Source organism: Brachycentrus maculatus, unplaced genomic scaffold (assembly GCF_059751285.1).
Source record: "Brachycentrus maculatus isolate JH-2025_06_01 unplaced genomic scaffold, ASM5975128v1 h1tg000316l, whole genome shotgun sequence".
NCBI classification, from domain to species: Eukaryota; Metazoa; Arthropoda; class Insecta; order Trichoptera; family Brachycentridae; genus Brachycentrus; species Brachycentrus maculatus.
In genome coordinates this window covers 385,757-438,113 of record NW_028281065.1, presented here as the reverse complement: position 1 = coordinate 438,113, position 52,357 = coordinate 385,757, and the positions used below count along the sequence as shown (strand labels likewise).

Genomic DNA, 52,357 nt, shown 5'->3' with positions numbered 1-52,357 from the left:
ACTAGCGGAGAAAACCCAGATTTGTAAACAAGTATTTACACTCTCAAAACGCTGTGAATTATATTATATTATTGTGTGATAGTCTGGGTGTGTTATATCCTACCACATTTTCGGTGTTACATTTTCTTACCACATTCTCGCCGGGTTAACAAGACTGAGCTACTGACTGAGTACTGAATATTATGTTTATTTTGATACTGTATGAAATACCATTTATAGATATCAAGACCATTTTGTGTTTCAAAGTTTGTGAATGTAACCTGTTTACTTATTAATTTTTTTACAAAAATGTTAATAAAATTAGTATATAACCACTCACCATCGGTGAGTGGTTATATACTAATTTTATTAACATTTTTGTAAAAAAATAAATAAGTAAAAATGACTAACCACAAAGTAAATGCTTTAAATATTAATAATATTGAGAATAATATGTAACCTGTTTATTTGATTGGCTGTAATCTGTTTAAAACATTATATTATATGTGGAGTTCCTTGCCAAAAAGTTACATTTCCAATATTGCACACAAAATCCTTTAAATGCAAATCTGTTGTGTTTATTGTATTCTATCGAAATCTTAATTAATGTTACTACAAAACGTGACGTATCTTGTATTTAACCAATATGAAATCATTAAATCGCCCTAAAACGTAACAATTTTACAAGCTAGAATTCCTGATTACTTAAAATCATTTATAATGGAAATGAAAAGTTTTGGTTAGGACCTCCACATAAAGTAGTTATAGAATTAGGTGCTTTGCGGGTAGGTCTCTTGATACTGCTGACTAGCATATTTTGGATAAACTAAAAGGTACCGATAGAACGTGACTTGTGAGATCGTTTTCTCGTCCACTTTATGTTGAAAATAGACCAGTAGAGAGCGGTGCTGATAGTTTTCTCAATATGGAGATTTTGGTACGAGTAATGGTTGCAAGTAAGTCAACTAGCTGCTATTTCCAATCATTTAAGATTTTGAAATATAAATACCTAGAATATTTTGAGTGTGTCCAAATACTTGTTCACAAATCTAGATTATCTCCAATTATAGGAATTATTTTTCTTATTATTTTTTGACATAATAATTTTTAATATAAGAGAGTCTGCTTGATAAAAAGCTTCTTTACATCTCACCAATAGATGTATCTAGTGAAGTTCTAGTGATTCAAGAACAAGGTTTCTTTTGGTTCATATATATAGAACTTCCAAGAATTTGAGTAGTGTGGTTGTCAATAATGGGTTTAATTGGTGAATGTTACATGTGTGTAAAGTGATAACTTAAGCTAGCCTATGATGTTTGTCAGCCCCGTAAATGCCCAGACTTCCATATTCTCCTTCATCTTTGATGAGATGTCAAAAAATAATATAATAAATATCTAGATTAAATTAACTAAATTAAATTCTCTTCCTTTGGTTTATTTTTTATTATCAATGTGTAATTATCATTAATATTTAATAAAAAGTAGTTGCTTCATTAATACAGTACTAAATCTTTATAAATGTTTTTTTTTCTTTCTCATTTGTACATTAAGTTCAAGCAGTATCTACCCTCTGATTGCAAACAGCTATAAAAGGTAAGAAACGTTTTGACCAACATCACTAGTCTGTTTTTGGTTGGTTGGAAGAACCCCGCCATTGTACTTTTTTTTCAGCACATAAGTTAAAATAATAAAAAAATGACGAATACATCGATTAATATTGTATTAAAAAAAATATTTAATGATAAAGGATTTAATTTATTTTATTTAATTAAAGGACTACAATGCAACTTTTTGAAAATGGAGTGATTTACATAGTTGTATGGAAGTCTGTGTATTTATTTACCGAGCTGATGAGCTGTTATAGGCTAGTTTAAGTGATCACTTTTCGACCCCATCTATGGCAGAGTTGAGTAAGTTTTTTATTTAGCAGATGCCTTCATAAAATGCATGTAAGATTCTTTTCAAATTATTTTACGTACAAGACACCTAGAAATACGACTTGAATTGTCAATTTTACTTGTTATTTTACCAGTTATTTCGTTCACAAGTTTTTAGATGATTTTGAGTGAATTTTATTTTTTGTCAACATATATAAAGAAGTCAATATAAATACATAACTTCTAAGTGGATACACTTAGATTTGTGAACAAAGATTTTAAAATACTCAAAATATTGTGAATTTTATTTTTATAGTCACATTTTGCATATTTGAAGATTTTTTGTAGAGTTCCAGTAATGTACCTGATGTGTCCCTTTTTATTATTTTGTGTCGGGTTGTGGTCCCGTGGTTAGTGCCGCGAACTCTTGAACTCACAAAAATAGTGTGAATATGAAGTATTTTTAAAAATAATCAAAACACAAAAATTTCTCTTTTAAAAACAAAAAAAAATCATCTTATACGACCTAAAATTTAAACATAAATATTTTTCGATTCTTAATCTACGTAGATACTCTTGATCGATAACCCATATGTATACAACATTTTGAGTGTGTCCAAATACTTGTTCACAAAATCTGGATTATCTCCAATTACAGGAGTTAGTGAACAAGTATTTGGACACACTCAAAATGTTGTAAATAAATTATCTGGTCAAATTATAAGCTTAATAATAAAAATGAAAATGGTATTTTCTGGCGTTTCTCATGTGTGTGATTATAATCCAGGATTCGGATCTCACATACTAATTTAAGAGTTTCTGCTTAATAAAAAGCTTCTTTACATCTCACCAATAGATGTCTCTAGTGAAGTTCTAGTGATTCATGAACAAGGTTTCTAAATCGGTTCATATATATAGAACTTCCAAGAATTTGAGTAGTGTGGTTGTCAATAATGGGTAGAATTGGTGAATGTTACACGTGTGTAAAGTGATCACTTAAACCAGCCTATGACGGTCGTAAGCCCCGTAAATGCCCAGACTTCCATATTCTTCTTCATCTTTGATGAGATATCAAAAAATAACCCATATGTTTATTTTGCTTTGCTATAATATTTTAAGTATTATCTTAGGACAGTGTCTTAGTTGCCATTGAATACATATTGAATACAATAAAAAACATAGTGACTTTGAATTCTTTTTCTACCTTTATAAATAATAATTTTTGGTCAACCTAAATTATAGCATGGCTATTTAAATGAATGCAAATTATTCTCACAATTCCATGCATTAAGTAAAAACAAAATAAATCTATGTCAGGGTTATCGATATTGTTTCAATCAAAGGTACATTAGACAAGTTCAGTCAAACAAAACAATTTGTTCCTCCATTTCTTACTGTCAGTAATAATTAATCCAGTCAATGTCGTTCTGGTAAATTAAATAAAAACGTTTAACCGTATGCTTAATAGATTATCTGAATCATTAAGATTTTTTTAACCAAATTTATTTGATAATATTTTTATTGTTACCTAAACATATATGAAAAAGAATGTGAAAGTCTGTGTATTTTTGGGGCTTACGCTCTGTCATAGGCTGGTTTATGTGATCACTTTATATGACTGTAACATTCATCATTCTACCTATGATTGATAACCATAATAATAAAAAATTCGGAAGTTGTATTTATCATTCAATGACACCTTCTTTCACATGCGAGTTCTCGGCACTATCTATGGTTGAGTTGAAGAGCAAGTTTGATTATTTATTTTTAGATAGATACGTTTACAAACGCTTTTACATGTTTGTAAAAAGAATCTACATACATTTTACTAAAGGTACCATATGTAAGATTCTTCGGGAATTATTTTACAAACTAGGAGACGCATGAAAACATAATGTAAAATGTTTTATTAACTTATATTTTGACTAGTTATTTTATCGTTTTAAGTGTCCCAATCTTTATCAACAAATCTGGATTTAGGAGTTATTTAAATTGACATCCGAACATTAATAAAAAAATAAAAAAAAGCCTAGTAAATACTCAGAATCAGTTAAGCGCACATTCAGTATCAAGCTCTGTAATTTGTAATTATGCAACGATGAAAAAAAATTAAAACGAATTTCATATTCTTCTTCGTCTATGTTGAGATATCAATATAATTAACTCCTAAGAGGATAAAGCCATATTTCCGAACAATGATTTGGACAAACTCAGAATATTGTGATAACATGTTTTCATTTAAAATAAGTGACGCTAAAATGTTAAGGGCTCACTTCACACTTCCGACAAACACAAGGTAGGAACTTGTACTTACAGAATGATTAAAGCTGACCTTACACAGTCTTTGTCATAACATGAAATTGAACTCTGAAAAACAATGGCAACATTGTTTACATAAAACAATTACACAGTTTTACAAAACAATATTATTTTGAAAAATTAAAAAAAATATCTATCGCTTGCTTCACTAAAGGTTGGCCGTGAAAAATTTTTATTTCTCGAAATAATATATCAATATGATCCACAATGTTAATGCTTTCAATATTAAAAACGTGAAAAATTATTGATTAATTGTCCTTTATTTATATTTCATATTATTTTTTGACATCTCAAAAAAAAAATTAAGAAGAATATGGAAGTCTGGGCATTTACGGGGCTGACGACCGTCATAGGCTGGTTTAAGTGATCACTTTACACACGTGTAACATTCACCAATTCTACCCATTATTGACAACCACACTACTCAAATTATTGGAAGTTCTATGTATATCAACCAATTTTGAAACATTATTCTCGAATCACTAGAACTTCACTGGAGACATCTATTGGTGAGATGAAAAGAAGCTTTTTATTGAGCAGAAAGCCTTATTTTATTAGTATGTGAGGTCCAAATCCTGGATTATAATCACACACATGAGAAACGCAATCATATATCATTTTCATTTTTATTATTTAAGCTTATAATTTAACCAGATAATTTATTTACAATACTTGTTCACAACAAGAATAAGAAGAAATGTTTCCTCTTCTTCATCTTTGATGAGACGTCAAAAAATATTAAGAAAATAATTACTGTAATTGGAGATAATCCAGATTTTTTGTGAACAAGTATTTAGACATACTCAAAATATGGTAAAGGAAAATTGTTTTACAAATTTAAAATGATCACATTAATTGTATTTAGGTACACAAAAATTAGCAATTGAAATTTGAAAAAATTGTAACAAATAATTGTACACAAACGATTATCTCCAATTACAAGAGTTATTTTTCATATTATTTTTTGACATGTCAACATGATCTATGTATTAGCCTTGTATATTATAAGCAAGGTAAATAATACATTTAAAAAAAATTAAAGACTTAGGTAAGTGGATGATTTTGAATACATATTAAAATATTATATTTTTGATATCTCAATATAGATGAAGAAGTATATGGATGTCTGGGCATTTACGGGGCTTAAGACCGTCATACGCTGGTTAAGTGATCACTTAACACACGTGCAACATTCACCTATTTTAGGTAATTTCAATCGTGGGTAGAAACCATCCTATCACGGTCGTAAGCCCCGTAAATGCCCAGACTTCCATATTCTTTTTCATCTTTGTTGAGATGTCAAAAAATAATATTTAAAAAATTACACCTACAACTTATATCTAAATCTTTTACTAAGCCTCCATTCAAAATTTGTTTCATCTTTCTAAACAGGGAAATTGAGTGCCTCCCAATTCGCTGGACCTCAGGGCTTGTAACTTTTTCTTTGGGGTTGTTTGAAGAGTACAGTTTACCAGGAGCAACCATTGAAAAGCTTTAGCAACGGATTCGAGATTGGTTCAAATCCGACGGGAAACTCTGCATAATTTAATGGCGAACCAAACAGGACGCGGTTGGAATAATACGCGCGTTTACATGGCCGATGTAATTTGGGAAATACGTTTTTTTATGATTGTAATTTTTCAGACGCAAATTATACACGTGTTACCGCGTCCACTCATACATAAGTGTGGCTTTATGATCAAAATTACAGTATAATTATTATGAAAATTGAATAATCAATCACAAAGATGAATAAATTATTATACTATTTGAGAGTACGTCACTTAAAGTAACGTACGTCACATGTATGTGTACATGTATATATATATATATATATATATATATATATATATATATATATATATATATATATATATATATATATATATATATATATATATAAATATATATATATATATTTATATATATATATATATATATATATATATATATATATATATATATATATATATATATATATATTTATATATATATATATATGTATATATATATATATATATATATATATATATATATATATATATATATATATATATATATATATATATATATATATATATATATATGTATATATATATATATATATATACATAAATTAAAAAATTACGACATACTCGTATTGTAATAATTAAAAAAATATCATCCTTAAATAAAATTTAACAAAAACATAATAAAATGGTATGTACTAATTAAAAATATAACAAAATGTTTAGAAGTGGAGAATTCTTCAACTTGTATCATTTTAAAGAAAGATTTCGCATTCTTGCTGCAGAACCGCTTGAAAATATTTCATCATATATGAAGATACCAAAAAAAGTACGTAACCTACTTTAAATATATTATTAGAAGAAGGTTAATGTATGTAAAATCAATAATGATATTTTGCATTATATATAATTAATGTTTTGATTTCACATAATCACATGACACTTGAAATGTAGGTGCAATCAAGTTTATTTATTTATACCAAATTCGAATACAAACTGGTTTTACACACCAGGCGAACAGAACACACGTATAGGCAGATAACGCTTTACCCCGCTCACTCATTCAATGGCGCGTAAATTTGTTATGCAACTTTATTTAAAATTTTAAATCATCAACAGTATTCATCAGAGAGTTTAACTTGGCGCTCGTCACGCTTGATCCACCGTCAAATTACCCGCCAATTTGTTCCATGTTCACGCACTTGTCAAATGGAATTAAAACTAATGCTGCAATACAAATAAACAGCGAAAAGTTACGTTTTGGAACTGAATTTCGCGAACGCTTTTCACGGAAATCGTATACAATTTGTGAACGTGTGATTCGTTAAATGATCATTTAGTTGAAATTCGTGTTCAATTTGTATGAAATTATAGACATTGTTGTGAAAAAACTCAGCCTCTATAGTCGTAACATTTTTCAGTTGATTATTTTAATCATATTGTTTTCGGTTTGAATCACTACAGAGATCAGTGAAGGCAATAGTAGTGATGTTAGTGGATGTATTTTGAATGATATTTGACACAAAATATCGAATAACTGTTATTTTCGTACAAACAAAGTGATCCTAGTTCAAAAACAATTTAACGTGATGAAACAACACTAAACTTCATATTGTTTGAAGTTCAAATCGAATTATTAAAATGATCGACAGATTTAACACGGTGAGTAACGAAGGAGTTGATAATTATTATATTACAAAAGTTCTTGATGAGTTATTATAATAATTTTGATTTAGTTTTTCTTGTTTAATAACTGATTTATTCAGAACAAAATAGGGATTGTATTACATCAGATATCCACATACAACAAATTACAGCTCATGACAGTCAAATAACTATATTCTAAAACAATCCTTATATTATATGCATTTAAGAATTACTTACACAAATCACAAAAAAACATCTCCTATCAGAACTCATTATTTGAAAACCAGCATAAGATCAAAAACAGAGAATCATATCACACATAATAAATCAAATACCAAAAGCGCATTTGGTCAAAAAAACTAACGTACGATATTAAACATTTATTTATTTAAAAATATATTAGACATTTATATTGATTTATTTAAAAACATACTTATGGTGGTATGGACATGTGGAGCGAATGGGTAACGAGAGAATGACTAAGAAAATATATGTGGCGAATGTGAGCGGGAAAACAGAACGAGGATGACCGAAAAAGACTTGGCACGATCTAATCAATCAGAACCTAAGTTCTGGTGGTGTCAAAAGTCTGCGTAGTCGGAGGGCATGTATGACTAGATGTTTGGATGTCAAGGAGGCGATGTAGGAGTGTGCAAAAAAGATGGAAGTGTATGTCAGGACAGAAGAGTGTCCTGACATACACTTCCATCCTTTTTGCCTACTCCTGCAGCGAAACGGCGTGATGGTATTAGTAGTAGAAGTTAGATTTATTCATTTATTGAAGTCACATATATAATATTTCCGACGAGTGATTTCCATTTATCATTTTGGGTTGACAAGACTGAAACATATATAATAATAAAAAATGAACAAAACTAGCACGATAAAATTAAAAATAAAAACAACGAACGGATACGGTAAATAGGCATATAAAAAATAACATAAGGTAAGAAGCATATTTAAAGGAAACAAATGAGAAAATATAATGGTTAAACATAAATATCTTTCAATATTTTTTTTTCAGTTAATTTATTTTGATGTTAAAGCTGCATAACCTGCTTCCACTATCCTAAAAGTCATTAAATTACGAAACTTTCTACAAAACAGCTATTAATGAATGGATAATGGAGGTGGGTAGTAGGTAATTGAAAAATATTGTTTTACTCGACCATGACATCCATAATTACATGACTCTCGATTGACAAATTATTAATCACATGATTTAATTTAAAAAAAAGTATTGTGAAATGTGCCTTCGGCTAGGGAAAATCCAATGAGGACATGTTTTTGATTTTTTTTTTAAATATGTGTGCCATGAAAAATAAGTAAAAAGGAAAGAGATTTTATTTGAGAACTAACATAATACCTTTTGACATTATACCAACCTATGAGATTACAAATACAATGCTTTAAATAATGTTTAAAACGACTCACAGCAACACCATACCGATTTTGAACTAAGAAATTCATAATCATAATACACGAGGACATAACAAAATACATGCGGAGCCGATAAACACTACTAAATTTGGAGTAAGGTCCTTAAAATATATTGCCTATTCCCAAATTAACCAGCTGCCTGACAAATATAAAATAGAACCCATTCGAGAATCCAAAATAAATGATCTGAAAAAATTCTTTATGGAAAAATATATATGTAGTGATTAGTCATTTTTTAAAATTTTGTTTTTACCAATTTTTTTTTTTATAATTTCTCATTCGGTATATTTTCTAATTTTTTTATATTTTCTTATTTGTTTATTTTAAATATGCTTCTTACCTTATGTTTTTCTCATTTATTTATTTACAATATGCTTCTTATGCCTATTTATCATACCCATTTATTGTTTTTATATTTTGCCATGTATTAGTTTTGGTTATTTAAAAAAAATCTTTTTTGTAACTTTATTATTTGTGTTCCAGTCTTGTTAACCTTAATCCCATGTCCCAAAATGAGAAATAGAAAATACTCATTGGGAATATTATATGTATGACTTATTTATGTAATATGTTTGAAAAAATAAAGATTAGAATAAAATTGTGTAATATTGATTGACAAAATTTGTAAAAGTAAAAATAGTATAATACTATAAAATTTTAAGTTTACTACCAGAAATATACGAATTGTTCATAAATGTTTAGATTTGCGCTTGTATGGGGATACTAGATTATTTAAATAATTTATTCTAAAAGACTACTTTTATTTTTATTTTCCCACATTAATCACTGAAATGGATGAGTTGCTACCTACACAATATATAATCAAAACCCAGACTATAATTATCATTAATTTTAACAATTGTGCTACCATTTTTCACACAATTCAGAAACGCTCACCTTCTTGTGTTATATTATTTGTATCATAATACACACATATTTAAAAAAAAAAATACATAAAATCCAGGATATAAAAATAACTCAATGATACTCGTCTGTATTTTTTGTTGTTGTTAAAATCAAGGCCATAATCTGATAAAATAAAAAAGGATTTTAAATGAATTTCAAATATTTCAAATTTGCGGAAAAAAGCATAATGTTCACATATAAAAGAAGGATGAAAGTAGACTGAATGCAATCGAAATGCGTTTTCTTAGAATAATGTGCGACAAAACGATGTATGATAGATGTGCGAATGGTGAAATAAGGAAATAATACAAGGCTGAGATAAGCATTATCAACAAAATTAAGAATAGTGTATTGAAATGCATATGAACCGAATGAGTGAATAAAGAACCGTTTAACAAATTTATGGGGCGAATGTAGTATGTGATAAAAGCAAAGGAAGATCGAGGAAAATTCGGCATGAATTTTCAATTCCAATTCTCAAATGTGATCACGTTAGGAGTCGTAATAATAGGCAGATATTATAATTTAAATCTGAAGTTAGAATTTTAAAACAAAGCAAATAATTTTTTTGAAATAAATAGATTTTTTCTAAAAATTTTATTCTTAATATTACCTTGGACTAGTACCAAAACAAACGATTGATCACTTTGCCTACATACGAGTAACAATTGAGATAAAACTGCGTCAGTTAAAAGTTTTCTGTGCCCTATTTTATGAAAGAAGAAAAAGAAGCAAATTTCGAAATTTCTATATTTATTTTGTTATATGTTTTTTTTATAAGCATTCAAGATAGCTTGCATTAATATGCTTTGTGGGGGAACAAAAAAATACCATATTAGATTATATTAAATATTATATTTAAAAGAATAACACTGCTTGTGATGTTTCAACATTTTATTATACTCAATAAAACACTCACAATTTAGCTTTTGGGTTTTTAAAATACGCCTGCAAGGATAAACAAAGTAAATAAGTACAGACTTAACCTTAAATTTCAGCCTGTAAAGCTTTAGTAATGGACAAAACAGGTTGAAGCGGTCAGTGAAAAGCGAGTACAGCTTTCAAACTTTTGTTGCGTAAAGAACTTATTTATTGCTACCAATGAATGAAGACGTGTATAAATGCGTACCAACACTCAAATCACGTGCTTTACACCAAATAATAATATTAAGCTCTTTATGATCGGCATACTTGCGAAATGTTTTTTCAATGCATATCAAATTATTTTAATTTGAGATACCTTTTATAAAATATGCATTTTTAAATGCATGTTGTAATATCGGTGTCTCAAAGTAAGATAAAACATGTATAGTTTTTTATACGAAGGATTATGGAAATTTGAGGATCTCAGGGCTTACAACTTATCATTAAGCTGACTTATGTGATCACTTTATACACTTGTGTAAAGTTCATTCTGCCTATTAGTGGACATCCTACTACACCTAAATATTTATATGTTTATGTGCATTGTTGTTGGATTTCTTTCGCATTTAAGTTGAAAATTATATGGATATGGAGTTTTGGAATAAAATCTAGAATTCTTATAATAAATATCCTACCTACGGAAAAAGTTGTAAAAATTAGGTTTTCCGAGCTATTTATTCAATTTGAAAAAATAAAGAAAATATGCTAAAATGTTTAAACAAATTATTTGACAATACTTTCAAACTTCTTCTGATTCCAGATAGGTAAAAAAAAAACAAATCGAATTGTGTGGCGGTTTTAAAATGCCATGTATGGGGTGGTATGGCGTTCTATTACCTTGGCCTACCCCTCCGGGAAGCGGCATGACGGTTTTTTAGTTATTTAGTATCAACATTTTGCAGTTTTCGTTACATGATCAAACTTTTCACTGGTTTTGTAAGCTCGAACATATCAATACGCCGAAGAAAATATTACGCTAATAATAACATTTAAGCTTGTGAGACAAACCATGTCAGTTGACTCGTGGTGTCACTCTGTCAGACTATACTAATACTATACTGTACTATTATCAGATTATACTAAGTCAAGTTCATTGTAGACGTAATTATAATGCATGATAATTAATAACCGTAAAAGGATATCTCACGATCTCGCGCGAAATATGAACGTCAAAATTTGTCATGTGACTTTGACAATTTCATTTAGCCTTTGAGGACATCATTCTGTAATATTACGATATGTTAATATGCTTGAGAATTCCTCAGAAATACGGGGTTAAAATATTAATGTATCATTATTACATTGAATTATGTTTAAAATAGTCATAGGTTTTTTCATTCAGCTTTTATTTTAAAACAATATAAATGTTATTTTTTATAGCGGATTTAAGTTTTGTGCTGTTTGTGTGTTTTGTCTTAGTGGAACTGCATTTTAAAGATCATTTTTTTTTATTTTATTTTTGTTTTCAAAACATATTACATATATAAGTCATATAAACATATATTGTAGTATTCCCGATGAGTAATTTCTATTTTTCATTTTGGGACATGGGATTAAGGTTAACAAAACTGGAACACAAATAATAAAGTGACAGTTAAAAAAAAAACAATACTAATACATGTCAAAATATAAAAACAATAATCAGGTAAAAAAATAGGCATAAGAGCATATTTGAAAGAAATAAATGAGAAAAACATAAGGTAAGAAGCATATTTAAAATAAACAAATGAGAAAATATAACAAATGAGAAAATATAAAAAACCTAAGTTAAAACAAAATAAGAAAATATGACTAATCACTACATATATGGTATATCTTTCCATAAAGTATTATTTCAGATCAATCATTTTGGATCCCCGAATGGGTTCTATTTTATATATGTCAGGCAGCTAGTTAATTTGGTTATTTTATCAGATTGGTGATGTCGATCACGATGAAACCGGGTTGCTCGTTAAATAAAATTTATGTGGAAAAAATATATACTTGTTATTTTACTCTATATTATATCGGATGCTGGATTATTCACCCTATGGATGAGTAGTCAACCGTAAAAGTGTCTAATAAAAGAGATCTATAATTCTTACATTTTTCTAAGGAATTCAATTTCAATTTATTTTCAGTTTTTTTATTTTCAATTAACACATACATTATAATCTATAAAAATTAAAGCGTTTACATTAAATAAATACAAAAATCTAAAATATGCAAGAACTATTGCTAAAGGAAGGAATGAGCTAAATAAATTCTTCATCAATTCCTCAATTGATAGCGCAATAATCAGCCATACTTCACAAATAATTAAAAAACCTTACCTGTATGCGAAAATATCTAAGACCATTGCAAAAATACAGGTTCAAAGAATGAATGTAATGTGGATGTTAAATAATGGGCAGAATGGCGAACGTTACACAAATGTATAAAATGATCGCTTTAGCCAGCCAAATGTCAGGTCGTAAGCCTTGGGATGCTCACTACTCCATCTCTTTTCATAAAAAGAGAAGAACGATACATGTTTCATATCAAGTTGAGACACCTTTGAACTTTACTACGTTATTAGCTTAAATATATGGTAATAAGCTCAATTATTCTTAACCTTACTCAGTTATAATGTATATTATTACTGATTATGGTTAGGAATAATTGAATTAAATTTCATTTAAAGCTACCATACCTAAAAAATAATATTACCGATGAAGTAATAATACTTTGTCTTTGTAAAGTAGGTACTAAAATATTTTATCGTCCATTTTGCGGTTTCTCGCTCCAATAGCGAAGAAAGAGATACAGAATATCAGTGACATATTTTTTCTGCGAACCTGATAAGGACGGAAGATAAAAAAATAATTTCCACTAAATATGGAGATTTTACGAGGGAAGAAAATCCGTTTTGGATATAAGAATATGCGGAAAAGGTCCTTTGCTCTAAAGATGTCCTTTACTATCATTATACTATCCAAGAAATACACCCTTAGTATCGCAGATTGGATCGGTTTGTACAAAGAGTAGGTACATAGTATAGATTATCAACTATCAGGGATGAAAGCTTTTATATGTGAGCTTTTCAAGGGCAAATTTGTTTCAGAAACAAAACATTTATGCCCTGATGTTTGAATGGTATTACTATACTATATAACTGCAGTTACTATACAGACCTGAATGATGGAAGTTTAACTTCTGAAACATGTAGTCAATAATAAAACTCAAGTGGTAAAAAACGAAGTGTTTTCTTTAATCATTGTAACATGTCTTACCACAAAGTTAATGCCGAAACAATAAATAAAGTATCACAATTGAATATTACAAAAACATACATTGATTGATTTTATGTTTGGTAACCCTGTATTCAATATTCTGAACGTAAAAGCTTGGGATATATGGAATATGCTTCATAAACGGAATTGTATATTAATAAAATTCGTTCAAGGAAATCTGAAAAATCGATTCTGATTATAAAATTTTTTGGGATCTTTTAGTGAAACAGGTTGGAATATATTTTCTCTTTTTTACTTATCCATACTAAGATGGTGCAAAACGTCACTAAATTGAATCGACAAGGTGGTAGATGTATCATTAATTATATGAACGAGTGAATAGCCCTGTGGTCCAGATTCTTAGAAATAGGAGAATAATAGATGGGATTCTGACGACAAAAGTGAAGAAGTTCCAGGTGAAGGACATTACTGTTAAATGGAAAGGAAAAAGAGAAGAAAATTATGTAGAAAAATGTATTATAACGTATTTAATTTTCCAGTTACGAGATAAATCGGTTACCAACACCTATTTTTCGGATCGTTTTTCCAAAGTTGATTTTCTATTTCTAATTTTAAAATACAAAGAGATATTCATATACCTGCACATAGAAAAATGTATACGTTGATCTATGTCAATAAAAATGTAAATTTTCGATTGCTTTGAATTTTAGACAAAACATTGCATTTGAAAACGTGCGTATTTTAATCATTGTGACTAGTGTTTTAACTTAGGACAGAAAACAAAATATTTTTTAACAGCATTTTTTACCGCAATGGTAGCGACATCTGTTGAACGTTACATCAACACACACTAAACTAAACATTACTCATAGCGGACAGCGTGCTTATTGACAGCTGATATCGTTTAGCATTTGTATTGTTTTCGATTGCATTGTTATTTAATAGATTTCATTATTTTTAAATAATGTTTTACTTAGTAAATACCACTATTGTAAATAGTGTAAGTAAATAGTGGTATTTACTAAGTAAAACATTAATTAAAAATGGATAGATTTTACCACAAAGTGAATGCCGAAACAATTAATGAGATATTTTTACATTTGTATTGCTTCACAAGCATTGTGAAATGAAACACATTCAAATTGTGTGCATTCTCTTTTCTTTCTTTTCCATTTGATCAGACAAAGGCACAGCAACGCGCGGCCGGGCAAAGCTAGAATATAAAATAAATACTTCGCTTATATGAAATAAAGTGTATTAAAATGTGCATACATATACACATATAAAATATTTACTGATAGACGTAAATATATATATTGTATGTACTCGTATAATACATTGAAAATATGAAATATGACTTGAAATAAAAATGCTAATAATGTACATGCGTTGTATACTTTAATAGGCTACTCAAATAATAAAATTCAAGTCTTGTAGAAAATTTAGTGGTAAAAGTTGTTTAACGGCAGATTAACATTTTTGTAGTTTTACTTGCAAAGCTTTTAGTGTGACTTTTACAAATTATAAACATAATTTTTATGATAACATTCTTATGACCACACCAAATGTGATCATTAATAATATTTTTACGTATATTATTATATTATCTACAATACAAAATTTAAAAACAAAAATGTGAAATTAAACATTTAGAAATGTGTGACATCCCTTTCTTTTTTCTTTCTTTTTTTTAACCAGGCTGAATCACAGCAATGCATGGCTCGGTACAGCTTGTATATTATTTTAGTGGTACGCATTAAAGAGTGAATAAATTATCTTTTACGCCAAATAATGAAATGTTAAAATATACATTTATAAAATATATTTGGACGATTTCTAAAATCAAAATTGAATGTTTGTGTTAGCATAGCATTCTGTCTCGTTTATCTCATTATATAGGGAATAAAGGCGATTAGTTAATTACTTGTAGTTTTATTCATTTAAAAAATTACACCTATAGGAGGTAGAAAATATTTTCGTGTTGAGTCACACATAATTTTCCGCTAGCAGACCTATGTATGTATGTATTTGGTTTATAACATGCATCAAATATCAATAATTTATACAATATTATAACTAAGTACTATATTTTTCTTTATAGCAAAATAAACCTATATTCTTGGATAATATAATTCATTTATGGGTTAGAAAATATTTTGGAATTGAATATTATTATTAAAACGGTTTCAAGTGATTAAATATTATTCGTAAGATTTTTCCTTGAGGCTTCCATTTGCTAAAAAAACTGTAGTTTTAAGCAATTATGATTGCTCGTTTCACACATACTGCATGCTATACAATATTTGTCAAATGAAAAATAAAAGAAAATTATAATTTTTTTCAAAGCAAAACAAAAAATGACTTTGTAATGTCGTTGATTTTTTGTAAATAATAAATATTAATTCAACTTTTCTCGCGGTTAATTAAATTCATTAGTTATTTTTTAATGTACATAAATATACACAAACATACACTTTTTATACAAAAATATTTATGCTATAAATTGCTATACCCGTTTTACATACATATATTAATTTAATATCCCTCTAGATTGGTAGTATGTAGAAGCTCAGGAATTATCACCATCCTTTATGTGTTTAAAGATCAAGATAAAATTATGTTTTAACAACGTAGTGCTTGAAGGGTGTGAAGAAAGATTTGATTTTGGATGAATAATAAAAAATAATTTCAACTTCACCGTGAATCGAGCCCAAGACCTCCAGCTCAGCAGCATAACGCCCTAACCATCACACTATTTAGGCGGAAAATAATATAAAACATCGGTTTTATAAATGTTTCTGGTTAAAATATAGAAAATTATAGCAGTTATAAATGTGGAGCCGAGAATATACGTATGTAAATGTCTTTCAAAACGTCAAACTATTTCCAATATAAAGTTAGTTCTACTCGGATAAATATCACGTAAAATCTCCAATTTGAAAATATTCATCGGTGCAACAGTATATCACGTTTTCACTCCTCCCACATCTATCAGGCAGGTTAAAAATACACTTTTGTAAAAGCCCTGTCTTTACATTTTATTTTCCTAAAAATTCTCACCCGCTCTAGAATTTTCGATGCATTTTTAGTATTTTTCGAACTTTTCGATGAGCGTTAAAGATAATCTGCAGTAACTCCGAAATGTCAACATTATACAAATATTGATTTCTCGAATATGTCTTGTCCTTATTTTATTTGTTTGCTATTCATGCCTAGTACACTAATCGCCTTTTTATGTACTTTATACTTTTATATTTAAAATTTTTAATTTTTTCCGCCTCCGTAGTGTAATGGTCAGCATGCTCGCCTACCATTTTGGAGGTCCCAGGTTCGATTCCCAGGGGGGTTAAATAAAAATATGTGATTTTTTCACTCTTATATTTATTCAATATTACACTGGACTGGTACCTGAAGTGGAGGGCTGATCACCTTCCCTTCATGTGTAATCGATCGAGATAATACTGCGTTTATATGAAGCAGTGCCCTATGCACCATTGGGGTGTGGTAAGGGATTTATTATAATTATTATTATATTTAAAAAAAAAACTACCATTTCCTCTACATTTACGCTTGTTATTTTCTCGAATAATTTAGAAAAAAATCTTAACTTGACACGTCTTATATTTTATGTTGTATGTTTTTTTTTAAATAGATAATTGTTTGAGAACCATAAGTAAATGAAGAAAATTATAAAATATTTGAAACCTCAGTAATAATACAATATTGTAAAGGAATTTAATTGACTTTACTAAATGATAGTTACTTCTTTACGTTATGATTTCCGTGGAAAATCGCATATTTAAATTAAAATTTCCATATTAGTTTAAGGACAGATTGAAGCAAGAAAGAAAACCTAGTCAGAAGTTCTAGTTTTTTTGCGGAATATGCGAATATATTTTTTATGGATAACTTTAAAATAAATATTCTTACCCTTTTTACATTCAATGGCACATAGGGCACTGCATCGTATATGAGCTTTATTATCTTGATCCTTAAATACATGAAGAAAAGGTAATCCCTGGGCTTCAGCGTAACATTAAAATAATTTATTTCAACCCATCTGGTAATCAAACCAGTGTAATGGTCAGCGCGTTTGGCTGCCGTGCTGGAGGTCCAAGGTTCGATTCCCAGGGGGGGGGGGTGAAAATAAATAATAGCGATTTTAGACTCCAATACTTATTAAATATTACACTGGAGTTGTTCCTTAAGCGCAGGAGTGATCATCTTGCCTTCATATAAGTAACGATTAGGATAACACTTCGTCAATACGATGCATTGCCCTATGACCGTTGGGTGTGTATATGGGTGAGAAGAAATTAGTATATGTAATACATATATAAAACTATATAAAAAAAATTTTTTATGAAAAAATGTTTTCTTAATATAATATACAAAAGGAATATAACATATCTGTACCTCTGTATATACCAGGATGTGTTATCAAAATCGTGATAAATATAATAATCGCCCATTTAAATAATTACAATAAATTATTATGGGTATTTACTTTGGGTTATTCCTATCGAGTTGAGTCGATATGTGTATGGTATAAAAACAATTGAATGCTGACGTTAGCACGATATATTGACTGGTTAAAACGTTAAACGTCAAATATTGACCGCAAATCTTTAGTATTCTGCAGACGCTCTTATGTATCTATCGTAAAACATCTTTAGTTCAGCTTCAATTAACTGACTTGAATTTTGATTACTTTAATTTCATTTGAGAGTTAAACTATATATGACTGAATCAGAGTTTCTGGGTTTGAGCCCACTAGCGAGCCACTTTTGCCTACAAAAATTAGATGCCATTAAATGTTCGTATTTATATTAAAATGCGAACATAAATTTTTCATTTAAAAATAAAAACAAAAACAAAAAGTATCAAAGAATTATGGCATATATTATAGAATATACAGCTAGCTACTTTCCATAATAAAGGTTACATAAATATATTTTTTTTATTTGTTTTTGTCTGTATAAGAGCGTAGATAATATGTGCAATACATACGCACATTATACAGGTGCATTGGTTCATTTTACTGTTTAGAATAATTTGTTCTTACATTTTGACATCTCAACATAGATGAAGAAGAATATGAAAGTCTGGGTATTTACTTGACCAGCCTATGACCGATCAAAAGCTCTGTAAATACCCTGACTTCTATATTCTTCTTTATGTTCATTGAGATGTTAATATAATATATCTCATCAACAGATAAAAAAAAAACAATAATGCAGTTTGCATATTCACCTGAAGATGAGAACATCTGTAGTTCTCGAAACTTTCCGTGTTTACATTAATAAACTTTAAAATAGTTTTATAATAATAAAACACATATACAAGCGTTTTATTATAATATTTGAACCATCATGTTATTCCACGAAGTTAATCAATTAACAAAACAAGGAAATGGTCTAAATATTTTTTATACAAACAAATATTTTGTCGATATTTTTACCATGTGAGTCCATTCATATGGACTCGATTGAACCTTGACTTGTACCACATTCTTAGATCAACGATACTTAATATCTGAGAAGGTTAATGTCACAATCAAATACAACTTTGAACCACAATATTTTCCTGTCATTCTAGTATAATTTGAAAAAAGTAAACACGCATATTTTACCCAAAATACTTCGACTGGTTTTTGGCACGTATATGAAAATTAAAAAGCATTTAAATTAACAGAGACATGAATATTTAGGATTTGAAACATAAATATTATGTTATGACTCACATGCTAATCAAATCGTGATTGGAATCCTCGATAGTTTTTCCTCAAACGTATATTTTTTATAGAATGTGATTCATGCAGTCATTTATACTAAAGTTACTAAAACAGAGATTGACAACCAGTGTTTAAAACGAGAAGGACGTCAAAATGATACGTTAGAGCGGGGTACACGGATCTGTTATTTTTCCATCATTCTTTTATGATACCCTTGGGGTGAATAATTGTGCGTAACATCATCCTAATGTGCACATTTTTCATACAAGCTTCTCTTATTCGAGGGTTTCTCTTTTGAATTAATTTTTTAATTTGTGTTCATGTTGTACATACTACTCACATCACCCATTCTGTCACTAATTACTATCTTTACTCCACTGTACCATGCAAAACGTACAATAACTAAGCAACGTATATACCACATACATTAATACAATGTTTGTCACACAGAAAAAGGAACTTTTGTTAACCCTGGGTACTAGACTATCGTAAAAATTACGATGGCAAAATGACTGTTCCTGGAAAAAGAAACAATGTTTGCGCCTTTCCTGCGCTGCCTGTTTCACAGTACCTTCCCAATGTACATTTTTTTTCATTAGAAATATGTACATGATCTTCTAAATCCAAAGAATGTTACTATTAAGTACGTCTTCTAAAAAAATATTTTTTTTATAAAGTATCTTATTTATTCCCGTTGTATTTCCATGTCATACGAATGTTTAGTAACAACGTCACTAGAAGAATAATTTAATAATCAAGAATTAATTTGCTAATTTTTACTGGCACTATTTATCAACAAAAAAACATTGTTAAAAATGTAGATCTTTTATGAAGGTTATGTCAAAAATTCATGATGTTTGCAACTAAGAAGCGAAGATTGCACATAAAGTGACAGTGTGTTCATAGACCTGATGGCTTGTAAAAGAGGCAAGCTTGATTAAAGCTCTCGGCAGACATACAAAGTAAATGGTCCAGCCAACTTAATGGTTTTTCCTTGACGACAGTTGTGACCATAGGTTTCAGAGTCCAACTCCATATTTTTTCATTTGTTACACCCAAGTCCTACTCCGTATTTCCTCGTTTGTTACACCTAAGTCCATTGCACGCCTTAAATTCATTGCATTCCCAAAATTCTATTTACTGTGTCTCAAATACTATTTAGGGAAGGTTCTTTCTAGAACAACTCAGTTCCTTTTATCATTAAAAAGGCATCAGTGTCATAAAAATAAACAAATTATTTCCAATTCACATTATTTTTAACATCTCAACAAAGATGTAAGAAATTGTATGTCTGGGCATTTACGGGTATTTAACCATGTGAACCAGTATTTAGACAAGTATTTTGAGTTGACTTGGAGTTTATTTTGTAAAACTCCATATTTATGATTTAGATATTCAAATTAAACACATATAAGAGTCTACCTAAATCTTTATTTTATTATTGAAACATAAAAATATAATTGTGTCGCCTTTTTAAGGTATTTAAACAAATATCTGAAACGCATTACTTTGAAAATGACATAACAAGGCGAGACGATTGTCACAGATTTTTTATAAAAAAACAAACATTTTAGTAGATAAAAATCAGTGTTTGATTTCAATATTGATAGTTATATCTAATTCATATGTTATGTTTGATGTTACACATTTTTCGTAATTTATCTTTTACTTAGGTGATTTATTTCTCTTGCGTTGAAGGAAACGAAAGTTGTCAACCTCTGATATACAATATGTACGTGATAACTATTTCACTGCCAACTTAATTCCCATTTCAATTTATATTCCGTGTATGAGGTTAAAATACAATTGTCTGACGCAAACGAAAATACAAGTGCGCAATACAAAATATTCTGCGTTAGTTTAATGTCGTGGATTACTCGCTACCTGTCTTAATCCACGTTTGCTTTGTATTTTGCCAAGCATCAATGTCACACAAGGATGTTTCAAAATTAGCTTTTGTATGAAATTCCGTGAATAGCTTGAAATTTTATATTTGATTCGGTGAAGTGTTTAAAATTCCAACAACGCATTTAATCGTCTACAACAGTACGTATGTTAGGTGCGTTCTGTTTATACAGGATGACGCAAAATTAGTCACCCTATCGGAAGATTCATTCATTCATTTCGAACCCTCATCCGCAACTGTTGGTACACAGGGCACTGCATCATATAAAAACAATGTTATCTTGATCGTTTACATATGAAGGCAAGGTAATCAGCCCTCTACTTCGGGTACCAGGCCTAGGGTAATATCAAATAAATATTAGAGTGAAAAAAACTCCCCCTGGGAATCGAACCCGGGACCTCCAGTACGGTAGCCGAGCGTGCTGACTATTACACAATGGAGGCGGATTAGTATATGTTTTCACAGGTTTGATAATATCAAAAGTATGTACCTGCTATCATCAATTAAGACAATATTTCTGAGAAGTGAGTTAATTATTTCAATTAGTGAGTGAGTATTCAGCGCGTAGACTTCTTACATTTCATCACATATTCTGCCTTGAAAACCGAAAGTCACCAGTCATGAAAGCCATACTGTAAATAATAAGGTTCCACCTGTTGCCTGTGACGTCCCAAATGGTAAACTGTTAACTTAGCGTGTGAGAAACATCTATAAAAAATCTAAACAATACGCTATACCATTACAAATCGAAAAATGTGTTGCACTAGATGCATTTTTATATATTCGAGAAATCGCTTTTAAATATTTGAGAAAATAATGTAAAACTAATATTTTCTTGAATGTTACTTTGTGGCACATTTTATAAACTTAATAAAATCATATAATATGAAAACAACTCCTGTAATTGGAGATAATCCAGATTTTGTGAACAAGTATTAGAACACACTCAAAATGTTGTAAACTTTTTTTTTATTATTAGTACACTTTAACCTACCGGTTTCGACAACAACCTTATCATCATCAGGGTTTATTAAATTCTAAAACATTAAAATACTCATAATTAATTACATTCCCTTACCAAAAACTATTTGTGTGGATGTTTTTGGTAAGAGAATGTAATTAATTATGAGTATGTTAATGTTTTTAATGTTTTAGAATTTCATAAACCCTAAAGATGACAAGGTTCTTGTCGAATCCGGTAGGTTAAAGTGTGCTAATAATAAAAAAAAAATGGTTAATACAAAGTTGTTTAATTTTATAAAGTTTAAAATTCAAAAATGATAATTCACAACCTTATGGGTATGCCCGAATCATTGTTCATAAATCTGGGTTTATTTGCTTAGGATTTACTTTTTTATTTGTATTTGAATAATATGATATATGAGTGAGTTCCGAAAAAATGTGTTGCGTGGTTTTCAATCATGGGTAAAATGGTCATGTTACAAGTGTATAAAGTCCAATTGCGACAATATGTCGATATGGTAAATTCCCCAGTAAATCAGTTGGCGACTATATGTCGCCACTATGTACGGTTATGTTGTTTAAATAATAAATGAACAGGATGCGTATTAATGCAGGTACGATTCTGTCCCGCCAGTTGCTCAATGTCCTTGCTAGCATTTCGGTGTGTTCCTGTTTTAAAAATTTTGAAAGTAAGCTGCAAAAAGTCTCGAGTGCAAAGGGTCAACACGCCCAGGTAAGTCCTGGGATGCTCAGACTTCCATCTTCTTTTGTATAAAGACGATAGATGATTCATTTCTCGGTGATACACCTATGTGAATATGTACATACATTATAGATAACTTTCTTAAGGTATCAATATCTTCGCGACAATGCTTATAAATATCTGGTTTCAAAATGTTATTATTGAAAGAAATAAAACCCAGAATTAAATGTAACGGATTTTTTCCATGTAACGCGGTAGAACGGCGTTCAGGCACCTTTATTCACGGATATATATTTTTTTAAATTTCATAATCAATTGAAGGAAAAAATGTTACTGCTTACGTAATTACTTTCTTTATTTATACAATTCGTCAAAATGATAAAATATGGTATTTTAAGGAATATTTAAATGATATTTGAAAATACATTTTTACTTTTCCGGGACCTTTTGGTTTAAAAAAAACTATTTTTACCCTAATTAGTTTTCATTACACTTTAATCATTATCTTAAATTTTTTATAAATACACCTGTTTATACATGTCACCTCTATTTATTTCCATTCACCAGCAAAACCTTGCCAAATTTTCATCTTGTGATGTTAAAGGATTTAATAAAAAAAAAACTAAACGGAAATTGCTACATTGCATTATGTACAGTTTGCTTGATATATTTAGAATTAACTACCCTGAGGGTTTAGTCACTGAGGTATAATCTCACTGTGTAGGCAGTGATGCATACATTAATATAATATTATACATACGCTTTGAAGCATGGTTACTTATCCAATGAAGGGTGCCATTACTCCTTCATTAGTGACAGGAATTAGAAGGACTATGCTCTGGATCGTATAGCTTTAAATTTATAACTAATATATAAATCTATACGATATAAATGATAATCAGGAAATCCTTTCATTTATACCATATATGTATATTAAAAGATGCCTGTATGAAATCTTGACACAACATGAAATGAATTCAACATGGTAAAGAAATTAATATTTGACGACTTTTATCTAAAACCTGTGGGTTTAAGTGTCAAATATGGCAATGACTTCTTTAAAAATAGTTCGTTTTTGTATGGTTTATTTTTTACCGTTTATTTCTTATGAAATACATATAAATTATGTTATGAAAGCTATTGAAACACTGAAACGTTCTGTGAAATTGTATTGTAGGATATATTTTATATACCAAAATAGTAAATAAAATGGAATAAGAGTTAAACATGAAAAACTGGATATTTTATATTTGTAGTCAGCGTGCGGAAACACTATACTTTCTTTGTCAAAGGAATATCGAATGCCTAATAGAAAAATAATACCGCTTTAAGCGTGTAGTAAGTGCTTCTCACGGCAGGTACCGAGTTGAAGAACAAAAGTGCTTATACATTTTAAATCTTTAGAAACATTTCCAGAAATATTCACTTAAACAGTTTCGAGCTGGAAAGACGCTGCAAGACAAGCACTTTCTCCTCTAAAGCGTACTCACAGGAGTTTCCTAGAAACTTTTCCATTCCTCGACGAAATCTTTTGTGGATTTTCTAAGATATTATTCAATGCCGACTTTCTGGCAAAGTCTGACGCAAATATTGAATATTCAATTTTTTCATTCGTACAGCGCCGCACTTAAAGAAACGTAACTCATTTTTGTCCATGCCATCACGCATTTTCTTTGTGAAAAGGATAGTTGGAATACTAAAACTATACGACACTTAATTATTGCGCATTCGTTTAGTTTCTTCTAAAAATAGGTTTTTTTCGTCTTTGTATTATATTTCATAGATTGCTAATTTAACGATTCCTGTCTTGCATTTCAATACAGTTTGTTCACCTGTTATTGAGAACATATGTACATAGTTTTCAAAACTAGTCACGTGTACATTAATTAACTCATAAGTGGTCTTAAACAATTGTTTTTTTTTATTATTTTATACTAGAAAATTCAGCGAGGGCACATTATTGTAATTTGTTATTTGTAATTAAGTGTATGATGGTATAAAATTAAATAAATGAAGATGATATTTTTAACAATATCATTATAAATATTATTTTAAATTACTGAAGTATGGGATAAAGGTATTAATATGTTTATTTATGGATTTGGAGTAAAATTTGTAGTATTAGGTACTAAAATCAAACACAAGTCTACTAACTTATATTTTATTATTTAAAACACTTAAAAATTAAATTTGTGACAATAATTTCGCTTTATTATGGCATTTTTACACTACTGTCAGTATTTTTAAAAGTAAAAATTAAATTAAGTAGACTGTAAAAACAGTTGATTTTAATATTTAATACAAATATTAATACGTACTTCACTTACTGTACTCTTTGAACTTTCAGTTTATTTCAGATTAAAACTTTATTCGTCCGTCCCTGGTTTTCCCTGATACCTAAATTCATAGGAAGATAAACAAAAGTAAAGTGTATCTTGTCAGTTTTTCTCTCTTTGAAGACATCAAGCTGTCAAGCGTGTTCTCGGGCTCGCAGTATCGTTTAAGGATGCCAATTCAATATTTGCCTACGCCATGAAAACCCTGTCACTTGCAAATAATGAATTTAGTCCCTTATTGCGAGCGATACTCCACGCTTTTTCAAGACGGCCGTATTTCGAGACATTATGCCAGATTCGTTATGATTGATGCATAGTGGGAACTATTGTTTTAACAGCCATACCGACGGCAGGAAATTTCGACTAATTCTAGCTTTTTCATCTTTATAAATACGCATCAAAATGGTCCTTCTTTGTAACAATGTTTTCATATGTACTTATAAGTACAATACGCTGAAAATGACAACAGAATATGAGATTTGTACAATACGCTGGGCCTCAGTGGTATAGAGAAAGAAAATTGTCCGATTTCTATAGGGCACAGAAAGAAAAAAGTGTCAAATGTTTTGCGATACGTACAAAATTTTATGTAGGTATATCGGATATCATCTTTTGTCTCCGGATCGACTTTGAAATATCGATTTTGTTTGTTTTTGAGTTGAATTTTTGCAGTTAGGCATAAAAAAATAATGTTATAGTTTTAAAAATGATGGTCTTTATAACAAAATTAAACAGTAAGAGTAACACTTAATAAAATATCGAATTTTGCCAAAGTGCCATTCATAAAAATATTATTTACTTCATCGTACATATCAACAATTTAGAGTTGAAAAAATGTGTCCCAACAGGATTTTCGTATGGCGATGACTCATTTAACAATACTTGACAAATAAATTATTTATGAGTTGTATGTCAATTATGAGTCGTGCAATTATGGATAACGTGGCCAAATGCCGCAATCTGTTTCGTATGTAAACATTTTCATTATCCAATTATGAAAAGTAAATTCGTAAATATTGCCGTCAATTGAAGATTTTATGGATAATAGCGATAGGTCATAGAGCTTTATTGCGAAAAACTCGAAGTTACTTTGACAAAACGTGGTATTTGTTTGATGTGTTTCTGTGTTTTGATCTTGTGATTCTATGAAGGTTTTATGTAGTGTATTTTTGGCAATTTTTATGTTTTTCGTTTAGCTGGGGAGGTATTTACTTATAGTGTGCAATGAATTATATTAAAATTATTTATTTAAAATACTAAAACATCGCATGCAGTATTTGGACGGCTTTGGTTTTTTTATATTTTTTATAGATGATTAATCTTTTTTTTATTGTAATATACCTAATAGAAATTCATTATTAAACAGAGATTGGATAGTAAAACCGCATTCAGAAACTCTGGTTTATTTTGTAAGGGAGAAAAGTCTTTTCATTTCCGGAAATTTCCTTTCGATTCTATCCCTTATTCTTATCTGGCATTGGCTAATAAGAAAACTTCCATGATCATCGAAGTGGAAACAGTGTGACGCCAATGTTATTAATGAATATAATTAACAAACGGAGATGATTTTGATTAGAACAAAGAAAAGTTGAATAATACCAGTTCTATATTATTTTTCGACACCTCATCAAAGATGAAGAAGAATATGTAAGTCTGGTCATTAACGGGGCTGACTTCCATATTCTTCTTCATCTTTGATTAGATGTCACAAAGTAATATGAAAAATATCTCCTATAATTTGAGATAATCCAGATTTGTTCAACGAGTATTAGGACTTTGATAAATGATTAACCATTGATTGTCGCTGTGTATTTTTTTTTTTTGAAAAACCTTAACAGTAGTTATTTTATTTTATATAAAGTATTTTTAGCATTATAAATTGCTATTTTTCAGCTTAAGAAGTGTTCACCCTCATTGTTCAAAACAGATTTGTTTACGAGTTCCAAGTAAAATAACCAAAGATTTCTTTATTTATTGATTTGGCGTTTAATTTGTAGAACTCCATTTAAATTTATGTATTAATTTTTTAATCAAACACAGATTTTTAGAGTCCACTTAGTTGTGTTTTATTACCAAAAACACATCAAGAATTAATATTGTGACAATTGTTTCGCCTAGTTATGGCATTTTCTAACGAATGTGAAGATCAAATGGACTGACGGTCCTTATGTTGCTATATAAGAACCATCAGTCCATTTGATCTTCGTTTAAAAATGCCATAACTAGGTGAAAAAATTGCCACAATTTTATTCTTTGATGTGTTTTGTTAGTAAAATACAACTTAATGGACTCAAAAAATATGTGTTTGATTTAAAAATTAATACCATAGGTTTCGTTTATCGCATGTATTTTAATTCATGTGGTAAATCTGTTCTCCAATTAACAATATAATATTGCAACAGAAAATATTTTGCATTATTTTACTGATGCGATGTAACTAACACACGTTAGTTATATCACACATGTGTTTGGTAAAGCAAATGCAGAATGCAGATAATAGTCCTCGCAGTGGTACAAAGTAGTTAGCAGTAATTTATGTCGAAACTGGCACATTCCTCCCTGATACTTCTACTAAGAATGGAACTTGTGTCTCTTATCACAACCATAAATAATGCAGTCCGCGTGTTGTAGACCACTGCTACAAGTATTGTACATGCCAGCTGCTCGTAGGGAATTACATTCGGTTCTGAAATGGTACACGAAAATGGATTACCTGCCTTAATGAACATTTATTCACAAAAAGCATTACATTATTTTTGACATCTCAACATAGATGGAGAAGAATATGGAAGTCTGGGCGTTTACAGGGCTTACAAATGTCATAGGTGATGTTATGTGATCACTTTACACACGTGTAACATTCCACCCATGATTGGCAACCCCACTACTCAAATTCTTGAAACTTCTAGGTATATTGATCAAACGTGAAACACAGTGTGCGAGAGTTCACTAGATATATCTATGTTGGGATGAGGTGCAAGAATTTGAGTAGTGTGGTTTCAATCATGGGTAGAACTGGTGAATGTTACGTGTCTAAAGTGATCGCTTGTTACACGTGTGAAATAAAATATCAGATAACGTAATTTGTAATTTGACACCAATTTTTAAAATTGGTTCTTGGAAAGGAATTTTCCTTTTTTCAAAGCATTATCATGCTTCCATATAAAAAAGGTAACCATGTTTTTTTTTAGCTCAGAACACCATTATTTTAAATATTTGCTTCTTTTTCAGATATCGTCAGTTATTATACTGACCATCATAGCGGAGAGCATCGCAAATCCTCTGGATTTCAAAATTATCCGCGAAGTCTTCTCTGATTTTTCTGATCACACCAGCAGCAAAATTGTCAAGAGATCACCCAGCCCCCTGAAGATTGGTTATGCGGCATTCGGAATACTACCCTTCACCAATGACAACCATTTCTATTCTGGCATCGAGTCCCATGGAGTCCTGCGTCAACTGGTGCCAAACTTTCCACTCCAAGTTCAAGAAGCTATTTCATCATCAGCCATCAAATCAGAAGCCGTGCATAGAGGACCATACGTATCAAATGGAGCTGTCATCAATTTGGTTGGACACGAAGTCCACCAAACTCACGATCATCCAAAGGAAAGCCATATCATAGTTCCTGTAAACACCCACCACGCTATAATACCAAAAACGATAACCGTCATCCACGGGTTAACACCTTCAGTATCAAGAGCGAAGAAGACATCAATCACATCCAAAGTCTCTCATTTAATAACATCGGATAACAAGAGTATCCCAGTGGTAACTCACTCAGTTATTAATACTGAAGATAACATATCTCATTATCCCGAGCACTTTGTACCCGTGGTACCGGTAGCGAGTCACGTTATAGTGACAGGTCACGCGACTAGACCTGGTTCAGTAAGCGCCCATAACGAGCTCGGTGAAGGCCAAGAGAAGGTGAATGATGACCATCCGATCGCGCTGGCTCAGCGCTCGGACGATGATGACGGTGACAGGTTTAGAGATATGGTGGGTGGGTACGGAGTGGGTTTGACCTTTGGGGGTCAGGGAGCTGGACATGGGTTTTACGCTGGGTGAAATATAAAAAAAATCAACTCATGGATAATTTTATTTAGTAATATTCTCAATATTATTCATATTTAAAGCATTTACTTCGTAGTTAGTCATTTTTACTTACTTATTTTTTTTTTTTTACATAAATGTTAATAATATTAGTATATAACCACTCACCAAGATTTTTATGTCTACCGGTTTCGAGACGTACCCATCTCTTCGTCAGGTCAATCACTAACACAGCATGCAAATTAAGTGTGTAAATGGTGCTATGGTGGTGAAGGGTGGTATTGTTTGCATGCTGTGTTAGTGATTGTCTTGACAAAGAGACGTGTATGTCTCGAAACCGGTAGATATAAAAATCTCGGTGAGTTGTTATATACTAATATTATTAAAAAAATTGTAAAAAAATAAATAAATATTACTGAGTAATATTAATATATAATGATATCGAGTCACAACGGATAGTCAAGTCAAAGGATATCTTTATATTAAGTTAAATACTAAAATCAAATACATTTTTTAGGGTATACTAAGTTGTATATTTTATTTAAAAAAAAAAATTGTAACGATTGTTTCGCTTTCTTAGAATATTGTCAAGCAATTTATACCTTTATGCATATTATGTTCACACTACATAATATGTTATACGTATAACGTTATTATTATATGTTATGTAGTATATCTATATGAAATGTAAAAGTTATTTGTTCAAAATCTTAAATCTCTTATATTTAAACACCGATTGCTTTAAAACTTTGACACAAAGTTGAATCCGAATTCGCGCGGGTTTTCATATAACATACCTGTCACATATATTTCTACTCTGGATATTTTTAAAAACCACCATTTTGGCCGTAATGGCAACGCCATCTCTTGAAAGTTACAGCAACTCACGCAATACTAAACAATGCTCATGGCGGATAGCGTGCTACTTGACAGCTTCTGTCAATTAGCATTTTGAATGTTTTCGATTGCATTGACAAACATTATGAAATTACGCACTTTAGGAATTTTCTTTCTATTTCATTTAACCAGACTGAACCACAGTAACGGGTAAACGGGTACAGGGAGTTTAAGAAAAACCGCATTTACAAATTGCTTAAAGGAAAAAAAGTGACGTACAATACATCTATAAGGTTCATATATGTATATGTTTTAATATCCTATCTTTCATACGATGGTTCCGTTTTCCCAAAAAGGTAGAGTGTAAACGTTGCCTGCTAATAATTAAATCCATACCTAATAGAAATCCAGAGTATCTAAAAAACTGGGCATTCCAGACAATTTACAATTTTTTCGCACGCATTTTTCCGATAACGGAGTACATAATATTTGCAATTTTTCCATAAATCAAGCGCTCTTGATAAAAAAACCTTGATCATTCATATAAAAGCAAGTGATTTTTATAATATTAAAATTATAATATTAAAATGATAATATTATTAGATTAATCTTTCAAAATTTAAAGCTAAATTGTTCGAAATCTTATAAACCTAAAAAAGTAATTCTATTCCCTGTCCTTTCCTTTTCTTCTTTTCCTGTCACTGCCATCTCCTTTTCTCTTTATCCCATCCTTGTCTCATGTCTCTTCCTTTATATAGACCTCTATTATGCATAGTTGTGAAGAACTATAATTGGTACTCGTGATTTTATTTTTTGTATTCTGTATGTATCATATATTGTAACTGTTGTTCTTCCTTCCAATAAAATAAAATAAAATAAAATAATATTATGTTTTCTCGAAATTGATTCATGTGCTGAATTTCATGTGATAAATTTAATTTTACATAAAAATGTATTCACGTAAATTCATTTTAATATTATTGCTGTTAATATAACTGCAAAATATACGACACAAATAATCATTTGGATATAACAGATTACGTCTTGTTAAATTTAAATATGAGCCCGATTAATGGCCTTGCGACTGATGAAAAATGTCGTATCGTGAATGACCTCCTTAATTCACAAACGTATGATACAATCTACCATACATAGTCATTGCAAGTTTTCTCAGTTTTATACGATATATGATATAGTAATTAACAAACTAACTATATTTTATACGATAAAATCTAAAGCGTGTCTCGTACATAAATATGTTGAATTTAAAGATCAGATTTAAAGAATATATGTTCTTTATGAGAGCTTGTTGGAATTAATAAATAAGTGTGCCTATTTTTAAGTAGAACGACATTAAATTAATGTTATAAAAACATGTTTCATATGCCTGCTAGGGTTGGATTCATTATCATATAAGATTATTTTACAAAAAGTTATGTATTAAAAAAAGTAAATATAATAAAGTACTAAAAATTGTTTTCAATAAAATAATTAAAATAGAAAAAAAGTCTTTTATTAAATATTAATGTATGCAGGGACAACATATTTTTACAATATTTATTCGATATGGCTTTTATTTGTTCTTTGTGTTCCGACTGAGATTAATCTATATTTTTTTATACGAAAGAATATGAAAGTCCAGGGTTTTCACAAATTTCATTAAAAAACACTTCTATCAAAATTGCTTAAAATTTTTTATAAAAGTTGAAGTGATACAATTCTGTGACAAATACATTACATATTTTAAAAATATATATTTTCTCTGATTGAAATCATCAAAATTATCCAAAAATTCATTTGAATTCAAATTATACCTATTATCATTTGGCTTTTATTTAAGCTTAAATTATATCACTATTATTCTAGTTAAAATATTATTATCTTTTCCCTATTTAAAGGTTAGAAATAAAAAAACAAATGAAATCCTATAAATAATTTCCTGTTTTTTTAAACAACGCTAACGCCCAATGACTGTTTCTATCTTATGCACCTTTTTGTACCTTATATACATATGAACAACATTTTGAGTGTGTCCAAATACTTGTTCACATATCTGGATTATCTCCAATTATTTGACTTATTTAACATATTTTTTTAGTATAGGATTTATCATATTTTTTTAATACTCAGGATTCGGACCTCACATCCAAATAAAAAAAAATCTGCTCAATAAAAAGCTTCTTACATCTAACCAATAGATGTCTCTAGTACAATTCTAGTGATTCAAGCAACATTTTTCGAAATTAAACCATTTCAAAACCAAAGAGTTTCTGCTCAATAAAAGGCTTTTTTTCATCTCACCAATAGATGTGTCTAATGAAGTTCTAGTGATTCAAGAACAATGTGTTAAAATTGATTCATATAATATACAATATATAGAAGTTCCAAGAATTTGAGTAGTGTGGTTGTCAATCCTGGGTAAAATTGGTGAATGTTACACTTGTGTAAAGTGATCACTTGAACCAGCCTATGACGGCCCCGTAATTGCCCAGACATCCATATTCTTCTTTACCCTATGTTGAGATGTGAAAAAAATAATATGGCGAATGTATACACACAAAATGTACAATGTAGATACATATATTATTAAATTTAATTAAGGCTTTTGTTCCTTGATTTCACATTTGCTTTGTAAGCGTAATACGGAGATCAAAAGACCTTTCAAGCAGTTTGAATATCTTATATCGCTCACTCATTTCAACAACGTCATATATAAAAAAAACTTGATTTTTCAGGAGATCGCTTTAAATGTTTAAAAATATAATAAAATGTATTAAAAATAAATATCAAGCCACTTATTGAACTTTTTACAGTGTAACAGGTCTTTTAGGTAAAACCTGAATGTTTTTTCTCCATTAAAAAATGTTAAGTCTATTTAAAAAAAAAATTAAACAATACTTTTTCTTCAAAATGCAAAAACAATCCTTTCTGCCCTGAAGCAGGTAAATATTTACTTAAAAATATGCCGCTTTTGCTGGGATATAGTATATTTTCTGGGCAACTTTTACGAAAACATGCACAACTGAAAATTGAAGTTTTTTTTTATATATGACGTTGTTGAAAGGAGTGAGCGATATCTTAAACCTGCGTCAAATCAATTTTCGAATAATCTTTCATCGTTTCCCCTTTCCTCCCTTCTTTTAAGGCGTATGCTAAAGCATCAAATCTTTTTGATGCAGACAAAAATATTAATCACATTTTTTTTGTATCATTTTTTATTTTTTGCAACGTTTTATGTGAATTAATAATTGCTCAATAAAAAAACTGTATTTTTTATTTAATTTTTTAAACCCCTATCCGCACCCAATGGTTCATAGGGCACTGCAACGTAGCGACACAGTGTTATATTGATTGTTAATTGCATGAAGGCAAGGTGATCAGCCCTGCGTTTTTACCAATTCAGTAAGTCTGCCTCCTTTGTGTAGTGGTAAGCGCGTATGGCTACCGTGCTGGAGGACCCGTGTTCGATTCCTGGGGGTTAAAATAAATAAAGGCGATTTTCATTATCATATTTCTATCATTACTATTACACCTGGACAGTTACAAGAAACGCAGGTACTACCACTTACTTAGAGATCAAGATAACACTGCGTTGATACGATGCAGTGACATTTGCACTATTGCGTGCGTATAAGGGTGAGAAGAAGAAGAAGTTATAGCTGTGAATATGTGTTTAAATAGATTACTTATTTACATCGAAAAAAACCTTATCTTCTTACGATTAACGATCAAGATAATACTGCGACGATACGATGCAGTGCCCTTTGCAGCATTGCGAGGTTATAAGGATTAGAAGAAGAAGAAGAGGTAAGAGGCATGAATATGTTTTGATAAAATTTACTTATTTATTGAGAATGAAAATCTTGAAAATTTTCGCAAACATTTTTATTTTTTAAATTAAGAGGACAGAAAACGCATTCATAATTCACATATTTACTATACAATGGTACTTACAAAGTAACAAAGATATAAATGTTGACACAACAGATAAACAAAATAAATTTTGAATAGTATAGTAAAATATTTTTATAATCCTTTTAAGAACAAAATTTTAAACAGTGTCATTTTTTTTTCTTTGTTTTTTTTTCAACTAAATTAGGTCTTTTTCCACTTAGTATAAAAGCTTACCTTTTAAAATAAAGCTGAAACTATAAAAGTTCAAATGGTGTATTTTATATACCAAAAGATGCAATATCAATGACAAAATAAAATCAACCTCCCAAAATATATTTTTTTGAAATACGTATTGATTTCACATACTAGCGCCATCTATCATTTTCTCACAGAAATAATTTGTGGATTTATCCATTGAGCACTAAAGATTTAGAACAACAAACTGCTTGAGAAACAATGATTGCTTTCAGTGATCTATGTCTACCAGTTTTTTGTATGTTTTTTTAAACTTAAGTTTAATTTACCTTGGTAAATACCACCATTTAATACATCGATAACATGATAAAAATGGATTGATTTTACTACAAAGTGACAGCCGAATAAACCAATGAAAATTTTGTACCTTATTTCATTCGATATTTTCATGCCCTTTCTGCATGCATTCAAGATAAAAGATCGTTTTCCTGTTCGCTCGTATGAATGAGCGAATAAGGTCATATCGTAAGGAAAATGACCTAAAATAAATTGGGCATAATGAGACCAAAAATGTCCGGACGTTAGTTACTGACGACACAAATGGTTCAGAAGATTCCCTTGTAAGGGAAATGAGGGGAAACGAAATGTAACGAAGGGAAGGAAAGAGAAATCGATTGGTATCCCTTAAACCCCTAATGAATTCTTGGTTCCGGTTATGCAGGAGTCATCTATTGATCATGAATATTGATTCATATAAGAAAAACCATAGACATCTCTTTGTCGATTTGTGTGAAAGGAATGTTCATGATGATCCTTATATTTTTATTGTTGGCACCTAAAGAATACAGGAATTTACTCTAAAGTTCCGTTCCTTAGTGTTGGAATAAATATTCCTTTGTATCTCAACCGACTGCATGGATAAGAAGTGTCAGTTATGTGTGTGTGTGTGTTTGTATGAATGTATTATACTCGTAAATATGTAATATCACTTATTTTCATAACATTCTGAGTGTGTCCAAATACTTGTTCACAAATCTGTGTTTCCTCAACATAGGAGTTATTTCTACATTTTTTTGACATCTCTTTAACACAGGTGAACAAAAATATGGAAGCCTGAGTATGCACTGGGCTTAAGACATGTCATAGGCTGGTTAAGTGATCACTTTGCCCACGTGCAACATTCGCCATTCTACCCATGATTGACAACCACACTACTCAATATTTTTTGTAATTCTTACATATTTCATTAATCTTAAGATGTGAGCAACATACATATGGTTGGATTGGGAAAGCTCTTTTTAGCAGACCACCTTTATTTGAATGCACGCAAGATCCTAACCTTGGAGTATTATTTCATACTGGGAAACTTTTATTTTATGCAGTTTAAAATGACCAGTTATTTTATTTACAATATATTGGGTGTGCTATATTTTTAACAAATCTGTGTTACGTATATTTAGGAGTTACATGTTAAAATCTTATTCAAACATAAATACGTAATTATCAAAACTCCCATCTTTTATATTAATCCCAATTAAAAAATATATATATGTTACTTATTGCTTTATTTAAATATACAAATTAATAAAGTTAATTTGTATATTTGAATTAATTAAATGAATTGAGTTGACAAATCCTGCATTATTTAACAAAAAAATTGACACACTTATTGTAACATAGTCTTAATATAATCTACACACTATTGTGAAGATTATGTTAACACTTTGTTGATCTGATGCGGTATTCTACAAACCACTTTATGCAGATAAATATGTGAAAAACTTTGCTTATGTTCGTAGACTTGATGATATATCGCTCACTCCTTTCAAGAACGTCATAAATCAAAAAACTTAATTTTTCAGAGAACGTTTGTAAAGTTTGAAAATATAATACAATGTATTAAAAATAAATATCAAGCCACCTTCTGAACTTTTACTGTGCAACAGATCTTTTTGGATAAAACATGAAGGTTTTTTCTCCATTTGAAAAATATTTTGTATTTGAAAAAAAAAAAAATTAACAATATCTCTTCTTCAAAATGCAAAAACAACACTTTTTTCCTGTAGCGGGTAAATATTAATTAAAAAATATCCCTCTTTTGTTGAGATATAGTACATTTTCTGGGCATTCCGAAAACATGTACAACTGAAAATTGACGATTTTTGATTAATGACGTTCTTGAAAGGAGTGAGCGATATATAAAATGTACTTTATACACTGTTACCATTATTTAGACCCGTATTGTAGGTCACCAATTTTATTTCGAGCAGGAAATATTTCAGGGGGTTGAAATAATAAGTTCGGTTTGCGGTTTAACAGTTTCCCACATCTTCAAATCACCGCCAGTTTGAGGCTGTAATTGCTAAACTTTGCCCGCCTCGGAAGGGTGCCTTCCTTACCCCCGCCGCCCGCCACCCTTTGCATGCTCGCCCCGTACACTTTACTCAGAAATCATCTTGTGGATTGTTTAGCGATACTCGGAACATCTGCAATCAACTATTATTTTCTTCTTCTTCTTCTTCTCCCTTCTTTTCAAAAACAACAACAACAATTTAATTTATTCAATAACAAAAAAATAATATATACACAACAAACAATATTCAAGGCGTACATATTAAAAGTAAGCAAGAAGACTTAAAGGTGTAGAAAAATCCCGCTTCGAGAAACTCCTCCGGACACATGGAACAGATCAATATCCAATGTGATATTGTTCAACATAGTGGTAGCTCTTCCTACAGGCATAACCATCGGCAGGTTGGTCCTGTGTATAGGAATGTGAAACAATCTATGTCGACGCTGTCTTAGGTAACTATCGGGAACATACAGACCAATGTTCCGAATAATTTCTTATGGATCCTCGGATCTGTTTGTTCCGTTATGCGTCTCTTGTGGACTGTGAGTTTTATCTACGTTATATACGTTCGCTACGTTATCGCTTTGGAGGTCTTCCAGGTTATCTTTATCTATCTGGATTCTTCCTTCTTGTAGATCCTCGAATCTGTCTGTTCCTTTATATGTCTCTTTATGATGTGAACTGCCAGTTGTCACGCCATCGCTTTGGAGGTCTCCCAGGTGGTCTTCTTCTATCTGAATTCTCCTGAAGAGCGATTTGGGGCAGTCTATTTTCTTGCATTCTATTGATTTGGGCATTTCAGAATCGTCTTCTCTATCTTCCCCATCTATATGATAAATTCCTTCTGTTCCTACAGTATTTATATCTTCTTCTTACTACTCCGAACTTCTTTTCTTCTTTTTACTACATCCAAGGATTTGTCTGTTCATTGAAGGTCTTCTGAGTGAGTTAGTCAGTACAAAAAAATAATTATATTGTAAATTTTTAAATCAAACACCTACTTTTAGGGTTTACTAAGTTGTATATTAAATTAAGCGTTATTCCATTTTTTTTTAAACATTGAAAAAAAAAATGTTGCTATTGTTTCGCCTTGTTAGGAGATTATCAAACACACGAATACCTTAATAAGGTGAAACAATTGTTTTGATTTAAAAAAAATATATACACAACTTTCTAGACGCTGAAAAATCAGTGTTTGATATTTTTATTTAAAATATAAATTATTGAGTTCTACAAATTAAACGCTAAATAAATAAACCAAAATTAAATGTAATACTTTAAAGGCAACAAATAATATTTATCTTTGAAGAAAATCCTTTAAAAAAACTTTATAATAATCATAACTTCACTGAAATTGTAGGTCTCTGCCGAAAACTTGTAATTTATGAAATTACTACCCTAAAAATACTCCTGTAAGAAAACGTTAATTGAGTTTTACACTTGTGCCATCGCAGAATAGACCCACATATTTTTACACAACTCTTTTAGAAATTCATTATAACTAAGCCTGAGGGACGCGTTATTATGAAAGAATAATAATTTCTCGAAAGCTCCTTGAAGTAAATAATATGATAGCGTATTATATAGTAAAATAATGTAAGGGAAGTAGCCTACCCTCTTCGGAACAAGGCTAGCGCTATTAAGTACACTACGAGCTATTCCTAGGGGCCTTATCACAATAGTTAGGTATCAAGGAACTTCATGTTGTAATAAAAATGAATTGCTTAGTAATTTCAGGAAAACTGAAAAAATAAGAAGACGTTTCTTGAGCTAAGTAAAAATTGCAACTTTATAAAATAACTATTATGTAGTCCGTCTTCACGGTGTAATCGTAAGCGTGTTTAGCTACCATGCTGGATGTCCCGGGCTCGATTTCCAGAGGGGCTGAAAATAAATATAAGTGATTTTATACTCAAATATTAATTTAATACTACCCTGGACTGGTTTTTGAAGCACAGAAGTGATCGCCTTGCTTTCGTGTAAGTAACGATCAAGATAACGCATCGTCAATACGACGCAGTGCCTTATGCATCATTGGGTGGGGATGACGATTTGAAGAATAAATAAAAAAAGCTTTTAAATATATTTATAATATTTTTTGTGTGCGATTCCATGTATATAAATCTAGGTTTCTTCACGCTGGAGTTATTTTAACATGTAAAAATGACCTATGTGGAAAACCCCAATTTTACAAAAACAAACACACGTGTTTAATAAAGGTATGTATATGTTACGAAAAAAAAATTATTCCCAAACTGCTTTCTTATTTATGATTTTAATATTTTTTTAAATTATGTTTTGAGAATCGTACCTTAACATCATGTAGAATATCCATGATGAGTCTTAGCGACTTAATATTATGTGTTGAACCCTTGTGAAATGCGGCACTGACTACATATTAGTTCCTTGCCACAATTTCACCACAGCTAAGGGTAGCCTGGTTGAAAAGCGACTTTCATATTAATAAATAAGGACCTGGGGATCTATTCTAATTGAAAGATAACATGTAAATTACGAATTGTAGTTAAATTCTACATCACTTTTGGACTTATATTTCTATCAAGTTTGGAATTTGATACCTGCTGTCAGATTATCCATACTATCCGAAGATATTTTTACTAAATATTAGATTTGGAGTTTAATTTGTAGAACTCCATTTCAATTTATGTATTAAACGCTAAATCAAACACTGATTTTTGAGTATACTAAATGGTATTTTATTGTTTAAAAGAACACATGAACATCATGAAAATGCCATAATTAGGCGAAGCAATTGTGATCAAATTTATTTTATGTATTTTTTTTAACAAAATACAACTTAGTAGACTAAAAAAAAATTGTGTTTGATTTAACATTTAACACATAAAAAAAGATAATTTAACCAAGATATTAATTATTTAATTTACTTAAAATTAGTATAAATACTTAGTAAACGCTTTATAATTCCTTCGGAATAGGCCCACTACAATGCTGAGATTCAGTCTGTATTAAATAAAATAAGAAATTTCTGCCAATCAAGATGCTCTGTGTATCTGCCTAGGATATGCATTATATGGAATAACCCAACGCAATCCTTTAGAGTCCTTAATCTTAGCCAGAATGAGAAAAGACACTTTATTCAATTTAAAAAGTAATATTGAATTACCTTTTGTTAATTATATATCAAAACAATAAATTTTAGTTAAGTATTTAAGAAAAGTATATATTTGTTTGAATATTGAAAGCATTAACTTTGTGGATCATATTGATATATTATTTCGAGAAATAAAAATACTTTGTGTTCTAATCCACTCACATTTTTACTAACCAACTAGATTCGGCAACAACCTGTTGCCCTCTTCAGGGTTTAATTTATTACAATTAATATAATTATTAGTAATAAATTAAACCCTGAAGAGGGCAACAGGTTGTTGCCAAAACTAGTTGGTTAATAAAAATGTGAGTGGATCAGAAAACAAAGTATTTTTATTTCTCGAAATAATACAATAGAATAAATGTTTAGATTGTGAATGTAAAAAAGGGATATCGTAGTCATACAGGAGAAAATGATCAAGTGCAATTCTCACAAAAACGTGATCATTGACTATTTGATATCTTATTAGCTTAATATTGCCCTGAAAAAAATTCCAAAGGATTTTAAACTTGGAAGTATAATGTATTGACTTGTTAAGAATGACTAACTGCATTGATATTTATTTTCTTACCAAGCAAAAGTGACTTAAATGGCCCTCCTGAACATTTTGCGTTTTGTTAGTTGGTAACTTTCTCCTGTACAACTACGATATGTGTAATATTTTCATGATTTTTTAAAAATGTGTTTATTTCTGCCTCTGTAGTGAAATGGTCATCACGCTCGGCCACCTTGCTGGAGGTCCCAAGTTCAAGTGCTTTTGAGCCACTTCTTGAATCTCTTTATAATCCGATAAATAAAGTTTCTTCTTTGCTCTCCCTTCCTTTTTTCTTATCTACCGTGTTTGTTTTTAAAGTCCATCATAGATAATTTTCTGTTTTAATCATTGAAAAGACTGAATTATATATTAATGTATAAAAATTATAAACCTAATACCTGTTTTCAATTTGGCATTTAATTATGTTATAAAACGAAATACTATGAAGTTATTATAATATATGAATCTTTTGTTTACGAGCGAATTAAAAAAATAGTGTAATACCTTGAAAAACACGCATTGTTTCAAGGCTGCTTATATAATTTAATGTACTTCCATAATTGCTTCAAATTATGTTAACACTGCCCTCAATCAAATTATACAAATTCATTCGGTGAAATATATTATCAGAGTTTACACACGCACTCGAATAATGATTATCCGACATAATTTTTATATTTTATCCGTTATTTTAATACATATCGCTATGATTTAAAAAAATAACATTCCGTCCTTACCGTGTGTATGAAATTTAATCTAGAGCGAATGAGACAGAAGTATTGGCTTGGAAAAACTCAAGTATAAACCCTTTTTACATTCATCCGCTTTTGTGGAAGTCCACTATTAAATCATTATTTACTGGAAAAGGGTAAAATATAAAAAAAATTGCGTGAAACACTTGTGCAGATTAAAAAATAATAAATAAAATATATCGAAAAAAATAAATTTTAAATTATTGTTTATTTTCAAAAATGAATTTAACAAATGTATCGAAATCAATGCATTCGTTTCGGTAACACCTAATTTATCAATGAGATTTATAATTTGATAATTACTATTTGTGTTGAGATTTATAGTAAATATTCCAATTGATTAGTTTTCCGAGTTTTAAACTAAAATACTACAAACGTATACTGAAGCGTTTTACTTTTCTGTCTGCACCTAAAATAGGTTACCATCTTTTTAGATGAAACAATTTAGTCAAACCGCGCCTTAAAAATTTCATTAAAAAAATGCAAAATATTGTTGTTCCTATAACTTTTATCGGCCTTTTTCTAGTGGTCGTCATCAGATTTTTTAACGTCGATCAACCAAAGCTGTCGCACGGCATTACATGATTTTGCTTGACGTATTAAATTTGTAGATTGAATTACAACCTTTACGCGTTAGTAATTACGTCACGTGAAATCACGTATTTACTGGCCAGTGAAAGGCCTTCATAAGGGCTATAATATCTTGTAATTATTGGGGCTGGTCACTGCGCAGTCGTGACATTTTTTACGACTATTCTCGATCAACACGCTATAATCTGTGAAGGTCCAGTTTAAAAAAAGTATATAAGTATGTCGAAATTTTTAAAGAAACTATTTTTTTAAAGAAAAATAAATAAAAATTATAAGATGGAAAATAAAAATTATCATCTTTATTTTTAAAAACGTAATTATTCGTTTCCTCAAAATGTTAAATCTTCCAAAGCAATTCACCGATTGATTTGAAATTTGGACACAATGTTGCTTTCCAATCCTCGTTTGTTTTTATACATTTACCTATGACAAGAATTTATACGTGGGAATGATAATATGATATTTTTAAATGTTCTTTTGGCCGCAATGGCAGCGCCATCTGTTTAACAAATACACGCAATACTAAATATTGCTCATTGCAAACAACGTGCTTTTCTAGAGCTACAATTACCAAGTATTTTGGTTTTTGTTTTCGCACTTTCGGCTTTTACGGACACCCACTCCCTTTACTGTACAAATGATTGCTTTCTATTTAATCAAACGTTGTCCAAATATCAGGTTGTTGGACACAGATAATAATAATAAATAATAAAACCCCTATCCGCACCCCAATGGTGCATAGGGCACTGCGTCATATAAACGCAGTGTTATCTTGATCGTTTACACATGAAGCAAAGGTGATCAGCCCTCCGCTTCAGGTACCAGTCCAGGGTAATATTGAATAAATATTACAGTGAAAAAATCACTAATATTTATTTTACCCCCCTTGGGAATCGAACCCGGGACCTCCAGAACGGTAGCCGAGCGTGCTGACCATTACACTACGGAGGCGGACGAAATAGGCTGGACACAGATAGTTTTAAATAAAAATGTCATTTTCTTCCATATGTGATTTATACGTCACCTCATGTGCGAATTCGCGGCAATATCTATTGTTGATTTAAGTAAGCTTTTCATTGAGCCGAGATCTTTTCAAATGTATGCAATATCCTTACATAATTATTTTTCATACTGAGAGAAGCCGAAAAACATGATTAAAAAATTTCACTACACGTATAATTTCACCAGTAATTTTACTCAAAACATTCCGGTTGTGTCCTACTCCTTGGTAACAAAGGGTTTCTCCCCATAGGAGTTATTTTTAACACTCCCAAAATGTTGCCTAATTATGCCGTCGTGGAATGCATGCTAGATCCTTCACCTAATTTGAGAGAGGATGTATTTTGTATCAAAATATTTTAATACTCGGTTTAGCACGTACAATGTTTAATAACAACACGATACAACACCCCTTCTGGGTAATAATAACTTGCATGAACTTTTGAAGTACAAACGATACAACCACCACGAACTAAACACTAAATACCCTACCCAGTGGTAGCCAAACCGTGGTGCATGCGCCAAACGTGGCGCATAAGATGATTACAAGTGGCGCGCTGCATCCTTGCGCTCTCTTATTTTTTCAAACAGGCTCCATAACTGAACCGATTCATTATATTAATTTTTATTTTATTTTATTTAAACTTCATGTACAGAAAAAAATACATTAGCGGGCTTATTTCTTAAAAGCAATGTCTTCCAACCAAATAAAAACAAACTAGTGATATTGGTCAAAATGTTTGATACCATATAAAATTATTTAAAATCAGAGAGTAGATAGAACTTGAACATTTAAAAATATTAATTACAGATTGATAATAAGGAAGACAAAGGAAAAAGGGAGGGAAGGAGGTAGAGGGGAAAACTTTGATAATTTTCTCCAAGCGGTTTCCACAAGAATCATGTCATTATTAGGGTTAAACATGTACATGTTTAACTCTGATAATATCAAGGTTCTTGTTGAAACCAGTTGGTAAAAGTATCAATAAAACGTCGTTAAAAACTAAGTAGGTACTTTTATTTTATAAAGATCATAAAAAGTGACACAAATTATCTGCGAAAAACATCCAAGAATTAATATATTCAACACCAATGTGATCTCAGATCAATCAGTACTAACTACTTATCCGTGTCACTACCCATATTGGGGCACTTATAGAAATTTGGTGGTGGTTTCCTTTTTTTTATTATTTAGATTGACAGTGACAGTTACATTGAAAGCAATCAAATGTTAATTTACCGAAAAATCTAGAAAGAATTATGTTGCAGGTTTTACAATAATTTTCAATACTTAGTTCAGAAATAAAATTGTTTTCTGAAAGTGGTCTGTCAGTGAGCTTTTGCATCAGATCCGAGAACACGGTTGGGACCTTTCAATGTACGTAAGTCAAAATAGCTAACCAAATTTTCATATTTTAAACGGTGAATTTTACACGTGTATAAAGTGATTATTTAAACCAACCTATGATAGATCGTAAGCTCTGAAAATACCCAGACTACCACATTCTTCTTCATCAATTGTTGCGATCTCAATATAAAATAGCTCCTAAGTGCACAGACCGAGATTTGCGAGCAGAGATTGGACACACTCAAAATATAGTTTATTAATTTAATTGCGTGATTGAGTTGTTTATTCCTTTTCCTCCCTTACCTCTATCCCTATTTTACAACTTTAAAGGAGAAAGTAAGAAGGTAAAAAATAATGCTTATTTGTGTAGCGAATCTGAATTCGTCCGTCATAAAAAAAATAGCGCATGGTTTTCTTTAGGTTGGCGACCCCTACCCTACCCACTCCAAACATTCTTCAATGAGTATTGTTAGACTGAGTGATTATTCATGTTTCTTCCTCGTACAAACTCAACTCCTTCAGATTCGCTTATTACAAATTCGATGTATGTATCTATCAACATCAGTGTGTATCTCATATATATCTGCATATATTACGTGTACTTCTAATACTACATTATGAGGAATTATTTTGGAATTTTGACAAGTCGCTCACTCCTTTCAACAGCGTCATATATCAAAAACTTGATTTTTCAGATCGTTTTTAAAGTTTTAAAATATAATTAAATGCATTAAAAATAAATATCAAGCCTAATTGACCACTAATTTACCGTGCAACATATCTTTTTAGGTAAAACCTGAATGTTTTTTCTCCATTTGAAAAATATTTTGTACATATATGTCGCTCACTCCTTTCAAGAACGTCATAAATAAAAAAAACTTGATTTTTCAGGAGAACGTTTTTAAAGTTTAAAAATAGAATACTATGTTATAAAAATAAATATTAAACTATTTATCGAACTTTTAACTGTGCAACAGATCTTTTTAGGTAAAACCTGAAGGTTTTTTCTCCATTTGAAAAATATTTAGTTTTTTTAAAAAAATAATTGAACCATACATTTTCTCAAAAATGCAAAAACAACACTTTCTGCTATGTAGCGGGTAAATATGAAGTTAAAAATATGCCTCTTTCGCTGGAATATAGTAGGTACATTTTCTGGGCATTCCGAAAACATGCAAAACTGAAAATTGACGTTTTTTTATATATGACGTTGTTGAAAGGAGTGAGTCTCATAGCAGTTCTCTTGACAGTACATTACACGAAGGTAAGGTGTTAATTTTGATGAATCCGAAATGACTCACTAAAGAATAACGTATTAAAATGAAATAATAAAAATAACTCTTTATTCCAGCTTGACTAAGTGGTGGTTGCAATACTTAGTCAGCCATATATGTTTTACTTTGTTTTAACCACTTTTTTAAGCCTTTTTTAAAACTTTTTTTTCACTTTGTTTTAACCTCTCTTTATTCGTACACTTTTTCCAACTAATATATTATTAGATTAAAACCAATATTTTTAGCTTTTCCACTTTTTTTATTTGACCAGCGACCGGGTTTCGTCGTTACCGACATCATCAGACATCAGCTAAAAATTTTAGGTTTATGTAATAATTCTAAAACATTGAAATAGTCATAGGAAGGTTATAGTTAATTACCCTTCCCTAACGATGCCAAAAACTTCCACGCACTCCGTACAATATCCGTACAGTATAAACTCCGTTAATATGATAATGTGATTTAAAAAATGGGAAAAAAATATTGAATATTGCTTTTATTGGGCATTGCGCGGCGAATACGTCTACTCCGGACGACAACTTGTGAGCTACAAATGGATTCATTATGCATGGATATAACTGAATTACTAAAATTGCGAGCATACTGCTCTAACTCACGTTTCGCCCATTATTAGGTATGCGTACTCCAGGTGAATTATTGTTATCTAACAATGAGAGTCCCGGAAACTTCGAGCAAGTAATGTCTAATGGGATCTTTCCTAATGCGGTTCATTTTATGTTCGATGAGTGAAACATTTCATGCTACTATATAAACCCATGTACGAGATTTCACCTTGTTAGTGGGAAAATTTCTACAGAAATTGTCAAAACTCCTTAGCGTCTGAAAGCTTTCCTAATAAGGGTTTACGAGCTGTGATAATGATGTGGGTTTGTATCAGAAACTTCCTCATACGTGTATACCATAATACAAACCCGATATATCGCAACATCGCACCCTCAGAAATCAGTTTAAATATATTTTTACCTTAAATTTTACTTAATACTCTCCTTATCATTCGTCGTTAACTTTGTGTGATACCATTTTTTTAAACACACATGGTCGTGACTACCGGTTTAGGAATAATCATTCCATCACTAGGTCATTAAAATGAAATTATTACGGTCTGTCATTTATACAAAAATTACATTTTTAAAGGGAGAAAGAAGACAAATGAATCACAATGGGAATATTTTTAAAAGTGGACTAAATGTTAATATCAGACCGTAACAATTTTTTAATGACCTGATGATGGAATAATTATTCAGAACCTGTCACTAATTAGTATGTTTTTTAAAAAGTGGTATTACACTGAGTGAACGAATAGGAGAAAAATAACTCCTAATTGGAGTCCAAATTTGTGAACAAATCTTTGGACACACTCAAAATGTTGCAAATAAATTTTACTTAGTAATACCACTAATCTCTTCGAATCTATTGTGAGCCGTGTTCTGATGCATTTCGGATGAATATCAATGTTTAAATTTTTAAAGATAAAAAGGGGAGTAAAGCAGTGGTATTTTTATCAATGGAAACATAGAAAATATGGGGCGTTCTAAATAATTGATAATTATAGGTTTATTAAAAAAAAAAATGATTTAAATTTTAAAGTAAATTTTGAAACATGAGTAAGTTTATTGTGTTATTTAAAAGAAATTTTAACACTTGTATAATGCCACTTAATGAGTTATTTCATAACATAAATAATGTGTAATGAAATACAACTCATCGCGTGGTATTATACATTTCATTCAAACCCTTATCCGCACCCCAATGGTGCATAGGGCACTGCATTATATAAACACAGTGTTATCTTGATCGTTAACACACGAAGGAAAGGTGATCAGCCCTCCGCTTCAGGTACCAGTCCAGGGTAATATTAAATAATATTAGAGTGAAAAAATCACTTTTATTTATTTGACCCCCCTGGGAATCGAACCCGGGACCTCCAGAACGGTAGCCAAACGTGCTGACCATTACACTACGGAGGTGGACATATACAAGTGTTAATTTTTTTGTTAATAATCAACATGTCATTCCACAGAGTTATGCCGAATCAATAAATAATATAGTTTATTGTACCATAAAAAATGAGACTAATGGCAGCATTTTTTTCTAATAACCAGGGTGAATGCATAAGGGTGTATAATTATATTTGTAAGCTTTAAGTCATGCAGAAACGTGTTAGGGGTGAACCTTGGAAAATTAAAACGCTTAATTATAGGAATATGGTACTTTAAATAAAGCTCATTACCACAGGTACTTGACGTATGATAAAATCTTGCGTTGTTATTTATTGTAGAATTATGAAATATTTATATAGGTAGTATTTTATTCACGTAGTTGCGAATCTTGATACTAGATGTTTATCTTCCTTCATAATTAAGAAAAACGTAAGATTTAAAAATAATTTTCAAGTGTCCTTTAATATGAGTTGTTAATATATTAATCGCACTATATTTTAAATATTAATAATTTATATAAAGTATGATTAAAATACTACCTCAAGGGCGTTTCACTTTAATTTAATTAAGTATCATTTATATATATATATATATATATATATATATATATATATATATATATATATATATATATATATATATATATATATATATATATATATATATATATATATATATATATATATATATATATATATATATATATATATATATATATATATATATACATATATATATATATATATATATATATATATATATATATATATATATATATATATATATATATATAAATATATATATAAAACCCTTATCCGCACCCCAATGGTGCATAGGGCACTGTGTCTTATAAACGCAGTGTTATCATGATCGTTTTACACATGAAGGAAAGGTGATCAGCACTCCGCTTCAGGTACCAGTCCATGGTAATGTTGAATAAATACTACAGTGAAAAAATTACTTATATTTATTTATACCCCCCTTGGGAATCGAACCCGAGACCTCCAGAACGGTAGCCGAGCGTGCTGACCATTACACTACGGAGGCGGACAAAATGCAAAAGATCTTATGTTAATAACAATATTCACAAACTTTAACAGATGAAGACTCTTAGGAGTATATGACGAGAGTATACGAGATACATAGAATAAGGAACGCGGGATAAGAGAAATATGTGAGATTGAAGATGTCGATAGGTGGCAACGAAGAAGCCAATGGTTTGCAAGAATGGAACCATCCAGACATCCACACATTGCACTGCATGGCCAACCCCAAGGTAGACGACTCCCGGGCCAGACAGACCACCAAAAAGATGGATTGACAGTTGGGATCAACATCGCAGGAGGTTAATCTCTTTTAAAACCAGGCAACAAGGCCTACACTTAGTACGTTCAGAATAGATTTAAGTAAAAGTAGTATTTTATAAGTATAAATTTTATGTATTTGTATTTATATAATGTTGTACAATGCAAAAGAATTAAAAAAAAATTAAAATTCAAAATAAAAGTTGATAGATATTACCATAAAATGACTGCCGTATGAAAACAATGTTAACAGTTTACTCAATTAATACGTAAACCGTTTATGCCAAATATTAAATTGTGTGTTATCATCGTTTGCTTAACTAAATCTGATTGTTTGTGGTAATAAACTAAATGATTTCCGTTTTGAATGTTCCCAGCAAACAGCGAATTAATTATGATTGCTAATTAAGGCATTAATTATCATATTACTTTTGATGTTAAAGTGTTAACTATTGGTTGAATCGATGTTATTTTAATTTTTTTTTTGTCACGGTCTGATAGGTGAAGGAAAAATATTGAATAATTTATTTTAATTAACTAAATATCACGCCGTTTCCCCGCAGGCTTATGCAGAGAGAATGGAGCGCCGCACCAATCTGCCTTTGCGTACAATCTTGGCTATTTCCACATTCGTGAATCTCCGGAGTGGTGATCATTCCGACTCTTGACCTGACCAATTTCAAATATTTGAAATAGTTGAAAATGTTTTCCTCACTCTTCCTCTGCTTCTAATAACAACCACATTTAACTTATTATTTTACCGTTCTTTATTTTTCGTCTCATTCCTTGGTGTAATAGTAAGCGTGTTTAGCTACCGTAATGGAGATTCCGGGTTCGATTCCCAGTGGTTATTTATTTAATCTGGACTGGTCTCTGAAGCGCAGGAATGATCACTTTTCCTTCATGTTAGTAACGATCAACTGCGTCAATACGATGCAGTGCCTTATGCACCATTGGGTGCGGATAAGGGTTAGGAGAAGTTTTTTCTTTACTCATTCTATTCATATCCCCAAACCATCTCAACATACCTATCTTAATTTTATCGATAATGCTTATCTCAGCCTTGCATTGTTTCCTTATATCTCAATTCGAACATCTATCATTCAACGTTTCACTGCATATTCGTCTGAGAGAACGTACTTCTTAATTTGTTTTTATATAGACATAATTATAAAAATGCGTAAACGTTGTAAAATATTATTTTCCAAGGCTAAAACCTCGATCAAAAAAATGTATTTAAAACACATTATATCGGTACCTTCTTAAATGATTTAGTAGTTCCCTCAATACAAGTTCAACCAACCATGTAACATTATGCAACGCCGATTCCAGTTCATTGTTTTCACAAAAGTTTAATTGTGAAACTTGCGCTAAGCACCTCATTTATACTGTTAAACAGTCGGTTAAACTTAACTCGACGTTTAATAAATGGAGTAAAGTAGGCTCAGGTTATGCGTGACGCTCGAAATTATTTGACTTACTTATCAGAGCATTACGCTCTTGACTCTGTACTACAAAATATTTCATGTCTAACCTTTAAATTTCACATACGAAAACGACTGCATTACATAAACCGATGTAATACTAAGCAAAAAATATGTAATACTAAATGAAAAACTGACCCTCTTTAGTTTATATTAAAGATAGTTTAAATAAAAAATAAAATTGATTAGAAATATATTTTTTTTTTTTTATATTTAAAAATATATATTCATTAACAAATAAAAGAGATATTAAGCAATGTAAAAATATTTTCAAGTAATTTTATTAGTAAATCGAAAATTCTTCTTCTTCTTCTTCTTCTCTAGCCTTCTGTTCTCCACTGCTGGATATAGGCCTCTTCCGTATCCTTCCATTTCCTTCGTTCGGCCGGTTGTTACTTACACCCAGTTTCTACCCCCCACAGCGATTATGTAATCGGAACATCTATTTTGGGGTATTCCGACGCTTCTTTTACTCTCCCAAGGTCACCATCTCCAAATGTTTGGGGTCCATATTGTAGGGTTCTATCAAGCAATATGTCACGCCCATTGCCACGTGAGTCTTGCCACACGATCCATAATATCCTCTATTTGGTTCAAATCCTGTCTTCATTTTTTACTTTATCCCGTAGGCTAAAACCAAACGTTGATTTTAACATGGAACATTATATGTCATTACATTTATTTTCATCTCCCTGTAAATTGAACCTGGGACCTCCAGTACGGTAGACATGGAATATGTTATATTGCTACAGCAAAACCAAATTCAACATAAAAATGTGTTTTTTGTACTTACATTGGAATATTCGACGTATCGTTCACTTTCAGTTATCAAAACTGGGGAAACAATAACGTCAAAAGTTTACTTTCGGTAATTGGAGAGGCTCCATCTGAAGCTGAAAGAAAAATATCTAAATCGAATTAAACAAAGTGGAGTTATAAACTGAATCAAGACAATGCACGTTTTCAGTCAACGAAAACGACCCATAAAAAATCTAAGACTTAAAGTATTGAATTTATACCTCACCCTCCATATTCATCAGACTTTGCTCAGTCTGACCATCATATATTTCAGTCTACAGAGCACTCCTTGAAAAATAAAAAATCCAGAATGTGTCAATGTTGAAAATGACCCAATATGATATTTTCATTTAAAACCCCTAGATTTTATGAACAGTTTATTTAAAAATAACTTAACAAATTTAAAGAGGTTATTAATAACGATGGCAATTATATTTTGTAATTAAAGCAATAATTTGCATAATTGTTTTTTAATGTGACACTACAAAATAATGGTTTTATTCCCGGACCACCAATCAATTATCCGATGAATGAAATATCTTATTTTACAAACTATAAGACGCACTTTTTTCTTCGAAAATTACCTCCAAAATTAAGGAGAATCTTTCACTCAAAATGTCGAGTGATCCATTTAAAATTCCCATCAGTTTTAAATATGCCTCTGGTAACATTGTAGTGATAGGAATTGTACAAAAAATGTAGTCTATCACACAACACTACAAGTTTTGTATTTGTAATGCATAAAAACACACTACAATTGTGTAATACAATATTTTCTTAAGCGAACACTTCACAAAAGATGTTAATCTAATAATTAAAAAAAGTCAAAATGTTATTTTTAAAAAAAGAAATTCCGTCTTATAGTCAGAAAATACGGTAAATAAATATTGGAGCGCTGAGTTGAAAATCAATCTAGTATTTATAAAATGTTAAATAATGCTAATGAAATAAAATGCATTAAAAAAAATCCAAATGAAATAAAAGCTTGTTCATATGGTTTAAGTTTTGCAGTCCAAACTCACATGTGATAAGGACTTGTTCATATAAGTTTTGAAGTCTAAATGTATGAATTACTGTTCTTGCTGAGAGGCACTTCTTTACGGTGCTGATGCTTTTAAATTAAAATAGATTATGTGAAGCATATAGTTTATGGAAAATTGGACTAGAGAAAACTATGGGAATAAGGGCTTTATCACTATCTTGTGATTTGTGGGGATATGTCATTTTTCTGCCCAGACGTTGTTAGGGCGCAGACGAGTGCTGGTGACAGTTCAATTAGTACGTTTGAATAAAGTGCTCAACGCATGAAAACAGGTCTGACCAACAATTTATCACAGATAATACGAGGCTTCGCAGAAGGAATTTAAAACAAATCGTGTTCATTCAATA

At 30.4% G+C, this 52,357-nt stretch overlaps 1 protein-coding gene across 1 annotated transcript; it reads left to right on the top strand.

Moving 5' to 3' along the window:
* The first annotated feature begins 6,815 nt into the window (after positions 1-6,815).
* Positions 6,816-29,658, top strand: LOC148304446 (uncharacterized). Its single transcript, XM_088268289.1, has 2 exons — positions 6,816-7,345; positions 28,686-29,658. Exons 1-2 carry the CDS (start codon positions 7,325-7,327, stop codon positions 29,523-29,525), a joined length of 861 nt encoding a protein of 286 aa, XP_088124415.1. The 5' UTR covers positions 6,816-7,324; the 3' UTR covers positions 29,526-29,658.
* Positions 29,659-52,357: the final 22,699 nt, after the last annotated feature.

Coding starts and splice junctions, on each gene's coding strand:
- LOC148304446 (XM_088268289.1), top strand. CDS start 7,325: ATGATCGACAGATTTAACACG. Junction 7,346..28,685: donor TGATCGACAGATTTAACACG/GTGAGTAACGAA, acceptor CTTCTTTTTCAG/ATATCGTCAGTTATTATACT.